Source organism: Cenococcum geophilum, assembly GCF_001692895.1.
Source record: "Cenococcum geophilum 1.58 unplaced genomic scaffold K441scaffold_50, whole genome shotgun sequence".
NCBI lineage: Eukaryota > Fungi > Ascomycota > Dothideomycetes > Gloniales > Gloniaceae > Cenococcum > Cenococcum geophilum.
The window spans coordinates 527,222-599,310 of NW_027137608.1; the positions used below are offsets into that span (position 1 = coordinate 527,222).

General features: G+C 36.9%; 5 protein-coding genes across 5 annotated transcripts; 3 read left to right on the forward strand and 2 right to left on the reverse strand.

The window, feature by feature from the left end:
• Nucleotides 1-8,039: 8,039 nt before the first annotated feature.
• K441DRAFT_618469 (uncharacterized protein) lies at nucleotides 8,040-9,552 on the reverse strand. The gene is made up of 3 exons (XM_067645836.1): nucleotides 9,394-9,552; nucleotides 8,570-9,321; nucleotides 8,040-8,512 (listed from the first exon to the last, which is right to left on the reverse strand). Exons 1-3 carry the CDS (start codon nucleotides 9,506-9,508, stop codon nucleotides 8,192-8,194), a joined length of 1,188 nt encoding a protein of 395 aa, XP_067499562.1. The 5' UTR covers nucleotides 9,509-9,552; the 3' UTR covers nucleotides 8,040-8,191.
• A 2,993-nt stretch (nucleotides 9,553-12,545) lies between these two features.
• Nucleotides 12,546-12,740, forward strand: K441DRAFT_581175 (uncharacterized protein; the record flags this gene model as incomplete). The annotated part of the gene is made up of 1 exon (XM_067644403.1): nucleotides 12,546-12,740. A coding segment is annotated over one exon (195 nt), but the record flags the coding sequence as incomplete, so codon positions are not given.
• A 4,094-nt stretch (nucleotides 12,741-16,834) lies between these two features.
• On the reverse strand, nucleotides 16,835-19,298 carry K441DRAFT_618474 (Pkinase-domain-containing protein). The gene is made up of 5 exons (XM_067645837.1): nucleotides 19,117-19,298; nucleotides 18,998-19,065; nucleotides 18,769-18,936; nucleotides 18,116-18,717; nucleotides 16,835-18,057 (listed from the first exon to the last, which is right to left on the reverse strand). Exons 1-5 carry the CDS (start codon nucleotides 19,151-19,153, stop codon nucleotides 16,848-16,850), a joined length of 2,085 nt encoding a protein of 694 aa, XP_067499564.1. The 5' UTR covers nucleotides 19,154-19,298; the 3' UTR covers nucleotides 16,835-16,847.
• Nucleotides 19,299-20,412: 1,114 nt separating this feature from the next.
• Nucleotides 20,413-22,609, forward strand: K441DRAFT_707942 (uncharacterized protein). Its single transcript, XM_067653750.1, has 2 exons — nucleotides 20,413-22,099; nucleotides 22,147-22,609. The coding sequence occupies exons 1-2, from the start codon at nucleotides 20,457-20,459 to the stop codon at nucleotides 22,373-22,375; spliced, it is 1,872 nt and encodes a 623-aa protein (XP_067499565.1). The 5' UTR covers nucleotides 20,413-20,456; the 3' UTR covers nucleotides 22,376-22,609.
• A 215-nt stretch (nucleotides 22,610-22,824) lies between these two features.
• K441DRAFT_666726 (mitochondrial import inner membrane translocase, subunit Tim17/22) lies at nucleotides 22,825-23,769 on the forward strand. The gene is made up of 2 exons (XM_067649701.1): nucleotides 22,825-23,091; nucleotides 23,163-23,769. The coding sequence occupies exons 1-2, from the start codon at nucleotides 23,035-23,037 to the stop codon at nucleotides 23,514-23,516; spliced, it is 411 nt and encodes a 136-aa protein (XP_067499566.1). The 5' UTR covers nucleotides 22,825-23,034; the 3' UTR covers nucleotides 23,517-23,769.
• Nucleotides 23,770-72,089: the final 48,320 nt, after the last annotated feature.

A 72,089-nucleotide genomic window follows, 5' to 3' on the forward strand; every position in this document is an offset into this window, starting at 1 on the left:
GGACTGCCTATAGGCCTAATAGAAGTACCAAACCTATTAAAAAGGTCCCCCCACCGGCTAATAGAAGGCAACTATATAATAGACGAAGCCTATAAAGCGCTACCCCCTTATTTTTATAATTTCCTTAAGATAAACCTAAAAATAAAGTCCAAGTCTTTACGCCAAAAGATAGTTAATACTAATATTAAGAAATTTCTAAAAGGTAAACTAGGATTAACCTATAAAAACATTTTATAATGCTTACTAAAAGAGTTTCGCGAATATATTAAACCCTTCCTCCCTAAGAATGTAGATAAGCTGCCCCCTTACCGACCATAGGACCATAAAATTAAGATTATACCCAGAAAGTAGGCCCCGTATTATAAAAATAGACCACTTTTACCTACTAAACTTAGTTATATAAAGAAGTAGATTAACGAGATGCTAGATAAGGGTTTTATCCGCGAATTAACCTTACCAGCCGCCATACTACTTCTCCTTACTATAAAACCTAGCGGCGGTATATAAATCTACTATAACTACTAAGGCCTAAATATAGTTACTATTAAGAATTGGTATCTATTGCTACTAGTCCGCGAAATACTTAATGCACTCTATAGTACTAAGTACTTTACTAAGCTTAATATAATTACTGCGTTTAACTAAATCCAGATCACGGAAGGCCATAAGTGGCTTATAGCATTTATCACCCGGTTTAGGCTCTATAAAATATTAATTATACTATTTAGTCTTTATAACGCACCCGCTATATTTTAGAACTATATTAACTATATTCTATACAACGCCCTTAATAACTACTGCACTGTGTATCTTAATAATGTCCTTATCTTCTTAAAAACACGCGCTAAGTATACGAAATATATAAATAAAATTATCTAGAGACTTGGTAATACTAGACTCTAGATTAATATTAATAAGTCTAAGTTTTATACTACTAAAACAAAATACCTTAGCTTAATTATCTTAACTAATGGTATAACTATAGACCCTAAAAAGGTATAGGCCTTACAGAAATAAAAGGACCCAACGTTAGTTAAGAAACTATAGCAATTTCTTAGCTTCGTAAACTTCTACTAACGATTTATCTAAGGCTACTCTAAGGTAGTTAAGCCTATAACTAGGCTACTAAAAAAGAGTATTAGCTAGTTATAGGGCCCAAACCAAATATAGGCGTTCTAGACCCTAAAAATAGCGTTTACCACAGCACCGGTCCTAGCGTATTACGACTATATAAAGAAGACTATAGTAGAGACAGACGCCTTAAACTAGGCTTTAGGTAGAGTGCTCTATTAAGCTAATGAAAATAATAAGCTTAAGCTAGTCGCATTCTTTTCTACTAAGCACTTAGCCCCTAAATATAACTATAAAATATATGATAAGGAGCTCCTAGTAATTATTAAGGCACTAAAAGAATAGCGCCCTAAACTACAAGAAACCAAGTAGCTATTTAAAATTATTACAGACTATAAGAACCTTTAGACCTTTATAATAATAAAATAATTAAACTAGCGCTAAGTCCGCTAGGCTAAGTTCCTTTCCTAATTTAACTTTATTATTACTTATAGGCCTAGCACTAAAGCTATAATCCCAGACGCTCTTAGCCGCCTCTTAGGCGTTATACCTACTAATACTAATAATAAATGTCTATAATACCGAGACCGCGTTATTTTACCACTGAAGAAAGTCGACCCTACTATCCTAGAAGAGCTACTAAGCGAATCCTAAGACCAGAACATTAAAGACTTTATTATAGTAATGGACCTAAAGCCTAAGAAAAAAACCCCTAAGGAGCTTATTAAGAATGCCTATATAAAGAATAAACTCGCTAGGAATATATTGGCTACACTACGCAAACGGGAAGACTATAAAGCACGCCGTTAGCCTAAGTAGATTAGAAAGCTGCTCCGCTATAATAAATCTAAATATTTAATTATTAACGGCCTAATCTATTATAAGAATTAAGTATTTATCCCTAATTTACCTAAACTCTAACTAGAAGTTATACACCATATATATAGTTTAGGCCCTATAGGTTACCTAGGCCGCGTTAAGACACTAAACCTCCTTAATCAAATATATTAGTGGCTAGGTATTTTATAGTTCACGGCTACCTTTATAAGAGACTGCGCTCTCTACTTCCGCACAAAAACCCTACGCTTAGTACCGCCCGGTTTCCTAAAACTACTAGAACTACTAGTCCGCCCATAAACCAATATCTTTATTAACTACGTTATTAACCTACCTAAGTGCCTTTATAACGGCAAAATATATAAATATATTTTTATTATTATTAACCGCCTAATAAAGATAAGACACTTTATTTCTATTACTAGCCTAAATACTAAGGAGCTTATTAAAGCATTTATTTATACTATCTATAAGTTATATAGCGCTCTAAATACTATCGTTTTTAATAGAGGCTCTTTATTCGTTTCTGACTTCTAGTGTCGCCTAAACTAGCGCCTAAAGGTAATCCTAAGCCCTAGCTCTATATGGCACCCTAAAATAAATAGTTAAACCGAGATTGTTAACGTAGCAATAAATAAGTACCTACGTGCCTTTATAAGCTTCACCTAAGATAACTAGGTAGATTGGCTTCCCTTTACTAAGTTTGCTATAAATAACTAGGTTAATAAAACCATAGAAATCTCACCGTTCTTTGCCAACTATAGCTATAACCCACGTCTAGGTATTAAACCAGCAGGCCCCTAGCTATTAGCCCTATCTATATATATAAAAAAGGAGTACCTATAAGCTAATACTATCGCTAACCGCTTTAAGCGCATCCTAACCTAGCTTAAAGCCCTAGCTTATATCTCCTAGCAACGCTATAAAGATAACGCTAATATAAAACAAGACGAGGGTATAATATTTAAAAAGGATAATATAGTTATAGTTAGCCTTAAAAATATAAAGACTAACCGGCCTAAAAGAAAGTAAGATAATAACTAGGATAGACCCTAGCCCATCCTAGCTACCTATAGAGGAGTAGTTATAGTTAACCTCCTAGACCATATTTGTGTTAATAAGTCTTTCTATACTTTAAAAGTCCGCCTCTAGTTCCCTAAAGAGATCTTTAGTTAAGCATATATTAACAAAGAGAAATGTTATAATATTACAGGTAGGATAGCTAAAAGGGATAATAACGGCAATATCACGGATAAGTGGGAATTTAAAAAAAATCCTTAATATATACAATAAATAAATAGACAAGCACGGCTTAACATATTATATTAAGTAGAAGTATTATAATAAGAAAACCTAGGAACCTAAGAAATCCCTAAAAGGGTGCGAGCGCGCACTACTAAAGTTTTATAAATAATACCCTAAGAAGCTAAGACCCCTAGACTAGGTATAAGATAAGGGAGAGTTACGCTAAAACCGTGGCCGACCACAAAGATAATTTATAGTGGTTAAGATTTTATAGAACTTTAACCGCCAGTTAAAGTTATCTAATTAGTTAGTTTTTTGCCAAGAAGCGCTATATAGTGGCGGTGTAGAGTTCTACCAACTTTATTCGTTAAACTAACTAATTAGGATTTTCTATGCCCGGCATAGAAAATCGCTATTAGCTCGGTTAAGAGCGGTAAGTAAAAGTAATATCTTTGCAGTAAAAATAAGTTACTTATTCGGTTTAGGGACCAAACCTTCTAGGGAGGGAAGTACTGTCACGGCACTAACCTAACGCATACTGTTTTATACTGTCTTATACTATCTCGTACTATTTCCTACTATTAGCTGGCCCACTACTAGCGCCTTAGTGGCTGGCCCTACTATTTATATACGATACCCCCTTTTACCTTCTTCTCCTCTTTATACCACAACGTAGTTATTTAGTCTACTTTATTGCAGCACCGTAACAGTATTTCCTATAAGGCTTTATTATAAACAGCGCTATAAATAGAAGAGCTAAGAAGAAAAAGAAACGGGTAGTACTTTTAACTAAATTAGTCCTTCCTACTAAATCGGCTAAGGCACTTATTAATGCTAGAAAGGCTATAGAGGAGACTAAGTAAAGGATTAAGAATACTAGAGAGTAGTTTAAAAAGGAGAAAAAAGAGGTAGTTATAATTGTTAAAGTATAAGTTTAAGAAAGGAAGGAGGCTTAAGCTACTACTATAAAGGCTAAAAAGGTTATAGATTAATATAAAAGGGATTTAGGGAGTAAATTAGGCAGCAAAAAGAGTATAAAAGGCGTTAGTAGCTATAGGCAACATAGTATAAAGAAAAAAGACTATAGACGCTTATATAATAGTAGGTTAAGTAATAAAGGAGGTAAAACTTAAAGTAGAAGCTTTAGTAATACCATAGGAATAATAAGAGGAATCCTGCGTAGCGGCTATAGAGGCTATCCCTTACATTAATAGAGTCCGTAAAGTTATAGCCTATATACGCGATTAAGAACACAAACTTTATTATATTAAGATAAAATAGATAACTTTATTAATTAAATATATTACTAAAATAGTATATAATAATGTATTTAATAATATAAACCTTATACAGCCTACTTAATATATTATTCTTAAAAATTAGGTCGTAAAAAAGCCACCACTACTTTATTTAAGAACTCTCGTAATATAGTAAAATAATTAACCGCCTAAATATATAGCTTATTAATTAGTATATACGGGCTATAACTCTATAGACGTTATTATTAATACAAGGGATAGCCCTTATATTAATAATAACGTCTATAAAGTTATGGCCCGTACGCACCAATTAATAAGCTATATATTTAGGCGGTTAATCGTTTTGCTATATTATAAGAGTTTTTAAATAAAGTAGTAGTGTGGGCTCTAGCGGTAGCTTTTTTATAACTTAATTTTTAAGAATAATATATTAAGTAGGCTGTATAAGGTCTATATTATTAAATATATTATTATATACCATTTTAGTAGTATATTTAATTAATAAAGTTATCTATTTATCTTAACGCGATAAAGTTCGTGTTCTTAATCGCGCGTACGGGCTATAACTCTACGGACTCTACATCGGTAAAATATTGACCCCTATCAATGGCCTCAATGGTCGGTCGTCGGCGCAATTGGCGCGCAGTTGAGGGCATTTGGCAACTCGACCGACTAGCCTATGTGTTTTTTTAACACGCAGCCTGCGCGCAGCCTGCGCGCAAACTGCGCAATTGGCGATTTTATTAATTAACCTTTTTACTTATAATATCAAAGTCTTTTAAGTAGTACTATTAGTATAGTATTATATATTATATAATACGCGTATTATAAGACTCCCTCTAGGTAAACTTTTTATTAAAAAATTATTACGTAATTATTTTTTTAATAGCGTTACTAGGGGGCTTACTACAAGGGGGTAACATGAATGGCTCAGACGCCCCCCTGCTATTATGGAGAGGAAAATAAGCGAGCCCTAAGTAACCTAGCCCTGCTATATTACTTGGGGCTCGCTTACTTTCCTCTTCATACTAGCAGGGGGAGGCATTACCCCCTTGTAGAGCCTAAGCGAAAATAAGCGAAAATTGGAAAATTAAAAAATCGCCGGTGGCATCTAATTTCGCTTGAGCTTCGCCTAAATTAGTATGTAGAGCTAGCAGAATTAGATGTAGCGGCGGAGGGGGAGACGTCGCTTCCTTACATTTGAAGCTATTCGCAATATCTCTTCCTTACTAATATCGTGATCTTTATTCTAGATCGTGGTGTAACTCTCGTCGTCGCCTCCGTCGAATATGGCCACAGTCAAGGCCTTTAAAAGGGTGGACGAGAAGGACTTCCAACGGCGACAGCGGCAGTACGTTTGGAGCTCATATTAACGAGAGGAGGGCTCTATTACACTAAGGTCTAGAGTAAATATCACAAGATTAATAAGGAAGAGAAGTTGCGAATAGCTTCAAATTCGAGTTAAGAACTCTAGAGGTGCGACTCTAAGCCCTGGCCACCCACTACATCTAATTCTGCTAGCTCTACATAGGCGAAGCTCAAGCGAAATTAGATGCACCTCCCGGACCCTGTATGTTCGGTTGCAAATTGCCTCCAGATCAGAATTGTCTTGATCCGTGCATCCTCCGGCGTCAATTAGTAAGGTACTAGTGGCGTCTAATTTGATGGCTTCGTTTGATCTGTAATTGAGTCAATTGTTCGGTAAGGCTCCAGAGGGGGCTCCAGAAGAGGCTCCAAATCATTAATCAATTTTTAAACCCGCCTTTGAGCCCACCTTTGCGCCCACCTTTGCGCTCACCTCTGCCCTCAGGCCTCTATCGCGGCTTCCTCCCTTAGTGTCGTAATACAATGGAGTCTCCCACTCGTGCCAATCGTCAATCAAGTCGATTGAGGCCCTCTACCCCGTCACCCGTATCACGCCCGGCTCGCCGCGCATGCGCAGGAAGACTCTAATTACGAGAGTAAGAAGGACNTNATATATAACGTACAGGTGCTATGTGAGGATCGTGTANGCAGGTGGAGTCGCCATATTTGACAAAGNCGTCGTCGCGTAGAGCTCCAGATTGATTCTGAATCTGGAGATAGAGGTCAAGGCCTCCAGAATATTCTAGTGCCAAGAGCTCCAGAACAACTACCTTGTACGGTAAAGCGTGCAAATTTAACGCGACTGCCGATCTGGAGGAGCTCCAGATTGAAAAGTCGTCAGAATCACCGAACGATCGCGTCAGATTCAGATTTGACCTCCAGATCAGATTGATTCTGGAGCCTCCAGATTGGTTTTGGAGTTGCAACCGAACATACCCTAAGTGTTAAGGGGTCGTTCGGTTGCACCTCCGTTACGAATATGGAGGCTCCATATTGTAACGGAACCGGAGCTCAAATATAGAAATGAGGGTGTCGTTCGGTAGATCTGACGCCGTTTGAATATGGAGCTCCTCCATATCGGTAAGCGCGTCAAATTTGCAAGCTATACCGTATACAGTAGTTGAAATGAGGTTCTTGGCTCCGTTTCAATATGTAGCTTCAAGCTCCCGTTACATATTCCGTTTCAATCTGGAGCTCTCGCATATGCGCCCAAGTGACGACTCCACACACCCTGATCGCGATACTGCTGTCGCATTTGCAAGCCGTATATAATGTTATTATCTTAACCCTTGCGATCGCGATGGGCTTGTTTCTGGGCGCATCGTTGTAGCTCTGCTACAACTCCTACGGGAGGTGGACGAAGGTGTAGAATGCGTTAATTGCAGAGAGGGCGTTGACTGAGGAGGAGGCTCCATTACTACACCAAGGCAGGGAGTCGCGATAGAGGCCTAGCGGCAGAGGGGGTCACTCGAATCGCTCACCAAAATCAATCACGCATTGTGCGAAGCCAAATCTGGAGCCTCATCTGGAGGCCCACCGAACGATCGACTCAATTACAGATTCAACTGAACCACGGTAGTAGCCGCCACTAATTATAAAATGGGCGACGCTAAAATACGCACAGATCGAACAGATTCTGTAACGGAGGCAATTTGCAACCGAACGAACCCTAAGTTCGCCAATTGCGCCAAATGCGCAGGCTCTGCGCAGCCTGCGCGCAGCCTGCGTGTCAAAAACGTCAAATGCGTCAACGACGTCAGCGTCGACTGCAGCCATTTGGCGCCTAATTGACCTAATTGGCAGCATTTGATTTCACTTGATGGGTAGTTTGAAACCCAGCCTGCGAATATTTTTCCGATGTATTAATGCAAAGGATAGCTCGCTTTAAGGCTCTATAAAACGCTATAGAAAAGGTAAAAAAGGTCTCTTAATAGTCTATATAGGCAAATAAGGAAGTAGATAATAAGGAAATAGATAATAAGCTAAGTAGATTAAGCAATAAGAAGGTATTAGATAAGGATTAGGATAGAGGATATTGTCACCCGGGGATGCAGGTGTATGGTGTGTGAGGACTCCATAAGGTGGAGCAGTCACGAAGGATGAGAATATATACAACAGACGAAAGCAATCACGTGATCTCAGGAAGCTCCTGTGGATGTCCACGTAACCCCCCCCCCTTACCAACAGATATTAATATAAGTAACATCATTATGTTAATTAGGCGGCAGTTAGTACTAAAAACACCAAAAATATTAATATAGAGCCTCCATTATATAAAAATAAGGCTTTATAAAACCTTAACAGCGGTGTAATACCAATCTACACACGAGTCCTTCTTTTATGACCCACTTTTTGCGGTTGACACAAAGTTTCTATAAAAATATACAGTACACTATCATACAAACGGTGTATAACTATCGCCCGCATTCTTTCAGTGATTTGATACAAGGTAGCTCCTCCACATTTACACTACGAGGAGCTTCCTTACGGATGGTATCCACTGCAGCCGTCAGTCTCCCGTCAACAAGAGCTATGACACTCTGTGCGTCCTTAGGCATAGGCATATCTTCACCAAGCACCTCCAAAGACGCGATCCGCAAACCATACCACACAGGTATCCACGCGGGAATTTTGTGCTTTAGGGAATTGTAGTCCGAACTTCGTGCCCTTTTACTCTTGAACGACATGTCTTCCGAAATCTTCAGATCAGCAGAGAATAGTCTAGGAAGAGAGGTCTGTTGTTCAGAAATTAGCAACTACTATACTTCAAATTGAAATGGAAACGGAATTACCTTCAAGAAGTTGTCCTGCTTGAATGATGCCATCAAGCGAACAGCGTACATCTTCACCTTCCCATCTTTATCTTTCCCGTCTAGGTGTTTTGCCGCTCTTACGGCAGCGAGTTCCAAAGGCACTGCAATGACTAGTGGACTGGTTCGCGGATCTCCGAATTTCGCAAAACCGGTGCCAAGGTGTTCAGGCTTCTCCATCAGTTCCATCACCTGCTCCGCAAACGCCAACGCCTTTTTCGTACTCCCTGCTTCCCACCCAGATCGCGAGGCCATGTTATGAATGCCAATTAAGACGGCTTCCAAGACCTCTGGGCTCTTCAATGACAACCCAGTCGTTTTAACCTGCTGTAAAGCCCGGAGCACAATATGCTGCATACCTGCCTCACTCGCCCTCCGTATAAACTTGAGCAGATGTCGTGTTTTGAAATGTATTCCTGCCAAATGAAATCCTTCTAGCATCCTGACCACGTTCTCCCAATCTTTCTGATCCTTAGACAACTCGATGGCTTGTTTCAGCACTGTCCATCGTGATGGCACATCCTTTATCCGATCAATATGCTCGAGCGGCATCTCGACATCTCCAATCTGCACGTATATGGGTTCGTTTTCAAGCCTAGATGCATTCTTCTTTCGGTAAATGAGCTGTTGTTGATCGGAGTTGAGATGGGCGGGGAGCAGGATCTTGGAATTTAGAGTGGCTAGGACAGCGGAGAGTTCGGGAGATGTGCTCTCCTGAAAGACTGGCAGACTACCTGGGAATGACGTGTCAGACCTTTGAAGAGACGCAATGGGAATAGGATGAGACGGGGATTTCTTGGACTGACCAGTTTTCTGGCGGAACGCACTCAACGAGAAAGCGCGTGCGGAGGCATTGGTGCTCCAGCAGCTCAGTACGCTGTTGCGCAGGGCTGACTTGCAGCACCTCTGTGATACATTCATTAGAAAGGCTATGACGAGATGTTCGTTGATCTTGCGCGAGAGCCATGCGAAGGTTGATGTCTCCCGAAATATTTTGAAAACGGCCAAGCCTGTAGTCAGCATCCCTGCGTTTTCCACCTGGACTCTTTTTTCACTCTACATACTTCTAAGACATCCGTCAACTCTAACCCTCTTTCATGCTCGTTGCTATGACTGTTGAATGAACGATGCAGCCTTATTCTCGTCTTCTCACTCCTCCAGTGGAGCTTCGTCTGCATTTACGAAATTGTTTTCCTCCCAATCCAATTCAATGGGCCGAGAATCCCTGACACTTTTAATGAAAAGGCTCCCAGAGCTCTATTGCCGCTTCTAACATGCCATCAAATCAACGAAGATGCTAGACTAATCGCCTTTTCTCGCACAACTTCCCATGTCCCGAACATAGCAACCTCATTAAGGGATCGCTTACAAACTCTGCCATCACAGCTGCTTGAGCAGTCCGCTACCTCACCATCACGTTGAATCTTTCACTGGAACCAAGGGTTTTCGATACCCTGGATTCATCTCTCCCGGACATGGGCCTCGAGCAGCTTACTCTCATCATCCGGAAACCCAGGCCTATGGAGTCGAACAGAGGCCCAGAGAGCGACCCTTCCCATCTGCTTCGAGCGTATCCGTATATAATAACAAACTCCATTCGATTTGAAATCCACTCGCGGGATCTGAAGCAATATATCTCCCGTGCCCTTTTGAGACCGTCGAAGGTGAAGCGGTTCTCTATCCTTCACGACGGCTGCTTACCGCAGCACACAGTTTGCGCAGTTCTCCCAAGCCCTGGAAACCGTCATGAAGAGTCCTGAGCATAACTCTAACTATTGGGATGTTTCCCTACACGCAGAAAGGAACTGTATCGAGCTAGTTTCGATGCGGCGCTATTTTCATGTCTTTGAATGAAGTAGGGCTGTGCCATAACCGTATCATCCTGGGGTACTTCAGAATTCCAGGCGTGGAGGATAGTGTCCTCCAAAGCTGCGCGGTATTCTGATTATCCATATATCCAGCTTCCATAGGGCAAATAGAAGCAATGCACTTTTCAAAAGCACTTCGGACGTATCCAGCGTAGATCACCGGCTATTCATTGCAACCAGCTCTCCAGATATAATTTTTCCTTGCAAGCCCTCTGGCTTGCTGCGTGTATCAGTCACAAATCTAATGCCAACTTTCTATGACAGGTAAATCTCTGCTACTTGTTCTACCTACCACCTCACTATTATACTCTGTACTACATTGGAACGTCATTACTAGATTCTACTAAGACTATCACTAGCTCCTCTCAAAGAGGTAAGCCTTCAATATGGCTCGCTAGCTATGTACATTTCTATGTTTGCAATCCAATTTTACCGGACAATACGGCGAACTTGTAATTTACTTTTCAAGCCAGATCGATTCCTTGGTGTCCCCCAACTGGGTTGCTCAAAGTTCGATTATTTAAAGTTCAGATGGAGAAACTTTCTAAGTCTTGGTGTTGCATCCAAATTGCGAAACAGTATCTACTGGTCAAAACATCAGCATAGTGAATAACAGCGTGAATAAACTCTTTCGTCCCCAACGATCGCAAACGAAGATCTCCCATACATCTTACAGCATTAAAATCTATGCTAGGATGGTTCCTATATCCTACCTGTGTGGCCTTTTTGCCAGCATTTTACAAAACCTAGTCGCATCCAGTGTCAAGGTACACAGCTTAGTCCGGCATAAGACGGCAAGAACTTACTCTTATGGCTTTACAAATCAATTCTTCTATCCGAACATTCTACTGATCATTTAATTACATTGTCCATTCGAAATAGCACGGTCAAAATTTCTTTGAAAGAGTTTTTAGCTTACGCACTACGGAGTTGTTCTCTTCCAAGCCAGACGATCAACAAATGCATCCTGGGATGAACGGCCTCCCAGCCGAATTATTACTACAAATTGTAAGCTGCCTCGAAGATGCTGCTTACTTCTATAAAGTCCTTGTCGTGTCAAAAGAATTTCGCAAGGCCGCAACTCAATTTGTATGGCTGTTTTCAAGGATGCAGTCAAAGTTTACAGCTACAGGCTTTCTTGCAATTCTTTCTTCGAAGCCCGGATTCGAATTGGGTCCTAAAGACCGTTTCTGCTAGGTACTTACAGGGTTCGAAACGGTCAACAGCTAAACCCTTGACATTGTAGGCCAAGTCCTAAAGTTAATTAAACTACCAAATCGGGTCACACAACTATCCAAGGAAGTTCTTGGACACGAGGATTCACAACTTGCTCTATTGCTTCCTTTGGTGCCAAATTGGAGAACCTGTGCCTTCGACTTTCAACAATAGTCTCCTCATTCGGTATATCATCTTCGCTCGCTCTTTTTGAGCTTATGACTATACCCAGACTTGCTATTAAGCAAGCTGGCTTGACAGCTTGCTTGGCTTGCTTGATTGGTAATCAAGCAAGCCAGCAAGCCGAAGGGCCTGATTTGGGCAAGCCAGCAAGCCAGAGGAGGGCCTGCTTGCTTGCTTGCTTGCCCGCTTAATAGGAAATATATATATATAATTTTTGTAGAGACCTAAAGTTCGTGATAGACTTTTAGTGTTATAGTTAAAATATTTTAAGTATGCAAATAGAGTAAATAGGACTATTTAGGTAACCACTAAGCCTAATTAACTTGTTTTGCTGCTAAGCTCTTAACGCGTCTATACTCTAGGAAGTCTTCCTTACTATACCCCCCTAATAACGTTACTAATTTACTTGTTCTCTTTTATTCCTTTTATTAGCTATGCCTTAGGACCTTACTAAAGTAAATCTAAACGCGATAGCCGAGCCTATACTAATAATTATACTATCTAAAGACGTTACGCCTAATAACAATTCCTCTACGGATAAGATTAATAATAAGACTAATTACAACGGTATTAACTAGGACCAACTTAAAGCCTACTAGTAGCTATATAAAGCTTTAGAAAGGAACCCTAGCTTTATTTATAAGTATAAATATCGGCTTTAATATCGTGTTAGTAAGCGAATATATTAGGAGTGCGCGTATTATTATCAGCACTCTATACTAAGTGGCCGATTTAATATTACTATAGCTATATCTGCTTCTAAGAGACACCTTATAGAAAATAAAATAGGCTACGGATACAATAAGTATGGCGAGATTATATTTAAGATAAAGAAGCGCAAGGTAATAGTTCTAGAACTTCTTTATAATAGGTATATAATTTCTTAGGGACTTATAAATAAGTTTATTAGCGGTTTTAACGTAAAGCGCTTTAAGTAATTAGTAATTAAATAAATAACCGTAAACAATTACCCTTTACAAGAGGTTAAAACACCTACTTTCCGCCATATAATAGCTACCGCGAATCCTAATGCTAAGAGCTGTATTTAAAAGAACCATTAATTAATTCGCGTTTATATAATGGTTGACTATAAAGCCTACTAACTAGCCGTGTATAATAAACTTGCGAATGCCCGCTTAAAGCTTTACTTCTTATTTAATGGCTAGACTACACGTAGCGGTAAGCACTTATTTACTAGCGTCTGCGTTTATTATCTTAATTATAAGGGCAGAGTTATTAATTACTTAATTGCTCTACTAGAGCAACTCGGTCGCTATACTAGAATTAACTACGCTGCGGTAATTGGCGACGTTCTAGCTTATTTTAAAGTTACTAAAGAAAGCCTTAGCTATTTTATTACTAATAACGCTAGAAATAATAACACCTACTTAGATTATCTAGCTACCGTCTTTAATTTTAGAAAGGATAATTAGTGTATTTAGTGTGCGGCTTATACGCTTAATCTTATCGCTTAGTTAATTATATTTAGAAAAGATAAAGACGCGTATAAAAACGATTAAGAGAACGTACTGGTAAGTTAGTGAGTTAATATTATCTTCTTGCTTACTTACTAACTTCTACTACATAGGACGAAGAACGTTTCCTCAAAGAATAGTAAAAAGAAGGCCCCCTTAGCGTCCTTATTAACATCCTTAATTCTATTAATACACTACAGCTTTATTAACTATTTAAATCCTACTAAAAGGCTAAGTAAGAGGCCTTGCCGAGCCCTAATTTTAAAATACTAGAAATAGTAAAGCTAGTTAAGACTAGGTAAAATAGTTATTATAACGCCTTCTTATAAGCCGTCGTCCTTTACGGTCTAATTAACTTAATTATATAATATATAATTAATAAATATAAGAAGGAAGCAGCTCCTCTACGCACCAGACAAAAAAAGGTCCCTCCACTACCGCCCATTATAGCAGCCGGCGCCTTAAACAATTACGACTAGGGTGTTATTAATAACTATATTAAGATTTTATTACTAATTTAAGACGCTATAAAGATACTTAAAGCTAGAGGCAGGTCGGGCCTATATAGAGCAATTTAGGAGGTTATTCCTATACTTAATTAGCTACTTAAGCTTTTTAAAAAAAAGAAGGATTACGTAGTTAACGCGACTTTAGATAACTACCCAGATTAAGACGCAATTAAGGATTACTATATAATTAACCTTAATCGCGGCTAGCTAAAGCTACAGAAGTATTTTAAGAAGCTTAATAATATACCCGTTTACTACGTAGCTATTCTACTACATCCTTAGTATAAGCTCTTCTGCTAAAATACATAGGTAGATTACCCGGAGTAGTTAATTAAAGGTAACGCATTCTTTAAGAAGCTCTAGCTTTAATATATAGAGCGACCAAGTCCTTCCTTAAATACTCTATTAGCTTATCTACCGTTAAAACACGCGCACGCATCGTCAGCCAGAGACAATTATATTTATACTAATACTAGCCGCATAGCTTAAAGCTTTATTAACGCGTTAGATAAGTATAAAGCTTAAAAAACTCTGCCGCTATTACTAGACAATTACCCACTAACAAACGACCCTATACTCTACTGGTGGTAGGAACAAATAACCCAGCCAAAGCTTATATAGATGGCTCTTAATATATTAACTATACCGGCTATAAGCGACGACTATAAACGGGCGTTTAGTAAAGCTAGTAATTTACTAGAGCCATATCGCTTAAAGCTTCGCCCTAATATTATTACTGCCTTATAGTATAATTACAGCTATTTAAAAATAGGCTTTAAAAAATCTAGTAGATAAGGTAGTAAGTTCGCCGCGATTAGTATAACTAGTAGCTAACCGTTAGAGTTACTAGTAGGATCTTCCTCCCTACCAAAGCCTTCCTACTACAGCCTTCCTCACCACCATGCCAAGCCTTGCGTTAGACGCCCTCGGCCACGCAAGCTTCCTTATTACGTTATCTCTACATAATCTCATATTATAATGACTACAAATCGGGGCTGCGGAGGAGCTTTTTAGCCAAATCAGTGGCTTAGGCTTAATTTTGTATATTACTCTAAAATTTCTATATAAAATTAAACAAGCCTTCAAGCAAGCCAAGCAAGCCGACTATTTAACCTATCAAGCCAAGCAAGCCAGCTTTAGGTATGAAAAGTTTCAAGCCAGCAAGCTAAGGCTTTCCGGCTTAGCTTGCTTGCTTAATAGCAAGTCTGACTATACCTTCCTTATTGTCATCACTCAAAGAACTTTCTCTTACCTTTCATGGTCGACCTAACGTAGGAAAAACATGGAGTTCATCTGCCCAATATTCCGATTTCCCAGTCTAAGAAAGGTAGAATTTCATCATTTAGTTCTAGGTGATCTACCGTGCTACACTTGCCCAGAAGGTATCTCTGGCATTCAAAGGATAATACTAGACCACTGTTTCCTCAGTGACATCATGTTAAGAAATCCGCCGGTAACACGCAATGCCCTCCACGAGTTTTCTTGGACATTCGGAGACATGGATCATTTTGAGGACCTAGCCAGCTATTCGGAAATACCTCTTTGTGATTTTTCAACGCTTCGCAGCGCCCTGGACCTACGGAAAGATTCCTTAGTGAATCTAGACATCAACAGTCTTGACAATTTTGTTAACAGTGATCAAGTCACAGGAGAACATATTTAGCACTTTCAGCATTCGCTTTAGTCTCAAGAGACATCTCTGAACCGGTCCCAGAGGTTATAACAGAGCTGCCCACACAATCATTTTATTACCAATTTCGACCAGGGCGGTGGCTGTCTATACTTGGGAAGATTATCAGTGGGGAACTACGACACTGGAAGAGGTAGCCAGCAAAACCCGCGAGATACTTGCGTCTTCATTGAATGTTATGCCAAACTTAGAAGTTCTGGAGATAAGTGTAGGTGAAGTAAGATATGAGCCCACTCGGTACATTGGCAATATAATGCTTGTCGAAAGTTTTCAAGCAGAAAATGGTGAGCACTGCTTCTGATATTTACAGCCTTGTAGGATCATGGTGATGGTTTATAATACTCTTTCGCTCTAACATATAATTTACCGCATGGCCTAAATACATGTGCTAACTATCTTCTACAGAAGGATGCAAGTTTCTTGAGTATAGACCGCCGCAGGATATGGCAGGCGATCTATCGTCTTCATCGTAATTGGAGATTATGACACCGTCACCAGATATACGAAATGGTTCATCGAAAGATTTAGTGGCTTGCGATAATGAACCTACGGGTTCTTCAGCGGGTGGGTTCCAGGGGCCTTCCGGCTATTGAAGGAAAATCCATGTGTGCATGCGTGCATCTCAATTATTGCGCTTCGATTTCAACGAGTGTGCACTCATGCAATCTTTCGTATGCATTTATCCTCCAATTACCAGCTAGCAGATATCTCTTTTATTCTTATACATCTGTGGAGCTCTTACTGGCCTCCGTCTCAATTATCTACAGGGCTATAGAATATAACCGTCTCCGATTTCCCAGTAAAATTAATAAGCCTACAAGCATCGTCAAGAACGCTCTAGAAGAACACTCATCGCATCATCAAAGCACATGGGGTTCGGTACGTATTAGAGAATATCTCATTCTCATCATCTCATTCCATTATATACATACATCCGTTCGCCACCCCCTCTTCAACTCCATCTTCGCTCCCCTGATAAGAAGGCACGGCCGTCACCTCTCATATTATCCAAGTAATAGTCTAAAGGCTCCATGGGTAGCAAACAGTCCAAGCAACACAAACAAGCGAGCAATACTAGTCAAACGCCAATCCAAATGCAAACTTAGTGCCGCAATCATGCAGGAAGAGAAAGCAGTGAGCAAGAGACATAGCTCCAGCAATGCTGCACCAAACCGCCAACCAAGGAAAAAATTACAAGAAGCGAAGGGGTGAAGGGAGATCAAACTTTTCTTACAACACGGTCCTGCAGCTCACCTCTCTCTCGTCCATTAGTGACCGTCGCGGTACTTCAAACCCTGGGGCCGAGCCGCAACGACCTGTTCATGATAACGGCCACCGGCTTCTCAGCCCCTCCATCCACCGCCCGTACAGCACGTCGGCCAACAAGCCGGCATGCTCCATCCCCGGCTGCACATGGCCCGGCAGCTTCTTCTCATCGAGACCACCGATGCTATATTCGCGCTCCAGACCTAGCCCCACGGCGCCAGACCCAACGATCGCGCTCTGCCGCCGACGATGATGCGACTTCAGATGCGGGTTATTCTGCGCCATGACGAGCTTCGGCCCCTTCTGCGGCGAGCCCGTATGCGTCGGCGTATGCGTCGGCGTCGGCGTCGGCACTGACGGGTCCTCAACCGCGCGGCTCTCACACACACACGTCGCGCCCGACAGCGTCGTGCCCGACAGCGAGGCCTGGACAGCCGGCGCGGCGGCCGGTGTCGCGGCTTTCACGGGGCTGGACGGCACGAACGAGACGCCCAGCGCCGAGGCCAGTTTCGAGTCGCCCTGGATCCGGTCCATGATGGATCTGAGGACCAGGAACTCGCCTTCGGGATCTACTCGGTCGAGGCCGGCCCATGCTTGTGCGACGCGCGCGATGGCTTCGCGCTGAGTTTGCGAGCCGCTCTGCGCGTAGCTTTCTTGGAAAGCTGGGTCGAGGACTTTGCCGTAGGCTCTGCGGCCGAGGAGCGCTTCTTTGGTGATTAGGGTGCGCGGGTGATCTGATGGTGGGATGTTCTCTTGGTTGGTGTCTGCAGGATGCGTGGAATTGGGCGGGGAAGGCCGGAAGGTCGGTGCCTGTGGGTTTGGATGGAAGGGGTGGACGGGTGGGTTTGAGCAGAGCGCGGCTCTTCGCTCAGCGGAAGACACACGCTTGAATTGGCGGACTGTGGAAGGGGAGTTGCCAAATGAGAGATCAACGCCTAGCGGATGCTTCTGCTGTGGTTGCTGGTTGCTCACCCGCCGCGCTGTGGGCGTGGAAGATGACGGGACGCGAATGGCGGTTGCTGCGGAAGCTTTGCGCTGCGATGATTGGCGGTGAGGTGTTTGACGCGGGGATTGAGTGATCTCGCCCAGCGGTGTAGCATTGAGATCTAACCGCTGCATAAGAGACTCGCAGGACTCGGTGTCGTTCGAGGGTACACGAGCAAGCTTGCGTCGTTTCGAGGTATGACGAGTCGGTGCGATTGTTGCTGGCTTGATGGTATCGAAGACCCATTCGTCTTGTTCATCGCGTGGGGAGATATCGTGCCTGTAAATGTTAGTTAAAATCTTGTATCCGTGATTATTCGAGATTGACATATACTGACATTGTCTCCTCGTAGTATTTCGGATGTGATGTTTTCTCCTCTTGGGCATCATACATCTGTTTTCGTTCAATAAGTTCACGCATCGCCTCTACCTTCCCAGCACGTTGGATGAATTTATGCCGTAGGAGCTCCTTTGCTGTGGGTCTTCGATCTGGATCCTTGATCAAACATGATGCTACGAAATCCTTGAACTCCCGACTCCAATTGTTCCCTTCTAATCGAGGAGCAGGCGCTTTAGGTATCAAGAATAGCACCTTCATAGGATGTGTGCCTGCATTTGGTGGCTCTCCATTAGCTAGCTCCATAGCAGTGATACCTAATGACCAAATATCTGCCTTAAAGTCATAGCCCGCCTCTTGGATGACTTCCGGCGCCATCCAGAAGGGTGTGCCCACAAAGGTCATACGTTGTGATTTGATATTTGTCAATTGTGCTGCTACCCCAAAATCCGCAATCTTGACTTTTCCGGCCTGTGAGAGAAGAGTGTTTGCGGCTTTGATATCGCGGTGGATCTTTCCGGTCTGGTGGAGGTAGTCGAGGCCTTGTAGGAGTTCGCGGCAGACAATGGCAATGTGAGCTTCACTGAATGGTCCGGGTTTCAGCTGTTTGAGTTAGCCCTTGCACCCTTTCTGGTCCCTTCTAGCAAAATATACCAAGTCTAAGCAAGAACCTCCACCTAGATATTCCATCACGATCCATAGCTTGACACCTTTCACGAAGCTAGTCTTATATTGTGTAACGTAGGGACTGGCGCATGTGCTGAGGAGAGAGATCTCCTGCTGGATTTCTTGTAGTTCATCTCCGCTACCTTCCAGGTCGATCTGTGGAGTCGGTCAGAAGTGGACAAGAGGTTGGTTGTTGCATTGCCCAGTGACAACATACATGCTTAATAGCAACGAGGTCGCCTGTAGACTTCTCGATAGCTTTGTACACTACTCCAAAGCTTCCACCTATGCTTATTGTTAGCGGGTATCATTAAATTATCGAATTTAAATACTTACTGCCCAATTCTTCGAGTACCTGGTAATTGTCGGCCATTACGCGCTTTGTTAATAGTGTTGTTGTATTATTATGACGAAGGCGCACAGAGACTCGGACCCCGATCCAGTGCCAGGTTGGGAAGAAGGACTGCTGTCGCTTTGGAGCAGAGACGATCTAGCAATAAGAGGGATGAGGATGGAGCTGGTGAGGCATAAGATGCTATATGGTCGCGATGATTTGCGAGTGTGTATTTGGCGACCCTATCGATAACTGGCATGACAACCGCGCGTAAGCCCCAAATAATACACGCACGTTTTCCGGGTTTCACCTTGAAGCCGGAAACGTGGTGAGGGCATCATTTGGAGACTCTGATTTCAGTCTTACAAAAGCTGTTCTTTCGTAGTTGTGCTACATACTCCTGGTGGTGTTGGTGAGAGAGCGCTTCCGTACCTGCAGTAGCATTCTTTTGCCCTGGTCGCCTTCTTGCTGGGCTTCCGCAGCGGTTCTATGCAGGGCCCTAGGCCTGCATCCTTCGCGATCAACCAGTAAAGTGCGCCACTTGCCCGGTTGTTCCAAGGTCATCAGGCTCTCCTCCACTCCACCATAGCCGTAGTAAACACACTACCTTTTTGGGCAAGCGTCCGCATTTACACATAGACCTGGATAACCATCAAATTGTGGCTTCCGAGGGGCCGCACACCGTCAGCGGCATCAAGTTTCTCGATCGCTGCGCTAGAGGTGTTGGAAGAGGATTGCGCAATGGGTGAACCAATAGTTTGACGGCGGGCAAGGCCCGAACGACAACCACACCCTTTTAACCGCTTTGCTATGGCGTCCTTTCGATGAGGATTTTCTTAATGTTTGACGATGGGCACCATTCCATAGATTCCAAGGCACTCACGAGAAGGAATCCAGATGGACGAGGAGGCACTCCTGTTAATCTCGGAGACGTGCTTGATGGAGCATGCAGGGTTACGAAAAATAAAATTTTACCGCCTCTTTCCAGCCGCTTACTACGGCAAGCCTCAATGGTATGGGCTTCATGAAATTCGTAGCAATATAGCCACCTTGTAATTCCTAGGGTGGCACATGTTTGCATTCCCAGTAGAGATGAATTGTCCGATGAGCAGCTCGGTCAACAAGCAAAGCACTCTCGTGGAGCAGCATCCCGCACCACGGCGTCTTTTTGTTTCGGAGAAGAGTTGGTGCCAAGAGGTAGGTGCTCAGACCCATGTTGCGCAAGCAAGGAGCGGTGTGTTGATTCCAAAAAAGGCCGGTGCCCCGCCGGAACTAAGAGGGAATATACGCTCGATCTCCCGCCTCTTTTCTCCTCAGCTATGTCCTCTCCAATGCACCTGGAATGGGTGTCTGTTCCGCTGGCCCCAGCCTCCTGACGGTGTGGGTTTCGTGGCTGAAAAAAGGACTGGTGCTCAGGGTTCTCGGTGTGCCCATAGCATTGTTTGCTTGGCACCTGGAAGTCTATGGTTATTCGCAGACTTCGCTTGTTCTCCAACGACTATCACAACGAATACGATTCCCAACTTTGTTTCTCTTCCTCCAAGACCATGNTATGAGCCACTTCTTCTTTGTAGGAGGAGCAGACGTTATGGACCATCTTACTGAACAGAAGACTAGGGCCATGCGTAAGCGCGCTAGCACCCAAAATGAGGTCGGTCGCTTTCTTGCCTCAGGGGTCCCGTCAACCCCCATGGCACCGCCCCCAGCAAAACAATTTGAAACACCATCCAATTCTACAACAACAAACACTCTCTCTGAATTATCATCCATCCCTTCCACTTGCAACTCCGACTCCATGACATACTCACAGGTTACGAAGCAAGGGAAGCGGCTTTCCCTTCATTTTCCCAATCAACCCGCCGCAGGCAGCACATCGCCACGATCCACGCCACGATCACGACCGCAATCATGGATAACCACGCCCATAACATCACCCGAAATTGCCCCATCTCCAACCGAGGGCAATTTTCTTACAGTTTTAGCAGCTCAGGAGCGCCGTGTGTTCGAGCTGAAAGAGGAACTCGTCAAAGCTGAACATGACTTGGAACAGCTCAAGAGACACTGGGCCACACACGAAGCTATGAAGAAACGCAACGACGTTAGGCGTGTTCAACAGCTTCAACCTCTTACTACTCCCTTTCCCAACTTCACCGCCGCCGAGGACGGTGATGAAGATGGGTCATCGGTGTGGTTGCAGAAAGAGATGGAGCGGAGAAAGGCACTCCTCAGTAATACAAAGACATCCCAAAGGAAGGTCTTCAGTGGATCACGTCACACAAGGACTTTGTCATTACTGTCACCAGACAAAACAAACTATTCTCCGTCTTTCCCCCAACCAGCCGACATTCGTCAATCGCTAGACGAGCAAGTCAAACGAGCGCCACTAGCACGATCCTCCACGACACCCAATATCGCCACCCAAGTTGCCAACACTGTCAAAGATGATAAGTATGATTTGGGGGGCATACAACGCGATGTTATCCTACGAACTGGAAAGCAAATGGCCTCTGACTTCAAAGATGGCCTCTTGACTTTCATTGAAGATCTTCGTCAAGCTACAGTTGGTGAAGAAGCAATCAATGGGGTACAAGGAAATGCCCCAGACGCAGCAAATGGCCAGCAAACAATCAAACAGCAGCCCGGTAAGGCAAACCAAAAGGGTGGTCCTACTCTCAACCGAGCAAATTCCTCGAAGGTATCGAAAGATGAGAGCCCCGACCTGATCGATATTGGAGGGTCTTTTTGGAAAGAACATGGCTTGAATGAGCCAAGATCAACCTCTCCCGCCAAAGTTACAAAGGCGTTAAAAGGTGGCAGAACGCCTCAGAAGGTAACCCAAAAGCTCAGCGATGATTTCGAAGACAGCTGGGATACCTGGGACACACCGAATGATAAATACACAGCTGCTTCAAGCGGCAACAGTTCCGACTCTGACGGGCCTGCTTCTCCAACCTCTGCTAGAAGCAGCCCGAGAACTAGCACAAGGTATGTACCACATCGTCTCCATTTTCAACCTACGCTCACCAATTCAGCTCCGCCGGTTTCTCAACACCAGCTTCTGAACCACCAGCACGTCATGCTAACCGTGAATCGATTCCGTGGCCAGCACTCACAAATCTCTCACCAACCCAGCTAAAGCGCACAGCATCGCATTTAATGAAGGAATGGGAAAAGACTCTGACGCCTCCGCCTGAGTCACGACAGGCTACGGCAAGCGGTGATTACATTGGAAGATCACCTTCTCCAGTTGAGAAAGATTGACATGGAACGACATATGAGATCAAGCGTAATACGACATCACGCGATCGAGACGAAAACTTCTATTCAAGGCGGGTCGTGAGTTTTGATTAGCATTTTGGCGGCTTGAGTAGACTAGATTTCTGAGATTTGTCTCGAGGACATCAGAACGTCGTTTCCTGTTCATATTCTCTCTTTTAGGATATTGGGTAGCATTGGATAGGAAGAGATTAGGTTATGCCAATAATAAAATATCTGAAATCATGCTGTCTCCCAGTGAATATGTACGCGTATGAGTTACCTCTTTACTAACGGCGTACTCTGCTCCTGCGGCACTCCATCGGAACGCCGGCGGCAAGTCCCGCCTCCGCAAACCAAAAATGTTTCGAGTGGCCGAAACGCCGTCGAAGCTTTTTTCAACGTTAACCGTCGCAATCGCACAACGACCGCATGATGGCTCTCCCAGGAGGCATGCCGCACGGAATGGGCATGGGTGGAGCGAATGCTGGCATGTCAGAGCAGGAACGGCAGATGGTCAAATACGTGCGATTCCCAACACCTAATCCTAAATCTGAGTCCGCCACAATGCGAAGGAAAATGGATACTCAGAAACGAGCCAACGCTGACACTACCTCTACGAACAGATGCAAATGGGCATGGAAAGCTGCGTCGGCAAGACCATCATGTCCGGCGTCATGGGCGCTGGCTTGGGCGGCATGTTCGGGCTGTTCATGAGCAGCGTAAGCCCCCCCCTTCCTCCCCTCTCCTCGGACTAGACTAGGCCCTCCTCTAACTGCAAACTCCCTACCAGATGCGCTACGACACCCCCCTCACGCCCCAAGGCGCCGAAATCGCCTCCCTCCCCATCCGGCAGCAGCTGCGACAAGGGCTGCGCGAAATGGGCCGCGCCTCCTACTCTTCGGCCAAAAACTTCGGCATGGTCGGCGCTATCTTCTCGGGCACCGAGTGCTGCATTGAGGGCTTCCGGGCGAAAAACGACCTGTACAATGGCGTTGCGGCGGGGTGTATCACGGGCGGCGCGCTGGCGGCGAAGGCGGGACCGCAGGCTGCCGCTGTGGGGTGCGCGGGCTTTGCGGCGTTCAGTGCGGCGATTGATTATTATATGCGGATGCCGGAGGATGAGAAGAGTAGGCCGATTGCGTAGAGGTGGGAACGGAGAGGGAAAGGGGAATCTTCACTCTACGTTTTGAGGATAGAAAGAGTGGGCGTTTTTGGCTCGGTTGGGTTTGCGTCTGGGCTATACTTATTGGGTCCTCCATTGGAATATTGCATTGGGTGGCGCATATGGATAATACAATGTAACGGACAGGTCTGTAAAGTATTGTATCATATTATCCACCGCAACTTGAGAGCATTTCACAAGATATTATAGAGTTTATGAAAGGAGAGATCGGACAGTCTTGTCTTTTGGTTTTGGACACCACCTCATGACCTTATACCGTAAAGCTTCAATCCTAAGAGGTAATATAACACCGTCATGTGGGCCAACTAAGGATATAGCAGTAGGTGCAGCCAATCCTCATATGATCGCTAACATGTGTTTAGGTGCTCATTATTAATCAAGATAAACACAGCCAACGAGTGGTCAAAAAATAGAGAAAAAAGGGCTGAAGGGACTCAATATTCTACCTTGGCTAAATAAAGTTCTTCTGTGTGAAATGGTACAGCCTTAGAGTGGGAAAAAGGAGGTATTTATTAGCCAGAGAAGGGAGGATAAGATGCAATCAGCTACCCCCAAAATCGCCCCGGACTCCTACTTGTCACCTACCAGATTGTAGGATCGATCTTGGTTACCCAGGCAGCGATATCTGAGACTTCAACACGCTTCCTATCTCAGCCAGTCTCAACACCCCAGATCTCACTATCCAGCTTTCCAACTTCTTCAGCGCCCCATGGGTTCCAAGGTTTGCCGTTGATCTCTTCGATCAGCTCTCGGTTCTCATCAAACCAGAAGTAACTACGCGAAAACTTAACGCCTAAATTTAAAGAAACTTAGTGAGCTACAGGGCCTATAAGGCTTTAATAGTAAACCCTTAATATATAGCGAGCTAATATACTACGCTTTTATAAAGCTACGGATAGGTAAATATCTTAAATACGTTCTCTTATCCATAACCCCCTTAAAGTAGTACGAAATAATACTTAGATATAATGACCCTTTAATTAGCTAGGTCAAGGAAATATAAAAGTTCTATACGTCTTACTACCCAAGCTAGTGCTTAAAGTATTACTTACCCTATCAATACGTATACAACTACATAAACTTGATATAATATAAATTACCCTTACTATAAACTCTAAACTAATATAACAAATCTATAAATATTAACTACGGTAAGAATACAACGATATTATATTACTGTGAGGGGGCTTTGTAGACAGGGGGCTATAAGGCAGGATTGTGGAACAGGATAGATTGTAGAGGAGGCGAATCCTTGAGAAGGTAAGGCCTCTGGGAGAGACTATATACTACGGGCACGTGACCGACGGCCATCCGAGGGGTGTCCGGGGGTTGTCCTAAAGGCAACCCGAGGTGACCGCAATATTATCCCTTACAATTACCCCTAAAAATTCGCTAGATACGAGCTAACGTATATAATGGGGTTATGAAGGTAACCCTAGTTATGACCGATCTACATTACCGCCTTCCAATTTAGGCTAGTTTATTGCCTAAATAAATATATTGTCGCTTTAAACATTGTCACACGGGAATGCAGGTGTATGTGTAAGGACTCCATAAGGTGGAGCAGTCACGAAGGATGAGAATATATACAACAGGCGAAGCAGTCACGTGATCTCAGGAAGCTCCTGTGGATGTCCACATACCCCCCCTACCAACAAACATTAATAGTATACCTACCTTTACTACTCCTAAATTATATCTAAATTTCCTATTTTAGTATAGTTTCTACCTTTATTTTCTATAGCTTTAACTACACCGTTAAATCTAGGGGGTATATAGCCGACTACTAGTACTAAAGCTTGCACCACCTTATAACTCACTACTCTATTTCTTAACGTTATATATCTTACTACTTATTTCTATTACCTATTTCCATTACCTATTATCGACTAAGTGACGTTGTTGGCAATTATGGATTATCGTCGTTATCTTACTACCTACTTTGTGTATATATAGAGACTTTAGAGCTATATTGTAAGAGTACATATATTAGATCCCGCCGCGCTTGCGACAAGTTCGTAAGCACTCTCTATCTTTTTGGCCATATGGCGACGGAGGCGGGACACGTTACATATATTTGCAATTAAGTCGCTCGTTTAATTCCCACATACTATAAAGCTTACAGCGTATTATAGGCGCCTCGCCTACGCTAAGCCGGTTACTGTTACGGACGCTTTAAGTACGATGTTACGACTACTAGGAGAGGAGTCGGAAGAAGCTAGTTGGTTAATACAAGCACGGTCTAGGATGGAACCCGTGGAACCATATAACGAGGAATGGTAAGCGAGGTCATATAATATACTACGTATTAAACGAGAGGAACAAGAGGAACTTACGTACCTTATGTATAACACGTATATTACGTATAAGAAGGATTTTATAGGAGTACGGTTATATATTTAAGGACCCTTAATCCCTACCTAGATAGTTCCTTTCTTATAGTAATTCTTAGAATATAATTAGAGTTAATCTATTAGGTAACCACTCTACTAGTTATTATTACGTTATTAACTTTTTATATTACCTATATACCTAGCCTATTAATAAGTCTACCGTAGTTCTTACTATAAAACCCCGTTATATAATTACTACCTAGTTATAATATTAGAAGTTAAATAACATGCCACTAAAAGCAGCTATAATGACGCTATTAACGGCAGCAACGACCTTAGGGTTAGGTAATAACACTAGTATAGCAAATACTAACTTGCAACTAGTTATAGTCGGACAGTTATAGGCAATAGTTAATTAGTTAATAGATAATAATATAGTACTTAAAAATAGGGTTAACGGAATAGGAGTAGCTAAGGTTAAGTTACCTTTAATTAAACGATTTTTAGGAAAGAGATTAAAGCTTAAAGGATTCCTTACACAAATATACTTTAAAGTTATATAGAAAGGAGCAAAGTTGGCAATACCTATAGATTAAGTAGCGTATATAGGATTATTTCTAATAGGAAGGGCGCTTAAATAGTTTAAACCCTACCTTACGGAAATATAGGATAATAGTATAACAACTACTAATTAAGAGGTATAATATATATTTATAAGCTAGACTAAATTCGCGGAATAATTAATATAAATATTTAGGGACCTAGAAGCAATAACTATAATAATAAAAAAGTTTTAGGACCTAATATAGCGAACCTTAGCAATTAAGTATATAACGCAGTTTTAGACATTAGCTATATAAGTTAAATAAAATAATAAGGCGCTTATAGCATAGTATAAATAGGGACTTAAGGTAAAAGTCTAGAATATAATTATTCTAATAGAAGATGCGGACACCCTTAGGGAATTAATAGATTAAGTAATTAAGATTAATAATAGGATCTTCTAAAGGGAATAGGCTAAGAGAGGCTAGAATAGAGTTCTATAGTTATATAAGGCGTAAAGTACGTAATAATTAAAGCCAAATTAAAAACTATAGTATAGCGTAAAGCTAATAGACCTAAGCGGTACTAAAGAAAACTATAAGAGATAGAGAAAATAACTATAGAAACCTAAAGGTTAAAGATTAAGTAATTATAGGACTAAGGAGTATAGGCTAAACTAATAATCTTAATAGCAGAAGATATTTAAGCGAACTCTATAGTAAAAGCAATAGTTTAAAAATGGAGCTTATATAAATTATAGAAAATAGGGTTATTTTGCTAAAGACTATAGAAGTAGTTAGAGTTACTATATAGTAAAGGGAACTAGATTAATAGTATATAATATACACGTATAGAGGGATAATAGTATACTATAAGAAATAAAAGAGTATTTAATTAGAAGTTTTACGTTTTATTATAATAATATATAAAAATGTCTATTTAAAGCGAAGTCACGCCTTCCCTCCGAACAGCAACATCAATATCTATTACAATTAGCCTTTTAGCTTTTCGCTTTAAAATAAGGCTTATTTAATAGAGATTTTATTATTTATTCGTCTTATAGCCTTAATAATACTATGCCGTACGGCGTTATATTGTCGTCGCGATAAAATGTCTTACCCCTAAAGGATCGCGAAGTTTCGCGTCGCGTCTTTCTACAGCAGCTGTTAATAAGTAGTCTTTCCTAACAATTTTTCCCATAGGGTTTTTTAACAGGTTTTGAATTGACGCTTTCCAGCTTCCTCCTTACTACATCGTCGTCGTCGTTAATAGCCTTTAATATTACCTACCCGAACGGTTTTTAATAATACTCTATAGGCGCAAAAAGACAACATATATTCCTACTCCTATATTAGTTATTAGGCGCAGGCCTTATACCCCTAGGTTCGTCGTTAACAGCCTTTAATATTACCTAGGTTCTGGGTTACCTAAATGGTCTTTTAATGATACCCTACGGGCGCAAAAAAGATGAGATATATTCCTACTTCTATATTAGTTATAGCGCAGGCCTCGTACCGCTAGCTTCTAATAGTACGCGTTATTTAGGGCAATAAGTGTGTAATTATCTACTACTGCTTAAGACAGTAGGGAACCTACTATACAATATAGCAGGCTAAGATAATTACCCTCTCCTTAGGCCTATACCCCTAATTAATATATTATTTAAAATATATCTCTATCTCTGCGAGCAAGTAAATAAATAAAAATGTCTATTTAAAGTAAAGTTACGCCTTCCCTCTAAACAGTAACATTAATATCTATTATAATCAGCCTTTTAGCTTTTTACTTTCCTACCCTCCACCTTATAGATAGATTTTGTAGCCTCTTAAGGCTTGCGGTAGGCCTAAGGGGGGCAATAAGTATGTAATTATCTACTACTGCTTAAGACAGTAGGGAACCTACTATGCAATGCAGCAGGCTGAGATGATTACCCTCTCCTTGGGCCTACACCCCCAATTAATACATTATTTAGAATATATCTCTATCTCTACGAGCAAGTGAATAGATACCAAATTTATAAAGACGCTAAGTATAGTATAAGCTATTAGCTATAAAAGCTAGAGTTAAAAGGACTTAAAGAAACTAAAGAGTTAAATAAAGAATAAAATTAACTCTATAAGCTAAATTAAGATATTATAGTAACGTGCGGATAAAGATTAGTAATAACGTATTCCACCACTAAGCCGGCAGAACCACCGAGCCGGCAGTCTATTTCCCTACTAAAAATTGTAAAAATCACAATATAATATCTTAACAACCACTTAATAATAAATTCTAATAATTTAGATTTAGACTTTTATATACACTCTGCAGCTTCTATTAAAGTTGCATAGTATATAGGTTAGTAGTTTTTAAGATATAGTAATTTGGCCATATTTTGGCCCCCAAATTTTAATATCTTAAAAACTACTAACCTATATACTATGCAACTTTAATAGAAGCTGCAGAGTGTATATAAAAGTCTAAATCTAAATTATTAGAATTTATTATTAAGTGGTTGTTAAGATATTATATTGTGATTTTTACAATTTTTGGTGGGGAAATAGACTGCCGGCTCGGTGGTTNTGCCGGCTCGGTGGTGGAATACGTTAATAATAATAAAGTTAGAGTACTTATTAATTAATTGTAAGAGTACATATATTAGATCCCGCCGCGCTTGCGATCAATATCGCAAGCACTCCGTGTCTTTTTGGCCGAATGGCGACGTTAGGGCGGGAAACGTTACATTAATAGTAATAAGGTAAAAAAGGGAATTAACTAGGGGTATCTAAACCTTAATAATATAATAAAAGTAGAGACCGAAACTGCTATAGAGTAGGGTTTAGTAACGGGTATTATAATACCGTTAGATACAATATCTATTGCTTTATAAGACGGAAGGAGTAATATTTAAAGGTAATTAAGTAAGTAGATAACTGCTAGTACTAACTTACCACTTAATAAAGGTAAAAGGCTAAAGGCTTAAGATTTTTAAGATAAGATAAGGTATGCTTAGGGACTTATAATAGACAATAATCGATAGAGTAAAGTAATAGCTTAGTTTAGCAATATACAAATAAGTATAGGACGAAGTTTCCTAAAAGTACAAGATTCTTAAAGCTAGATAAGTAAGATTTAAGACTCTTAAGACGAGATAAGAATACTAGTAAAGCCTAGTTAAACTAAAGCTAAAGTATAGCTTAAGAAAAAAGCGAGCTTAGAATTAAAGAATCTAAGGGATTAAGAATTTAGAGTATAAATAAAGACACCCACAAGTAAAAGGCAAGAGGCTTCGCTATAGATTAAGAAATCTATAATATAAATAGTAGTTAAATTAGGAGATAAATATATAGACCTAAAAGACTTACTAGAGGAATATAGTGTTTAGCCTAAAGATTAAAAAGTTAATACTATAATTAAGAAGTAAGAGAACTTTAAGGATCTAATTATAAGACATAAACAATAAGAAACTATAGATAAGTTTAGAGTAAAAATCCTTATATAGTAAGAACAGAAACTAGATATAAGATTTAGTATACTAGGTTGTATATAAGATAGAGCACTAGTATAAAGAATTACTAATAGGCTAAAAGTAGGCACGCTAAAAGCTAAATAGCTTACTAAACTAAAAAATAAAGAGAATTTAGGGATTCTAACTAGGTTCGAGGAACGGCATATAAAAAGCTATTATACCGTAGTAATAAGAAGATACTTCCTTACGGATAAGCCGTATATACTTTAACAGCTATACTAAAGGTAATATAGGCAAAGACACAATAACGAGTAAGAAGATTTCTATATATAGTTAGATAAGAGAGTTATTTAGGACTACCTAATTATGGAAAAAGCAATAAATTATATTAAGGGAGCCTTAATTATAATATTAAAAGATCTAAAGTAATAATTAGAGGACTAGAGAAGTAAAAGATATATCTTAGTACCTATAAATAAAGTTATAATGTTTAGATTAATATAATAAAGGTTTAAACTTAAAGATAAAGATAAGTTAAGAGTTAACCTAAAGCACCTAGCATACTATACGCTATTATAGATTATATATATAGACGATATATATAAAATATATAAAAATTTAAAAGAGAAAAACCAGAAATACCCTCTAAGGATATATTAGGCGCTAGATAAGCGATAGTATAGGAATGCTAAGTATATATACGGCTAGTATCTAATAAAAGTTTAGAAGTTAGGAGACTTAATACTTTAACTAGGAAGATTCCTTATAGAAGAATGCTTAGATAGATAATAGTAGTAGGAATATCTAGAGGATATATATCTATAGTATATTAAGGATAAAAAGTAAATAAAGCATTAGCTAAAGAGTAAGTTAAGTATATAAGGATTTAGCAGCTAATAGTTAGGAAAAGTAGAGGCCTACGGGACTAGAGGAAGCTAGTAGTAAAGCCTTAGACCCTTAAAGGAATTTAAGAATAATACCTAAATTTATAAGTTAAATGGCAAGATTAACAGTTTAAAGCATTAGTAGATAGTAGAGTAATAAGGAACCATATCTTACTAGTAGTAGTTAAAAGGATGGGGCTACCATATAAGTAAAAGGAGCACCCTTATTTATTAATTATAATTTTAGGAGATCTAATAGCCTATAAAGGAGGTATTATTAATCTTAAAACAGGACCTATTTAGATAACCATTAAAGGGAGATAAATTAAGATGTCTTTTAATATTGTATAATTACAGCACCTGTTGTACTAAACGCGTGCTTACGCGTTCGGTACACCAGGTACGCGTTTACGCGTTCAGTGCACTAACCACTCGCTTACGCGTCTAGTGCACTTATAAAGCACTAACTAATTAGGGGGGAGGTGCATCAGTATATAGACCACGTAGTCTGCTTTATATAATCGATAGTTACTATCTAAATAAGCATACAATACTATATGTATTTCGTACCCGTAGATATAACTTACTTATGCTATTAAGTTAGTACAAATACTAATTAGTAAGCGTGTACAGATTAGCAATCACTTAATACCTCCCCCCGAGCGATACACACGACAGCAACCACCTATTTAGACTCCTAGTACGACCTATTAGAAGGTTAGAAGTTAGGGATTACAGACTTATCTCTAACTCTATATACTTATTTAAGTCTTAATACGGTTTACTAGAAGTTATAGACGCGAATATAGACCTATACGGAACCCCTATTCTTAACCCCCTTAAATCTTAAACCTCTTTAGACCTTTTACGGAAACCTCCTACCCTCCTATAAACTATTACGGACCCGTTAATTAATTTTACGGACTATTATAAGACCTCCCCCACCCGTTATAAGCTACTACTACCCGCTATGTTACGGACGCTTTAAGTACAATGTTATAACTACTTGGAGAAGAGTTGGAAGAAGCTAGTTGGCTGATATAAGCACGGTTTAGGATAGAACCCGTAAAACTATATAATAAGGAATAGTAACCAAGGTTATATAATGTGCTATGTATTAAATAAGAGGCATAAGAGGAACTTACGTACCTTATGTATAACACGTATATTATATATAAGAAGGATTTCTTAGAAGTACGGTTATGTATTTAAGGACCCTTAGTCCCTACCTAGATAGTTCCTTTCTTATAGTAATTCTCAGAATATAATTAGAGTTAATCTATTAGGCAACTACTCTACTAGTTATTATTACGTTGTTAACTTACTTATAATACCTATATACCTAGCCTATTAATAAGTTCACTATAGTTCCTACTATAAGGCTCCATTATATAATTACTACTATAGTTACGGTTTTAATAAGTCGAATAATATACCACTAAAAGCAGCCACTATAACGCTATTAACGGCGGTAACTACGTTAAGATTAGGTAATAACACCAATATGGCAGACACTAACTTATAATAACCTATAATAGTAGGACAGTTATAAGCAATAGTTAACTAGTTAATAGGAGATAACGCGGCACTTAAAAATAGGATTAATAGGATAGGAACAGTAAAGGTTAAGTTACTATTAATTAAAAGATTCTTAGGAGAGAGATTAAAGCTTAAAGGATTCCTTATATAAATACACTTTAAGGTTACGTAAGAAGGAGTAAAGCTGGTAATAACTATGGATTAAGTAGCATATATAGGATTGTTTTTATTAGAAAAAGTACTTAAATAGTTTAAGCCTTATCTTATAGAGATATAAGTAAACGGAATAATAATAACGAACTAAGAAGTATAGTTTATATTCTTAAGCTAGAATAGATTTATAGAGCAACTTATATAAATATTTAGAGATCTAAAGGTAATAACCATAGCGGAGGGGAAACTCTAAGATATTATGTAATAAACCTTAGCAATTAAGTATATAATATAGTTCTAAACACTAGCTATATAAGTTAAGTGGAATAATAAGGCGCTTATAGCATAGTATAAATAGGGACTTAAGGCTAAAGTCTAGGACGTAATTATCCTAATAGAAGATGCAGATACCCTAAGGGAATTAATAGATTAAGTAATAAAGATTAATAATAGGATCTACTAAAGGGAATAGGCTAAGAAGGGCTAGGATAAAGTTCTATAGTTGTATAAGACGTAGAGTATATAACAACCTAAGCTAAATTAGAAAATATAGTATGGCGCAAAGCTAATAGACCTAAGTGGTACTAAAGAAACCTATAAAAGATGGAGTAAGAAACTATAGAAACCTAGAGGTTAAGGATTAAGTAATTATAGGATTAAGGAGTATAGGCTAAACTAAGGATCTTAGTAGCAGAAGACGTTTAAGCGGACTCTATAATAAAAGCAATGGTTTAAAGAAGGAGCTTATATAAATTATAGAAAATAGGGTTATTTTGCCAGAGACTATAGAAGTGGTTAGAGTTATTACGTAGTAAAGGGAACTAGACTAATAGTATATAACACATACGTATAGAGGGATAATAGTATACTATAAGGAATAAAAGAATGTTTAATTAAAAGTTTTGCGTTTTGTTATAATAACGTATATTAAATTTATAAAGACGCTAAGTATAGTGTAAGCTATTAGCCATAAGAGTTAGAGTTAAGAGGACTTAAAGGAACTAAAGAGTTAGATAAAGAATAAGATTAACTCTATAAGCTAAATTAAGATATTATAGTAATATGTGGATAATAATTAGCAACAATAACAATAGAGTTAAAGTATTTATTAATTAATAGTAATAAGGATAGTAAAGGAACTAACTAGGGGTATCTAAACCTTAATAACGCAATAGAAGTAGAGACTGCGACCGCTATAGAGTAAGGTTTAGTAACGGGTATTATAATACCGTTAGATATAGTATTTACCGCTTTATAAGACGGAAGGAGTAATATTTAGAGATAATTAAGCAAGCAGACAACTGCTAGTGCTAGCTTACTACTTAATAAAGATAAAAGGCTAAAGGCTTAAAATTCTTAAGACGAGATAAGAGATAACTAAGATTCTTAAGATAAGATAAGGCATGCTTAAGGACCTATAATAGACAAAAACCGATAGGATAGAGTAATAGCTTAATTTAGCAATATATAAATGAGCTTAGGACGAAGTTTCCTAACGGTATAAAATTCTTAAGACGAGATAAGTAAGATCTAGGACTCTTAAGATAAGATAAGGACACTAGTAAAGCCTAGTTAGACTAAGGCTAGAGCGCAGCTTAAGAAAGAAGTAAGCTTAGGGTTAAAGAATCTAAGGGGTTAAAAATTTAGAGTATAAATAAAGATACCCGCAAGAAAGAAGTAAGAGGCTTCGCTATAGATTAGGGAATCTATAGTATAAACAGCAGTTAGATTAGGAGACAGATATATAGACCTAGAAGATTTACTAGGCGAATATAGTGTTTAACCTAAAGATCGGAAAGTTAATATAGCGATTAAGAAGTAAAAGAACTTTAAGGATCTAATTATAAGACGTAAATAATAAGAAACTATAGACGAGTTTAGAGTAAAAATTATTATATAGCAAGAAAAGAAACTAGATATAAGATCTAGCACACTAGGTTGTATAAAGGATAGAGCACCTATATAAAGAATTACTAATAGGCTAAGAACAGGCACACTAAAAGCTAAGTAGCTTACTAAACTGGAAAATAAAGAGGATCTAGGAATTCCTACTAGGTTTAAAGAACGATATATAAAAGGCTGTTATAACGTAGTAATAAGAAGATACTTCTTTACGGATAAACTGTATATACTCTAGCAGTTATACTAAAAGTAGTATAGGCAACGACATAATAATAAGTAGGAAGATTTCTATATGTAGTTAGATAAAAAAGTTATCTAAAACTACCTAATTATAGAAAAAGCGATAAATTATATTAAGGGAGCCTTAATTATAACATTAAAAGATCTAAAGAAATAATTAGAGGACTAGAGAAGCAAGAAATGTGTCTTAGTACCTATAAATAAAGTTATAACGTTTAGATTAGTATAATAAAGGTTTAAATTTAAGGATAAAGATAAGTTAAGAGTTAACCTAAAGCACCTAGCATACTATATGCTATTATGGATTGTATATATAGACGATATATATAAGATATATAAGAATCCAAAGGAAAAGAACTGGAAATACCCTATAAGGATATACTGGATAATAGATAAACAATAGTATAGGAATGCTAAGTATATATACAGCTAGCATCCAGCAGAAGTCTAAGAGGAAAGAAGTTTAATACTTTAACTAGGAAGATTCCTTATGGAAGAATACTTAGATAGATAATAATGGTGGGAATGTTCAGAGAATACCTATCTATGGTATATTAAAGATAAAAAGTAAACTAAGTATTGGCTAAAGAATAAGCTAAGTATAATAGGATTAAGTAGCTAATAGTTAGGAAAAGTAGAGGCCTATAGGACTAAAGGAAGCTAGTAGTAAAGCCTTAGACCCTTAAAGGAATTTAAGAACAATACCTAAACCTAAGAGTTAATTAGCAAGATTAACAGTTTAAAGCGTTAGTAGATAGTAAAGTAATATAGAACCATATTTTACTAATAGTAGTTAAAAGGATGGGGCTACTATATAGGCAAAAAGAGCACCTTTATCTATTAGTAACAATTTTAGGAGATCTAATAGCCTATAGAGGAGGTATTATTAATCTTAAAACAGGACTAGTTTAGATAACTATTAAAGGAAGATAAATTAAGATATCTTTTAATATATTACTATTAGGGAATAATAAGGCAGTATTAGGAATGCCTTAGTTATAAGAATATAATCTAAAGATTAATTAGGTTATAGGTTAGGTTAATATTAGAAATATATAATAACGCAAAATGTAACAATAAACTAAGTTGGTATAGTACTAAGTTAGAGTAATATATAAGGAAACTAATTAAGGATTAAGCTATATACTAAAGAGATACTATAAGTATAGTAAGAAGCTATAGTTACTAGAAAGTGAAAAGCTATTAGATTATATAGTATAGGATTATAAAATAGAGCTAGAACTAGAAATAAGTTTAAAGTTCTACCTAACTTATAAGTTAACAGAAAAAGAGTTATAGGCACTTAAGGAGTTTATTTAGGAAAATCTTTAAAAAGGATATATTAGACTATTACAGTTATTAGTAGGATATCTAGTACTATTTGTACTAAAGAAGAATAGAAAACTTAGGCTATGTATTAACTATAAACAGTTAAACAGCATTACTAAAAAGGATAGGTATCTTTTACCCTTAATTAGCGAGATTTAAGATAGGATTAGTAACGCGTAAATCTTTATAAAGATAGATCTAAGATAGGCGTACTATTAGATTAGAATTAAGGAAGGCGATAAATAGAAGGTAGCCTTTAGGTTAAAGGAAGGACTATATAAACCACTAGTTATATAATTTAGGCTTATAAACACACTAGTAACGTTTTAGAAGTATATTAACAATATATTAAGAGAATACTTGGATGAATTTGTTATAGTATACTTTAACAATATTATTATCTACTTAATAAGTAAGGAAGAATATAGGGAACACGTTAAATAGGTTTTAAAGAGACTATAAGAAAAATAGATGCTAGTAATAATTAAAAAATACGAATTCTTTACTAGAAAGATAGATTTTATTAAATTTATTATTAAACTAGGCTAACTTAGTATAGATCTAAAGAAGATCGAGGCTATAGTAAATTAGTAAAAACTAGAAAATATAATATAGTTAAGGTTATTCTTAGGGTTCTGCAACTACTATAAAAGGTTTATAGCTTAATAGTTAAAAAATATTAAGCCACTTATAAAATTAATAAAGAAAAAAAAATTATAGGTATAGGGAAAGGAATAAAAGGACCTATTTAAGAAAATTAAGTAGTTATTTACCTAGGAGCTAGTTCTTAAAATTTATTAACTATAATTAGAGATAGTAGTTAAAATAAATATATTAGACTATACACTAGGAGTGTGCTTTCTATAGAAATATAAAGATAGATAGCACCTAGTAGTATACTATAGTTGAAAGATAATACTACTAGAACTAAACTATAACATCTATAATAAGGAGTTATTAGGTATAGTTATAGCATTAAAGGAATAGAGATTATTCTTATAAGGTATAGAAAAACTATTTATAGTTAAAATAAATTATAAGAACCTAACGGGGTTCCTAATAACAAAAGAACTTAATTATAAATAGGTTAGATAGGCGGAGATGCTTATAGAATACTATTTTAAGATTTAGTATACTAAGGGTATAGAGAATGCATAAGTAGACGCTCTAAGTAGAAAGGCTAAACTATGAAATAATAAAAAGCTATTAGGGGCTTTATTGCAAAAGAATATAAATAGATTAATTAGGTATAATTATCTAAAGATCGCGGCAATATAAGAAGAGAAAACCTATGAATTACTAGAGAGTAATTAAATATAAAAGATCCTAAATATATAAATAGAGGATCTAGACTTAGAGTAGTATAAAAATTAAGAAGTAACGTACGTACCAAGATCTATTGCAAAGAAATTTATTAAGTTATTTTATAAAGGACTAACTTAAGAACACAACGGAGCTATAGGCTTAGTGTTAAGACTTTAAAAGGAGTATATTATTAATAGAATCTAGGGACTAGCTAGGCAAGTTATAAAAGAATATTTAGATTACTAAAGGAATAAATTAACGAGGTATAAACTATATAAAAAGCTATAACCTATTAAAATACTAAAGAGACTATAGGAGGTTATATTATAGGACTTTATTATTAAGTTACTAAAGTTAAGAAACCCTATTACCGGATAAGATTATAATGTAATTTTAGTAATAATAGACAAGCTTATAAAGTGGGGATACTTTATAGTATATTTAGAAGAAATATTAGTGGAAGATATCGCTAGAATCTATATTAAAGAAGTATTTGTAAAATATAAAGCACTAAGTAAGATTATATTGGACAGAGATTTAAGATTTATAGTAGTATTTTAGGAAGTGTTTTTAGTAGAGCAAAAAGTTTAAGTAGTAACTTTTACTGTATATTATCTATAGACAGACGGTTAAACGGAAAGATTAAATTAGACACTAGAACAGTATTTAAGGCATTATATTAATTATATAGTTTATATACAATGTAATACTATAAGAAGAAATAGGTATGTTACTATTTAAGGCGAATTACGGATATAAGCTAAGGACCTTATTATCGCCACGCTAAGTAAAGAAGATAAGTAGTATAGCTAAGTAAAGAATAAAGAGTTTAATAAATCTTTATATAAACCTTATGGAAATAGCTAAGGTGGTATAATAAAGAATAAAAAAGTACTATAATGCTAAGAGATCTAAGGGACTAGATCTTAAGGAGGGAGATAAANTATAGCTACTATACAAAAATTTTAAGAGTTAATAACTAAGTAAGAAGTTAGACTATATTAGACTAGGACCTTTTAAAATTATATAAAAAATTTTATTAGTTATATTTAAGTTAAACATACTAGCTAGGATAGAGATCTACCCTATATAGTATATCGCAATACTAGAGCCAGTACACGGGAATATTAAGCTATTGGTTTATAAGGCAAACACGTATAGAGGACAAGAGGAAGATAAATAGCAAGTTTTAAAGATCGTAAGTTATAAGGACGTAGACAATAAAATATAGTATAAGGTAAAGTAGATAGGCTATAACGAGACTATCTAGGAGCTACTAGAGAACCTAAAAAACGCTATAGGAAAGGTATAGGAGTATTAAAAGAGAAAAGGTTAGGCAATATTAATAAAGAGAAATCACTAAAGAATGAGTTACCTAAGGGGGACCTAGAAAGAGCGACTGCTAAACTACTTAGAGTTATTTCCTTCTCTATTAGAAGAGAATCTGTTTTTTTATTACTAAGTTCCTATAAACCTTATTCTATAAGTTTCTATTCCTTAAAATAAACCTTTTCGCGAACTTTCTTAAGATAAAGTAAATAGGTAGATGCCGTAATATAAGTATCCAGGGCCTTCTGTTCCGCGTCCTAAGAATACTTAAGTTTTATAAGGGCCTGCACTAGGTTACTATTAAGCTTTATAGCAGCGAATTAAACATAAGACCCTATAATAAATTACTTAGGGAACTTAGAGACTATTAAAAGCTATAAGAAACGCACACTTAGTATTAGAAGTAGAGTAGATATCGTAAGACGATTAAATGTTTACTTTAGTACACTCTATATAAAAAGAGGGCTGTTAAAATAAAGGACTCGCCAACGTAATATATACTAACCCCTCTTTCGCATAATAAGAATATGGAGATAGCATTATTTCACTAAGTAATAATATTATAGTAATAGTGCGAGCACGATATTGCGCGTATAAAGAAGAAGAGGCTTTAGGTATTATAAGTAACAATATAAATTAAATTAATTAGACGGATATTATACCTCTAGTAAATAACTTAGAGATATTAGGTATCTTTAAGAATAAAGATAAAGAGAAGGGAGATAGTGTTATAGACGCTTTAAGTACAATATTATATCTACTTAGAGAAGAGTTAGAAGAAGCTAGTTAGCTAATATAAGCACGGTCTAGGATAGAACCCGTAGAACTATATAATAAGGAATAGTAACCAAGGTTACATAATATGCTACGTATTAGATAAGGGGCATGAGAGAAACTTACGTACCTTATATATAATACATATATTATGTATAAGAAGGATTTCTTAGGAGTACGGTTATATATTTAAGGACCCTTAGTCCCTACCTAGATAGTTCCTTCCTTGTAGTAATTCTCAGAATATAATTAGAGTTAATCTATTAGGCAACCACTCCACTAGTTATTATTACGTTATTAACTTACTTGCAATACCTATAACGTAATCCACTAGCAAGCTGGCCATATAAGCATCCTGGCCACCCTAAAAACTTACCAAAAATTAGGAAATTCATACTTTAATATCTCAACAACCACTTTATAATAAATTTTAATAATTTAGATTTAGACTTTTATATACACTCTACAGCTTCTATTAAATTTGCATAGTAATTAGTTTAGTAGTTTTTAAGATATTATAATTTGGGGGCCAAAATAAAGCTAAATCGCTATATCTTAAAAACTACTAAACTAATTACTATACAACTTTAATAAAAGCTGTAAAGCGTATATAAAAATCCAAATATAAATTATTAAAATTTATTATAAAGTGGTTGTTAAGATATTAAAGTATGAATTTGGTGAGTTTTAAGGTGGCCAGGATGCTTGTGTGGCCAGCTTGCTAGTGGATTACGTTATACCTAGCCCATTAACGAGTCTACCGTAGTTCCTACTACAAGGCTCCGTTACACGCTACGCACTATACTACATTATAGTATGGTAGATATTAGCAAGCAAGTTAGTAAAGGTTAAAAGAAGTGGAGATAAGGAGTCGACGTTACGTCTATAAACGATATTAACGACTATATTAGTTTTAAAATCCTTAAATATAAATACTTTAAGCTTATAAATAATGACCTATAGGAGCAATACTAGGAAGACTTTGCGGACTTTACGGAAGCTATTCTTAAGGCCTATAACCCTATTACTATCTATAAACTATAAACCCTTTTATATAACTAAGGTATATAGGTTAAAAGGAATAAATGAGTTACTATTATATAGTCCTTATATAATATAATATATAAGAAGGACTAAACAGAATAGACTAAAGAGGAAATCCTAGACTAGTTCTAAGAAACTAAGGAACTCTTTACTTCTTCTAAACTTAATATAATCGCTAGCCTTATACCTAACCCACTTAACCAAATTCGTTCTATAAACCTAAGCGGCTTTAAACTTAACCTTATTAGCTAAAATATACCCTATTCTTAAGTTACGGATTATAACACCCCTATAAACTAAAATACGGACTAAATTACCCCCGCTATTTAAGTCACAGATTTATAAGCTATATATCCGCAAGCTATAGATCCGTAAGTTATAGATCTGTAACCTACCTAAGTAAAGACCTATAGTAAGGAGCTAGCTAACCTAGCTAAGCTCTATACCGACGAATCTAAGTACAGCAGTAAAAATAATAATTTTAACTTTAAACTAACTATCTTTACAGACCTCTGCCAGAAGGCTGATATTCCTAAATAAGAGTTTAGCTAAGCCTACTCTACCATACTGCGCGGCCTAGTACTTAACTATTACTATACTAACCTTAAGAGCAACCCCCTTAGTGTCTCCTTTAATAAGCTATGCAAAGCTACCTATAACTACTTTAAAGGACCGGAATATAGGCGTAATATCCTTACCTAATAGAATGCGACTAAGCTACGGACCGTAATTAATAAGAATACCGAAAAATCAACTATAGAGTATCTGCAAATCCTTATTAAAGACCTCTGGCACCTATAGTACGGCCTTAACGCTAAGCTTTAAACAGACAACTTCCTGCATAATAAACTTATTACGGCTTACTAGGAAGTAGAGCCCTATAAGTACGCCTATTATAAGCCTGTAGACACTTTAGCTAGCCTTATTAATGACCTACGCTCCTCTATTATAATGTACGAAGTCTTAAACCTACTAGGTAGCACTTAAGCCTTCGCTATAGATATTTAATATCCATAGACAGACTTAGACGTCTACTTTACGGACCGCTGTTACCGCTAGTAGCACCTATACCAACCAAGTCCTACCCGTAACCCCTACAGCAACTCCTGTATAAAAGTATACCCCTATAGACGAATAAGCTAGAAATGCTTTGTGTGTGGTAAAAAAGGATATTAGTTTATAAGGTATACCTAGGAAGAACGTAATAGGTCTAAGAAGAGATTTAATAAACGGATTAGCTAGTTTATCTTAGAATATAAAGAAGAGAAAGAAGAGGAGCCCCCTAATAAGTTAATAGAAGCCCTTATAATTAACTTTAATCTAAATAACTAAGAATAGGAGACCCTAAAGACGTTCCTAACTACTTTTAGACCTTTTATAGATAGCTAAGCCTTTAATATTACGACCGTATTAGCCGACTGTTCCTTTATACACTTAGTTACGCCTAAAAACTATTCTATAAGCACCTCTGTTACGAACGTTATAGATTATAAATAGGACCTATTTGCATATATTACTATAGAACGCTATACCCCTAAGGAATTCTACAGTGTTATAATCGACATAGGCGCCTCTAAAAAGTCTACTATAGGCTATGGATAATACCTCGTATATAGGACTACCGCAAATAATAATACGGACATTAATATTATATAAACTAGGGCCGTAAATATCTAATTCGGTATTGGCTTAACTGTATTAATTAGATTAGTTGTAGTTAAGACCCTAATTGGCCTAGTTAACTTCTATATAGTAAAAGCAGATACCCCTTTCTTACTTTGCCTTGCGGATATAAATAGGTTATAGGTTTACTATAATAATATTACGGACACCTTAATCGGCCCTATAACTACCCTAGAAAGTAAGTATATTACCCTACTAATTATACAACGATTTGGACACCCGTTCCTTATATAGGGAGAGACTTTATGGACCTATATTTAGGAATCTTTTAACTATAACCTATGCTACTTTACTAGTACGGAGATCTACCGTCTATACCGCTGTTTCGGCTACCCGTTAGCTGAAAAGCTATATAGAGTCCTTGAACGCTCTAGACACGATGACGTTAATAGGAAGGTAGTTAATTACCTAACTAAATACTGCTCCTTTTACTAGAAATACGGACGTTCCCTAGGCTGATTTAAGTTTACCCTTTATAAGGACCTTAACTTTAACCACTTAGTATACGTAGATATTATGTATATTAACGGCAGCCTAGTATTATATATAATTAACGAGGTAACCCGCTACTAAGCTGCCTGTTAGTTGCAAAATATATCCGTAAAGTATACTTGGGATAAGGGGTCTTAACGATCACGGGATTCTTATCGATAAAATAATCGTAATCGTTAAGAATCGTGTGTAGAATCGCGATAATCGTTAAGCCACACAGCTAAGCCACGCCTTCCCAAATATTACCTTGTATATATCTAATTAGCTTACTTAATTACTACCAAATTATAAATATTTATTATAACTCCTTTCCCCTTTCCCTTTCTTTATATAATATCTTAATTTCTTACCTGTAGGGTGGGCGAAAATAAAATCTGCTTTTACAGCTCTGTGTACGGAAGCTCTGCGTACAGAGGCTCTGCACGAAGCTCTGCATACGGAGGCTCTGCATGAAGCTCTGCACGAAGCTCTGCGTACGGAGGCTCTNCANGAAGCTCTGCACGAAGCTCTGCACGAAGCTCTGCACGAAGCTCTGCAGAAGCTCTGCGACGGAGGCTCTGCACGAAGCTCTGTATACGAAGGCTCTGCACGACGGCTCTGCGTACGACGGTCCTGCGTACGACTGTTCTGCGTACGACTGTTCTACCACGAAGGCTCTATATAAAAGCTTTGTGCNGAGCTTTGTGTAGAGCTTTGTGTAGAGCTTCGTGCAGAGCCTCCGTACGCAGAGCTTCGTGCAGAGCTCCGTACAGACCTTCGTGTAGAGCTCCGTGCAGAGCTTCGTGCAGAGCTCCGTGAAGAGCTTCGTGCAGACCTTCGTGCAGACCTTCATGCAGACCTTCGTGCAGAGCCTCCGCAGAGCTTCGCGCAGAGCCTCCGTACGCAGAGCTTCGTGCAGAGCCTCCGCAAAATGCAAAGATATTAGAACTAGAATTTTATTGTAGGAATGCCAAGAATAATCGCGATCGTGATTCGATTATCGCGATTCTGGGAATTCTTATCGATAAGATCATAATCGGATCTAATCGCGATAAGATTTAATCGTTAAGACCCCTGCTTGGGATATTTTACGGACCTGCTAGATTAACACGTATGTTAGACCTCCTAAGTATATTACCTATAACGCTAGTAGGAACTTTATTAGTAAGGAATTCTAGCAGTATGCTATGGCTATGGCTATATTAATAAAAGCTGTTCTAGTTAAGGCGTATTAGTCTGTTGGGCTTATTAAGCGAGCTTACCTAGCTTTATAGAGAGCTTATTAGATTATTACGGACGAGTATAAGGATATTTAAAAGGAACTGGCTTTATAGATGGCTGTAAAAGCCGTTAATAATACTACTGGCCCTAATGGACTAGTACCTACCCTCTTAGTTTACGGAGCCTACCTAAGGATAAGTAACCTAGGCCCCCTTACTCCGTCTATTACGGAACGAGCAGCTATAATATAGAAGGTAATAGCTAAAATAGTTAAATTACGGGCTAAATAAACTATTAATAACGCCCTATACTACCGTAATGGACCTAATATAACCTTAGTATATAACCTCCCGCTTAACTCTAAAGTCCTTATATAGTGTAAAAGCGGTAGTTAGAATAGACCTTACTGTCTACTAGCCGTAGAAAATAAGACGTGCTGCGTATAGCTTTCTAGTGGGCTAACTAGCTTTAAAAGCACGTCCGTAAAACCCTACTTTTGGCCTAAAAATACCTATGATGTTAAGCTAGACGAACTAGAAGCAACTGCTGAACTAGACGAACTAGAAACGACTGCTGAATTAGATAAACTGGAGGCACCCTTGCCTACCCTAGAGGTCCCCTAGAAACCTATTAAACCTATTAAACCTGCCGTAAAGCGTGGCTAAGGACGCCCCTGTAAGAATCCCGTAATAGAGAACTACCTAACCTCCGTAGGTATATCCGTAAAGCAATCTCTACCTATAGATATATTAGTTCTAGTATAGGAAACCCCTTTTATNGACTTANNNCGTAAAGAGATTAACANACTACTTAANAAGGGNNTCTTTNNAATTNTAANNGAGNNAGACGTTCNGTAAGGCGTCCGTATATTTAACTTACGCTTTATTAATAAGATTAAGCACTCTAGTATTAATAAAGCCTTTAAGAAATTTAGGCTTGCTATATAAGCTTATAACGACTAGGGAAAGGACTTAGTTTTTATGCAATTGCCTATAATTTAACGGGTTAGTTAATGGATTATACTTATACTTATGCCTAGACTATAGTAAACTAAATCCGTAGCCCTTTACTTATGGAATATTTTATAAGCCTATGTGTAGTCTAATACCTACCTAAGTAGGGATATTTTTATACGACTACCCTATAAGCTTAACCTATAACTAGGAATAATTTTATAGGTTATAAAACCTCTTTATAGAGTACTAAAAGCTAGAAACTATTAGTTTAAGATATACTACTAGCACTACGTTAGTAAACTTAAAATGGAATAGTCGACCTACGACCCCTGCCTCCTATATAGCCTATTAAACGGCCTTAGTATTATTAGACTCTAAATAAATAATACCCTCTTTTTAGTAGACCGGACATTTACGGACACTAAAGAGATTAAACTGTAAGAAGCTAAGTTCCTAGTAAAGCCGCGAGAGTAGTTAACTAAGTAGACTCCAATTAAGTTTAATGGAGGCTTAATTATATAAAAGGGTAACTTAATCTAGCTAACTTAGGAACGCTAAGCTTAAAACCTAAAGCTTATTATAGTAAAGCCTACGGACCTTACTAGTTCCCGTAGAGAGACCTATAAGACTATAAATATAAAGGACTAATACGCTGTATAGCGTGTAAGAGGCGCCTATATTGCCATAGTCTGCTAACCCAAATCTACCTATAACTTATCCTTTACGGCCTAGGCAGTAGATCTATAAGAAGAAAATATTAAGCAGCTTAATAAGCGCATTTAGTGGCAAATTAATAATATAGTAAGGGGACTTATTTTTGTACTACTAGACCTAAGTTCCTTTAGCTTACTGGTATTTATAGACGCCTCCTTTACTAATAATAAAGACCTATTATTATAAATTGGCTTTATAATTGTATTTACGGACTGTAATTAGGACGTAAATATACTATACTAGTCTTTAATTAAGTGTAAATGAGTAACCTGTAGTGTACTAGCTTCTAAACTATATGTATTAGCTTATAGATTTAATATAGCAGCCGTAATTAAATTAATGGTCTAGAAGATTCTATAACTGGAGTAGTTACCCCTAGTTTTATACACTGATTTAAAGTCTCTTTACAACTGCTTAGTTAAACTAAGTACGATATAAGAGAAGAGGCTTATGGTTAACCTAATGTGCTTATATTAGGCCTATGAATAACGTAAGATTATAGAGGTTAAATAGATTAGTAGTAGAGATAATCTAGTAGACGCTATAACTAAGGTAAAGCCGTGTTAAGCCCTTAAAACCCTAATTAATATAAATAAGCTTAACCTAAAAGTTATAAAATAGGTAGAACGGGACTAACGGAGTACCTATGGTACGCCTACGGCCCGTTAAAAGGCCGTACGGCTTATTATATGGCATATTCTACGGACCGTAAGCTATTAGGTAGAAAAACGGTGGAAAGCTGCAATAGAACTTAGTGGACTTATGTGACCTACCGAATTCTGCTATATTCTGCCACAGTAGTTAAATTAATTAATTACGATTTTCCATGCCGGGCATGGAAAATTGCCATTGGCTTGCTTAGCACTAGCGCTTTAGCGGCCCTTAAAATCTAACTTATGGCTCGTCTACTGCCCGTTAAAAGGCCGTACGGTTTATTTTATGGACCGTAAGCAGGACTTACGGCTAGCTTAAGGTACTGTTTAGAAGGCAGCCTAGACGGCACCTTAGGGGAGCTTTCCTATATATTTTCCTTTATATTTTATGGTTTTATTAAAGCAATTACGGAGGCTGTATATAGGTGGTTTTATTTTTTAAGTACTACTAGTGTATAATTATAGCACCTGTTGTACTAAACGCGTGCTTACGCGTTTGGTACACTAGGTACGCGTTTACGCGTTTAGTGCACTAACTACTCGCTTACGCGTCTGGTGCACTTATAAAGCACTAACTAATTAAGGGGGAGGTGTATTAGTATATAGACCACGTAGTCTGCTTTATATAATTGATAGTCACTATCTAAACAAGCATACGATACTATATATATTTCGTGCCCGTGGATACGACTTACTTATGCTATTAAGTTAGTACGAACAAATATATTACCATTAGGGAATAATAAGGCAGTATTAGGAATGCCTTAGTTATAGGAATATAATCTAAGGATTAATTAAATTATAGGTTAAGTTAATATTAAAAATACGCAATAATATAAAATATAATAATAAGCCAAAATAGTATAGTACTAAGTAGGGGCGACCTATAAAGAAATAGATAAAGGACTAAGTTATATACTAAAGAGATACTATAAGTACGGCAAGAAACTATAGTCACTAGAAAGTAAAAAGCTATTAAAATATACAGCGTAGGACTATAAAATAGAATTAGAATTAGGAATAAGTCTATAACAAAACCTTATAGCAAGAACTATAGTAGATTTGTTAATAGGCTAGGTATGTAGGTAATATAGAAAGTTAACAACGTAATAATAACTAGTGGAGCGGTTGCCTAATAAATTAACTCTAATTGTATTCTGAGAATCACTATAAGGAAGGAACTATTTAAGTAGGGACTAAGGGTCCTTAAATACACAACGGTACTTCTATAAAATCCTTCTTATATATAAGGTACGTAAGGTACGTAAGGTATATAAGACGTTCTTTATAAATCTTATAGAGCTTATAGAGCTCGTTATATAACCTTAGCTACTATTCCTTGTTATATAGTTCTACTAGTTTTATCCTAGACCGTGCCTATATTAACTAACTAGCTTCTTCTAACTTTTCTCTAAGTAGTCGTAATATTATACTTAAAGCGTTTGTAACACTATCTCCCTTCTCCTTATCTTTATCCTTAAAGATTCCTAATATCTCTAAGTTATTTACTAAAGGTGTAATATCCGTCTAATTAATTTGGTTAATATCGTTACTTATTATACCTAAGGCTCCTTCTTCTACCTTAGCTAAGCGTTAGGCTTATACCGTAGCTATTATACTATTACTAGGCGAGATTATGCCTTCCTGTTCTTGTTGCGCGAAAAAGGGGTTAGTTTATATTATAATTACGTTGCCTATTAACCGATAACCGTCCTCCTATACTAAGTATACGCTATTACGGACGCTTTAAGTACGATGTTACGACTACTTAGAGAAGAGTTAGAAGAAGCTAGTTGGTTAATATAGGCACGGTCTAGGATAGAACCCGTAGAACCATATAATGAGGAATAGTAACTAAGGTCATATAATATGCTATATAGTGAACGTAAGGAACAAGAGGAACTTACGTACCTTATATATAACACGTATATTACGTATAAGAAGGATTTTGTAGGAGTATGGTTATATATTTAAGGACCCTTAGTCCCTACCTAGATAGTTCCTTCTTTATAGTAATTCTTAGAATATAATTAGAGTTAATCTATTAGGCAACTACTCCACTAGTTATTATTACGTTGTTGACTTACTTGTAATACCTATATACCTAGCCCATTAATAAGTCCACCGTAGTTCTTACTATAAGGCTCCGTTATATAATTACTACTATAGTTACGGTTTTAATAAGTTAAACAATATGCCACTAAAAGCAGCCACTATGACGCTATTAACGGCGGCAACTACTTTAAGGTCAGGAGGTAACACTAGTATGGCGGATACTAACTTACAATAACCTATAACACTAGGACAGTTATAAGCAATAGTTGACTAGTTAACGGGAGATAACGCGGCACTTAAAAATAGGATTAATAAAATAGGTGCAGTAAAGGTTAAGTTACTATTAATTAAAAGATTTTTAGGAGAAAGATTAAAGCTTAAAGGATTCCTTACGCAAATATACTTTAAGGTAATATAGGAAGGAGCAAAGCTAGCAATAACTATGGATTAAGTAGCGTATATAGGATTATTCTTATTAGGAAGAGCACTTAAATGGTTTAAGCCTTACCTTATAGAGATATAAGTAAATAGAATAATAATAACGAACTAAGAGGTACGGTTTATATTCTTAAGCTAGAATAGATTCGCGGAGTAACTTATATAAATATTTAAAGATCTAAAGGCAACGACTATAGCAGAAAGGAAACTCTAAGACATTATATAATAAACCTTAGCAATTAAATATATAACGTAGTTCTAAACGCTAGTAATATAAGTTAAGTAGAATAATAGGGCGCTTATAGTATAGTATAAACAGGGACTTAAGGCTAAAGTCTAAGATATAATTATTCTAATAGAANATATGGACACCCTAAGGGAATTAATAGATTAAGCGATTAAGATTAATAATAGGATCTTCTAAAGGGAATAGGCTAAGAAAGGCTAGGATAGAGTTCTATAGTTATATAAAACGTAGAGCACGTAATAACTAAAGCTAAGTTAGAAACTATAGTATAGCGCAGAGCTAATGGACCTAAGTAGTACTAAAGAAACCTATAAGAGATGGAGTAAGAAACTATGGAAACCTAGAGGTTAAGGATTAAGCAATTATAGGACTAAGGAGTATAGGCTAAACTAAGGATCTTAGTAGTAGATGATGTTTAAGCGGACTCTATAATAAAAGCAATGGTTTAAAGAAGGAGCTTATATAAATTACGGAAAATAGGGTTATTTTGCTAGAGACTATAGAAGTAGTTAGAATTACTATGTAGTAAAGGGAACTAGACTAATAGTATATAACATATATATATAGAGGGACGATAGTATACTATAAGAAATAAAAGAATGTTTAATTAGAAGTTTTGCGTTTTATTATAACAATATATACCAAATTTATAAAGACGCCAAGTATGGTGCAAGCTATTAGCTATAAGAGCCAGAGTTAAAAGGACTTAAAGGAACTAAAGAGTTAGACGAAGAATAAGATTAACTCTATAAGCTAGATTAAGATATTATAGTAATATACGGACAATAATTAGTAATAATAATAATAGAGTTAGAGTACTTATTAATTAACAGCGACAAGAATAGTAAAGGAACTAACTAGGGGTATCTAAACCTTAATAATATAATAGAAGTAGAGACTAAGACCGCCATAGAGTAAGGTTTAGTAATAGGTATTATAATACCGTTAAATACAGCATCTATTACTTTATAAGATGGAAGAAGTAATATCTAGAGACGATTAAGCAAGCAGATGACTGCTAGTGCTAGCTTACCACTTAATAAAGGTAAAAGGCTAAAGGCTTAAGATTCTTAAGACAAGATAAGAAATAACTAAGATTCTTAAGACGAAATAAGGTATGCTTAAGGACCTACAATAGACGAAAACCGATAGGATAGAGCAATAGCTTAGTTTAGTAATATATAAATAAGCTTAGGACGAAGTTTCCTAAAGGTATAAGACTCTTAAGACGAGATAAGTGAGATTTAGGACTCTTAAGATGAGATAAGGATACTAGTAAAGCCTAGTTGGACTAAGGCTGGAGTATAGCTTAAGAAAGAAGCAAGCTTAGGATTAAAGAATTTAAGGGGTTAAGAATTTGGAGTACGAATAAAGACACCTATAAAAAAAAAGTAAGAAGCTTTACTATAGATTAGAGAATCTGTAATATAAATAGTAACTAGACTAGGAGACAAGTATATAGACCTAGAAGACTTACTAGGGGAATGTAGTGTTTAACCTAAAGATTAAAAAGTTAATACAGCAATTAAGAAGTAGGATGACTTTAAGGATTTAACTATAAGACGCAAACCAAAAGAAACCATAGACGAGTTTAGAGCGAGAATTATTGCATAGTAAGAAAAGAAACTAGATATAAGATCTAGTATACTAGGTTATATAAGGGATAGAGTACCTATATAAAGAATTACTAATAGACCTAAGACAGGTATACTAAGAGCTAAGTAGCTTACTAAACTGGAAAATAAAGAGGATCTAGGGATTCCTACTAGGTTTAAAGAATAATATATAAAAGGCTGTTACGATGCAGTAATAAGAAGATACTTCTTTACGGACAGACCGTATATACTCTAGCAGCTATACTAAAAGTGGTATAGGCAACAACGTAACGATAAGTAGGAAGATTTTTATATATAGTTAAACGAAAAAGTTATCCAAGACCACCCAATTATAAAAAAAAGCGATAAATTATATTAAGGGAGCCTTAATTATAATATTAAAGGATCTAGAGAAATAATTAGAGGATTAGAGAAGTAAGAGGCGCGTCTTAGTACCTATAAATAAAGTTATAACATTTAGATTAGTGCGATAAAGGTTTAAACTTAAGGATAAAGACGAGCTAAGAGTTAACCTAAAGCACCTAGCATATTATACGCTATTATAGATTGCATACGTGGATAATATATATAAAATGCATAAGAATCCGAAGGAAAAGAATTGGAAATACCCTATAAGGATATACTGGATAATAGATAAATAATAGTATAGGAATACTAAGTATATATATAGCTGGCATCTAGCAAAAGTCTAAGAGGAAGAAAATTTAATACTTTAACCAGAAAGATTCCATATGGAAGAATGCTTAGATAGACGATAATAGTAGGAATATCTAAAGAATATCTATCTATAGTATATTAAAGATAAAAAGCGAACTAGGCATTAGCTAAAGAGTAAGCTAAGTATAATAAGATTAAGCAGCTAATAGTTAGGAAAAGTAGAGGCCTATAGGATTAAAGGGAGCCAGTAGTAGAACCTTAGACCCTTAAAGGAATTTAAGGACAACACCTAAACCTAAAAGTTAAATAGCAAGATTAACAGTTTAAAGTGTTAGTAAATAGTGGAGTAATATAAAACTATATCTTACTAATAGCAGTTAAAAGGATAGGGCTACTATATAGATAAAAAGAGTACCCCTACCTACTAGTAATAATTTTAGGAGATCTAATAGCCTATAGAGGAGGTATTATTAATCTCAAAACAGGACCTATTTACTTAACTATTAAAGGGAGATAAATTAAGATGTCTTTTAATATATTACTATTAGGGAATAATAAGGCAGTATTAGGAATGCCTTAGTTATAAGAATATAATCTAAAGATTAATTAGGTTATAGGTTAGGTCGATATTAGAGATATATAATAATATAAGATGTAATAATAAACTAAGTTAGTATAGTACTAAGTTGGAGCAATATATAAGGAAACTAATTAAGGATTAAGTTATGTACTAAAGAGATACCATAAGTATGGCAACAAGCTATAGTTACTAGAAAGTGAAAAACTATTAGAGTATATAGTATAGGACTATAAGATAAAGTTAGAACTAGGAATAAGTTTAAGGTTCTACCTAACCTATAAGTTAATAGAAAAAGAGTTATAGGCACTTAAGAAGTTTGTTTAGAAAAATCTTTAGAAAGGATATATTAGACTATTATAGTTATTAGCGGGATATCTAGTACTATTCGTACCAAAGAAGAATGGAAAACTTAGGCTATATATTAACTATAGACAGTTAAATAGCATTACTAGGAAGGATAGGTATCCTTTACCCTTAATTAGTAAAATCTAAGACAGAATCGGCAATGCGCAAATCTTTATAAAGATAGATCTAAGATAGGCGTACTATTAGATTAGAATTAAGGAAGGCAATAAATAAAAGGCAGCCTTTAAGTTAAAGGAAGAACTATATAAACTACTAGTTATATAATTTGGGCTTATAAACGCACTAGTAACGTTTTAGAAGTATATTAATAATATATTAAGAGAATACTTGGATAAATTTATTATAGTATATCTTAACGATATTATTATCTACTTAATAAGTAAGGAAGAACATAGAGAACACGTTAAATGGGTTTTAAAAAGACTATAAGAAGAATAGATGCTAGTAGCAATTAAGAAATATAAGTTCTTTACTAGGAAGACAGATTTTATTAAATTTATTATTAAACTAGGCTAACTTAGTATAGACCCAAAGAAAATTAAGGCTATAGTAGATTGGCAAGAACCAGAAAATATAATGTAGTTAAGGTTATTTCTAGGGTTCTGCAACTACTGTAGAAGGTTTATAGCTTAATAGTTAAAGGATATTAAGCCACTTATAAGATTAATAAAGAAGGAAGAACTATAGGTATAGGGAGAGGAACAAAAGGGACTATTTAAGAAGATTAAATAGTTATTTACCTAGGAGCCAGTTCTTAAAATCTATCAGCTATAGTTAAAGATAGTGGTTAAAACGGATATATTAGACTATGCACTAGAAGCGTACTTCTTATAGAAATATAAAGATGGATAGCACCTAGTAGCATATTATAGTTGGAAGATAATACTACTAGAACTAAACTATAACATCTATAATAAGGAGTTGCTAGGTATAGTTATAGTACTAAGGGAATAGAGATTATTCTTATAAGGTATAGAGAAACTATTTATAGTTAAGACGGATTATAAGAACCTAACAGGGTTCCTAATAATAAAAGAACTTAATTGTAGACAAGTTAAATGGGCAGAGATACTTATAAAATACTATTTTAAGATTTAGCATACTAAGGGTATAGAAAATGCACAAGCAGACGCTCTAAGTAGAAAGGCTAAACTATAAAATAATAAAAAGCTATTAGGGGCTTTATTGCGAAGAGATATAAATAGATTAATTAGGTATAATTATCTAAAAATCGTAGCAATATAAGAAGAAAAGACCTATAAATTACTAAAGAGTAATTAGATATAAAAGATCCTAAACGCATAAATAGAAAATCTAAACTTAGAGTAGTATAAAAATTAAGAAGTAATATACGTACCAAGATCTATTATAAAGGAGTTTATTAAGTTATTTTATAANGNACTAACTTAAGGANATAANNGAGCTATAGGCTTAGTNTTAANACTNTAAAAGGAGTANATTATTAATANAATCTNGGGACTAGCTAGGTAAGTTATAAAAGAATATCTAGATTACTAAAGGAATAAACCGATGAGGTATAAGCTATATAGAGAACTATAACCTATTAAAATACTAGAGAGACTATAGGAGGTTATATTATAGGACTTTATTATTAAGTTACTAAAGTTAAGAGATCCTATTACCGAATAAGATTATAATATAATCTTAGTAATAGTAGATAAGCTTATAAAGTGGGGATACTTTATAGTATATTTAGAAGAAATATTAATAGAAGATATCGCTAGAATCTATATTAAAGAAGTGTTTATAAGATATAGAGCACTAAGTAAGATTATATTAGATAGAGATCTAAGATTTATAATAGTATTTTAGGAAGTATTCTTAGCAGAGTAAGGAGTTTAAGTAGCAACTTTTACCGCATATTATCTATAGACAGACGGTTAAATAGAAAGATTAAATTAGACACTAGAACAGTATCTAAGGCATTATATTAATTATGCGCAGAATAATTAGGTATTACTATTACTAGTTATATAGTTTATATATAATATAATACTATAAAAAGGAATGGGCATATTACTATTTAAGGCGAATTACAGATATAAGCTAAGGACCTTATTATCGCTATAATAAGTAAAAAAGATAAGTAGCATAGCTAAATAAAAAATAAAGAGTTTAATAAATCTTTATATAGACTTTATAGAAACAGCTAAGACAGTATAGTAAAGGATAAAAAAGTACTATAATATTAAGAGATCTAAGGGACCAGATCTTAAGGAGGGAGATAAAGTGTGGCTACTATACAAAAATTTCAAAAGTTAATAACTAAGTAAGAAGTTAAACTATGTCAGACTAGGACCTTTTAAAATTATATAGAAAATTTCACCAGTTATATTTAAGTTAAACCTACCAGCTAGGATAAAGATCTACCCTATATAGTATATTGCAATGCTAGAGCTAGTATATAGGAATGTTAAGCTACCGGTCTATAAAGCAGACACGTATAGAGGATAAGAGGAAGATAAATAGCAAGTTTTAAAGATTATTAATTATAAGGACGTAGACGATAAAATATAGTACGAAGTAAAGTAGATAAGCTATAACGAGATTACCTAGGAACTACTAGAGAATCTAAAAAACGCTATAGAAAAGGTACAGGAGTATTGGAAGAGAAAAGGTTAGGCAATATTAATAAAAAAGAATCGCTAAAGAATAAGTTACCTAAGGGGGACCTAGAAAGAGCGACTACCGAACTACTTAGAGTTATTTCCTTCTCTATTAGAAGAGAATTTGTTTTTTTATTACTAAGTTCCTATAAACCTTATTTTATAAGTTCCTATAAACCTTATTTTATAAGTTTCTACTCCTTAGAATAAACCTTCTCGCGAACTTTCTTAAGATAAAGTAGATGGGTAGACGCCGCAATGCGAGTATCTAGGGCCTTCTATTCCGCATTCTAAGAATACTTAAGCTTTATAAGGGCCTACGCTAGGTTACCATTAAGCTTTATAGTAGTAGATTAAATATAAAACCCTATAGTAAATTACTTAGGAAACTTAGAGACTATTAAGAATTATAGGACGCGTATATTTAGCGTTAGAAGTAGAGTAAACATTATAAGATAATTAAACGTTTGCTTTGGTACACTCTAAATAGGAAGAGGGTTATTAAGATAAAGGGCTCGCTAACGCAATATAAACTAACCCCTCTTTTACATAACAAGAATATAGAGATGGCATTATTTCACTAAGCGATAATATTACAGCAATAATGCGGGCACGGCGTTGCGCGTATAAAGAAGAAGAGGCTTTAGGTATTATAAGTAACAATATTAACTAAATTAATTAGACGGATATTACACATCTAGTAAACAACTTAGAGATACTAAGAATCTTTAAGGACGAAGATAAAGAGGAGGGAGATAGTGTTACGGACGCTTTAAGTACAATATTATAACTACTTAGAGAAGAGTTAGAAGAAGCTAGTTGGTTAATATAGGTATAGTTTAGGATAGAACCCGTAGAACTATATAATGAGGAATAGTAACTAAGGTTATATAATATGCTACGTAGTAAATATAAGAAATAAGAGGAACTTATGTACCTTATATATAACACGTACATCACGTATAAGAAGAATTTCGTAGGAGTACGGTTATATATTTAAGGACCCTTAGTCCCTACCTAGATAGTTCCTTCCTTGTAATAATTCTTAGAATACAATTAGAGTTAATCTATTAGGCAACTACTCCACCAGTTGTTATTACGTTGTTAACTTACTTGTAATACCTATATACCTAGCCCATTAACGAGTCTACCGTAGTTCCTACTATAAGGCTCCGTTATATACGCGAGCGAATATACAATCGTCTTATAATGTTTATTCCGTTTCTAACGCTAAGTATACGCGTCCTATTACCCTTAATAGTTTTTAAGTGCCCTTATTAATTGCCGCTAGGGTTTTAGGTTTAATCTACTACTATAAAGCTTAATAATAAACTATTAGAGGCGCTGGCCGAAATTTACTAGCTTTAGTATAATAATAAGCTTCGTCTAACTCACATTTATAGTAAGGAGCGTTATGCCCTTAAGGCCCATTAAAACGCTTATACTCGCCTTCTTTGTCTTAAAAAGGTTTATAAAAAGGTTCGTTTTAAGGAGTAGAAACTTATAGAACAAGGTTTACAAAAACTTAGTAATAAAAGAACGGATTCTCTTCTAACAGAGAAGGAAACAACTCTAAATACCTCGGCAGGTGCTCCTAAGTCCCCCTTAGGTGGCTCGTTCTTTAGTAATTCTTCTTTATTAATACTGCCTAACCTTCTCTCTTTTAATACTCCTATACCTTTCCTATAGCATTCTTTAAATTCTCTAGTAGTTTCTAGGTAGTCTTATTATAGCCTATTTACTTAACTTTATACCATATTTTATTATCTATATTCTTATAACTAACGATCTTTAAAACTTACCATTTATCTTCCTCTTAGCCTCTATATATGTCTGCTTTATAAACTAGTGGCTTAATATTCCCATATATTGGCTCTAGTATCGCAATATACTATATAGGGTAGATCTTTATTTTAGCTAATAGGTTTAACTTAAACGTAACCAGTGAAATCCTCTCTAAGATTTTAAAGGGTCCTAGTCTAACGTAGTCCAACTTCTTACTTAGTTATTAACTCTTAAAATTTGTAACCGACTACCCTGTCTCGTACCCTGCCAAAACACTACCCTGTCTTACTAGCGTATCACCCCGTTTAGGCTATTTACTAGTCTCCCCTTTTATCTTATTACCGACACCTTCCTCGTGTATATATAGACGCTTTAGAGCTACATTTACAATCAAGTCGCTCATTCAATTCCACACTCTGCAAAAGCTTATAGTTATAAGCCCGGATCGCACTACCTACTAACTAATTAACTAAATCGCACTACCTGTTGCACCATCTATCAAGCAGTTAATTTACTACCTTATTTAAGAAGTCACTACTTCTACCACCTTTGCAAGTGTCCTGAGCTTCTTTACTTACTAAAATTAAACGGACAATCGCATTGAACATCGAACACATTAAACATCGATCGAACCAACCCCGACCAACCGTACGACACCCGACTGTACGTACCCGACCAACAAACGAACTGACGAATTAAAAACGTCAAAATAAAGTTTTTCGCTAAGACGCCAATTGGACCCTGCCTGACCCCACTAAATCCTAAAATAACGACCACGAATAAATTAAAAGTCAACCTCATCCTCAGCCAACTATCTGATTGGATTTAATGGTTCTTTATTATCTAAGACACTGCTAAAACCAACAAGGTATGGGAGTATATCGACCCTTCTACGGAAAAAGATAAGCTTCCAAAGCTAGAACCACCGAATCGACCTACACCAAAGGATATACTACCCACGGCTATATCGATAGCAAAGCTAGACCTAAACCAGCTCATCGCCTATAACCAGCTCTATTCTAAATATAAAGACGACCTCCGTATATATAAGAAGCGAGAACAGGCTATAAACGGTATCAGTAACTACATCGTTCGCTCGACATCGGTAGACTACCTTCCCCTTATCAACGGCCTTAACACGGTATACGAACGGCTTTAAGCATTAAAGACTGCACTTACCCCTACCACCTTAGGTTAAAAGCACGACGTCCTTAATTAATACACGGCTCTAAAAGCCTACGATAAAACACAGAGCATCGAAAAATGGCTAAATAGCTGGCGGAATATCTACAAACTTGCTAAGCAATTGGAGCTACCGGACGTGCAGGGATTTAGGCCACACTATAACTTCGTTTAAGCAATTAAGCCCATCTCTTCTAGCTTCGCAGGAGCACTAGAAGTAAATCTTATTTACAAAAAACGAAAGAATAAAGACGCACCATCCATTATCGATCTAATTAAGGAATTTAAAGAATACTACCGCATGTAGTAATAAGTATCTACCACTACTACTGCCAATTACTCTGCATTTGCAACCCTATAAGGCAATTTAGATCCTAATTCCGATTTAACATGGCATAAGAAATGTATATGCGGCCTTATATATCGATATAACAACTGCTACTACATTAATAAGCAAAAGCGCCCTTAAAGATAGGAACCAAACCTAGATATCTAAAGGAAAATAGAAGAAAAGATCTTAACTACACCTTAGGTTAAACGCCTGGTTAATTAGATTAAAAAAGACAAATAGGAAACAAAGAGCACAGGAATAATTAATTTTAATTCTAAAGCCATAGCTCCTAATAATATTAACCTATAATACTATCGAACTCTAGAATACCTAGATACTTAACCCTAGTAAATAACTACCTTAAGTTCCACCTTAAGTACAAATTAAACAACTACCTTAAGTTCTACCTTAAGTTCCACCTTAACTACCAATCGAATAACTACCTTAAGTTCCACCTCGATTACAAATCAAATTACTACCTTGAGTTCCACCTCGATTATAAATCAAATGCCTACCTCGAATACAGATTAAAGATCTACCTCGATTATAGATCAAATGACTACCTTGAGTTCCACCTCAACTATAGATTAAATAACTACCTTGACTACAGATTAAACGACTGCCTCGAATATAGATTAAATTAATTTCCCATTCCGTTATCTAACAACAAGCACTATTACCCTATCCTTTACCACTCCTAAATTGTATCTAAATTTCCTATTTTGGTACAGCTTTCCACCTTTATTTGTTTTCTACAGCTTCAACTACACTATTAAATCTGGGGGGGTGTGTAACCGACTACCCTATCTCGTACCCTGCCAAAACACTACCCTGTCTTACCAGCGTATCACCCCGTTTAGGCTATTTACTAGTCTCCCCTTTTATCTTATTACCAACACCTTCCTCGTGTATATATAGACGCTTTAGAGCTACATTTACAATTAAGTCGCTTATTCAATTCCACACTCTGCAAAAGCTTACAAAATTTTTATGTAATAGCCACACTTTATCCCCCCCCTTAAGATCTAGTCCCTTAGATCTCTTAGCGTTATAATACCTTTTTATTCTTTGCTATACCACTTTAGCTATTTCCGTAAGGTTTACATAAAGATTTATTAATATCTCTATTCTTTACTTAGCTTTACTACTTATTTTCTTTACTTAATATAGCGATAACGATATTCTTAGCTTATATCCATAATTCACCTTAAATGGTAATATTCCCATTCCTTCTTAAGGTGTCGTATTATACGCAAACTATATAACTAGTAATAATAATACCTAATTATTCTATATATAATTAATATAGTGTCTTAGATACTGCTCTAGTGTCTAATTTAATCTTTCTATTTAACTGTCTGTCTGTAGGTAATATACGGTAGAAGTTACTACTTAAACTCCTTACTCTGCTAAGAATACCTCCTAAAATGCTGCTATAAATCTTAGATCTCTATCCAATATAATCTTACTTAGTGCTCTATATCTTGCGAATACTTCTTTAATATAGATTCTAGCGATATCTTCCGCTAAGATTTCTTCTGTGCATGCTATAAAGTATCCCCACTTTATTAGCTTATCTACTATTACTAAAATTGCGTTATAATCTTGTCTAGTAATAGGATCTCTTAATTTTAGTAACTTTACGATAAAGTCCTATAATATAACCTCCTATAGTCTTTCTAGTATTTTAATAGGTTGTAGCTTTCTATATAGCTTATACCTTATTAGTTTATTTCTTTAGTAATCTATATATTCCTTTATAACTTATCTAGCTAGTTCCTAAATTCTATTAATAATATACTCCTTCTAGAGTCTTAACACTAAGCCCATAGCTCTATTATATCCCTAAGTTAATCCCCTATAGAATAACTTAATAAACTCTTTTATAATATTTCTTAGTATATACGTTACTTCTTAGTTTTTATACTACTTTAAGTTTAGATCCTCTGCCTATGCGTTTTAGATCTTTTATAACTATACACTCTCTAATACCTTATAGGTCTAACTAATTTCTCTTATTATTATAATTTTTGGATAATTGTATCTAATTAACCTATCTGTGTCTTTTTGTAGTAAAGCCCCTAATAGCTTTTTATTATTTTGTAGTTTAGCCTTTTTACTTAGAGCGTCTACTTATGCGTTATCTGTACCCTTAGTATACTAAATCTTAAAATAGTATTCTATAAGCATTTCTGCCTATCTAACCTATCTCTAGTTAAGTTCTTTTATTATTAGGAACCCCATTAAGTTCTTATAATCTATTTTAACTATAAATAGCTTCTCTATACCTTATAAGAATGCTCTTTATTTCTAAAGTGCTATAACTATACCTAATAACTCTTTGTTATAGATGTTATAGTTTAATTCTAGTGGTATTATCTTTTAACTATAGTATACCACTAGGTGCTATTAGTGAGGGTTTTAATATCAATATTGGCCAATCAGATTGATCAATATTGGCACTAATCAATATTGGCGAGTATTGGCGAGTACTGGCGATATTTGTAATATTTGCAGATCTTCTTGGTACCCCATCAAATTTTTTTTACTCTATTAAAAAAGAAAATGGAGATCTAACTGCCGGTTATAGAGGGTTCTGTTGCCGTTTTTAGAGGTTACGTTACTAAAACTCCCCGCCGCCCTAAGCCTTTTACTTACCGGTCTAACGTTAAGCCTCTTGCTTACCGCCCTATACCCCTTGCTTTTTAATAGGCAGACTATAATCCTTCTACGCGCCTGGCGCTAAAGCTATATATACTCTATAGCTCCTACCTCTAATCCGTTTAATCTAGGCCTTGTTTCTCTTATTCTCTACCCTCCTATCTCCTTAACCCTATATTACTCTTTAGATCCTTCCCGCCGTTATTGCCCTCTAGGTCCCTCCCGCTATTACTACCCTAAGTTCTCTTCTAGCTCCCTAGAATGCAGCGCGCTCAATTATCAGATCGTAGCTTATTGTCTAGTGTTACCGACGATGAGTATATAGATACAGATAGCAACGGTAACAGCTACAGGACAGAACCGACCGTCTTTAATAGTAATACCGACAGTGATACCAATAGTAACGCCAACTATAACGCCGATAGTGGCATTAACTGTAACGCTAATAGTATTGCTAGATTTAATGATGCTTGCAAAGCGCCTACTTAAGCATGGCTTTATAAGGATTAAGACTATCTACTAAAATAATACCTTAAACAGTTAAAAGAGTTTAAGGAATCCGATTTTATAATATAGGACTACGCTAATAGCAGTATAAATCTCCTTAACCGCATTAAAGATTAATGGTATTAGTAAGTAATAACCTATTCTATGGCTTTCTTTTAGGCTTGGCCTAGAGCTAACAATTTCTAGATACTGTACCTATATAAAAAAAGACCCTAAGGAAACGTACTAAGTCCTCTTGCTTTAGCTATGTTGGAATTACAGTGGGGGGGGTTTTTGGTTTAATTGTATTCGTCTTCTTCCTTTTTTCTACTTCTATAGGTGGGATTTAATAGACCTCCTAAGCTTGCTTAGCTCACGTGATTAACCCAATTGGTTATAAGTAACCGTATCCACTGTATTATAAAACCTTATTCAGACACTGGCAACAACTAGGAAATAAGAAAAGTGGTAAATAAGTCTATAGTCTCTATTCCTGTTCCTTTGCAAATTCGGTCCAAAATACCTCTACTTTAGGGTCGCCATAATAACTAGGACAGGGTTCTATATCGAGGTAGAAGTTTAAAGCTCTAAACCTCGCTATAAAGGTATCCCCTTAGTTATCGTCGTCGTCGTTAGTATTGCCGTTACTACCCTCAAAATCGGAGATATATTAACGTATTCTTCGGTCCCTTTTGTCCTTTATATGGTTTATAGACCAACATCCAGATTTGCTGCATATAAAGCACTTTTTGCCCTTATTACGGTGGTTAGAGGAGCAGTATTATCGGTTAGTATAGAATGATTTAGTCTCTTGTTCTCGTTTACCGTACGTCGCAATTAAGGATTTAATATCGCTAATAAGGCCAGCGAGGGTAGTAGCGGGTTAAAAGCAGGCTGGTTTGCAAGCTGATACGTCTTGGCACGCAGTAAGGAGCTTATTATAGAATATCGCTAATAAGGCCAGCGAGGGTAGTAGCGGGTTAAAAGCAGGCTGGTTTGCAAGCTGATACGTCTTGGCACGCAGTAAGGAGCTTATTATAGAATATCGTGTCATTTTAAAGGTCCTTTGCTAACCCACGTTATAGCTACTATATCTCGTCAATTAATACCTAAAATGCTTGGCCTGTATCAAGTCCTTTTTAAGCAGTAACTTGTTTAAGCGTAATTGCATTCCACTTTAATAAGATATTACGTTTATATTCATCGCCTTTAAAGTATAATTTAAGGCCTACGCATACGTTCTTAAGGTTAAGATCTTTAAGGTAGGTAAAGTAGTATTTAAGAGTAAGCCCGCGGAGCATAGTAGGAATAGCAATAGTATACGCTTGCTTAGGGACGCCGGCTCGGAGGCAGTAGTTTTTAAAGATCTTAAACTTAAAATCGAAGTTATCTTATTCGCCAGAGTATTTGACTTTGTCCATATAGAGCTTAGCTAAGTTAGTGATCTCTCTTCCGAAGCTTCCTTATAGGGCGAGCTGGTCTATGGCTAGGGTAGTTTAAATAGGAGCAGTCGATGGTAGAGGTGGGGTAGGGTTATCGGTAGGGTCGTCGGTAGGGTCGTCAACAGGGTCGTCGGTAGGGTTGTCAGTAGGCCATTTTGAGGGAGTTGGTTCGTGAATAGCTCCTAGGAGGCCGTCTGCAATTGACTTCCTTGCCTCCTTCCGTATATATACCCTATTTTTACGGAGGTAATCCCTAATTGTTTTTAATCAATCCTTGCCAAGATTATTGAGTATGTCCTTTGTAAAAGACTTAAAGTCGTTAATAAAGCTCTCCCATAAGTCGAATCCCTTCTATCCTTTCTTCTTGTATATTAATAAACGCCAATTAACGAATGCTTTAACTTCCTTAATGTTGGTTGCGGTCGCGTTAATTCCAGTCTTCTATTTTTTAGTATTTGTTACGGAGGTAGCCATCGTGGAGGTAGCTATCGCGGCAGTATTTATTGCGGAGGTAGCTATCTTTTAGTTCCGTAGTTAATTCAACAGTTAAACTAAAAGCGTAGATATACCTATAAACTAGTTACTCTAAAGGCGTAATAGACGTAGGTTAAAAGCGCGAGTAACCTTATAAACTGGCCTTTAGGCTTAGCAAGCAATACCTTAATTCTTAGCCTTCGACAAGAGGTCTAGAGAATTAGACAGTACCTCTCTTTGTTATACCTTGCTAATCTATGCAGCACTAATTAGTGTTGGAATCACGGTGGGGGGGGGTTTTTAGTTCAATTGTATTCGTCTTCTTCCTTTTTTCTACTTCTACAGGTGGGATTTAATAGACCTCCTGAGCTCGCTTAGCTCACGTAATTAACCCAATTGGTTACAAGCAACCGTATCCACTGTATTATAAAACCTTATTCAGACAACCTACTTTATAGCTTTTTTAACTGGCTCCTAAATTAGAAACAAGGGAAGGGGGGTAGGAAATAGTGCGGGATAAAGCTTTCTAGCTCGCTTAGTATATACTAGAAGTACTATCGCCTTATATATAAGAGAGCAACCGGTAAGAAAATTGCTAGTAAATTAACCTACTAGATATATAAGGTAATTACATTCCTAGTTAACCCTTTAGCCTAGTAAAGTAAGGTAGAGCTAAAATATCTTTTCTAAGTACTTTGGAAACTGGCGAAGAAATATAGCTTAAGTGATAAGAAGTGAGAAAAACCTATTATAGACGCAGAGGATCTAGCCTTAGTTTTTAAAACCAACTTAGTTATAACCAGAAAGAGATATATAGTTAGGCGACATTGGATATAAGTCTATTTCTTACTATAGCTAGGCCTTTGCACTATAAGCCGACCTAAAGCTCTTCTTAACCTATACTACCAATATATAATAATTACACTTATTCGCGATCTAGAAGGCGGGCCTTATAAGATCGTGCCCAAGTTTATATTTAAATTCACTAAGGAATATCTTGGTATAAAAGAAGCGTATATTCCCTTTCTACCCTATTCCTCTCCTTACGCTTATAGAGAACTAGTAATACTTTCCCAATTCCTAAAATTATCTTCGACCCTTTGCTTATTTTTAGCCCTTACGTCTTTCTCCTAGGCCTTTTTTTTGCTAATAAAGCTTTTACAGCCCCTAATCTAACGTCCACAAAGTAGCTTAGCAAGCTATATATTAAGCCTAGGCGTAACGAGTTGCCGCTACCACTCCGTTTAGACCTAGATAATATCCCTATATTTTAGCAATTAATTAAAAACCCCTACGGCCATAAGGTCTCACTTAACCAGCCTTTACTATACTTAACTCTTTTGCCCTAGATTAAGGACCTTGGCGCAATTACAGGATTTTAGCAGGTTACGCGCCCATATAGTCTCCGTTACGGCGCAGGTAAGGTATTTAACGAGAATAATAAGTTCTATTATATAGAGCTAGTTCTACTAAAACCTTTCTAATGCCTATACTACCTAGGTAATATAAGTAACGCCCTCCAGAACCTAATAATGCAGTACGCCGATACTTAAATATTCCTAAAGCACTACTGTCGGTATCACCCAAGTGTACTTATATGGCCTATTAACTGTTGAATTAATTCTTGTCTAATAGGTAAAGAAAGCAGAGGATCGTAAGGATCGCAGTGCCTAAGTAGGGGGCTGATAAGTCATCACAAGGATGACTAATCAGATACACGTAACTACGTAACCTCTGTCCATATATTCCAACAATACATTCCAACACTGGCAGTTCTTTCTTTATGCGTAAAACAGCTATCAGTATAGAAAGCAAAGAATTATAAAGATTATAGTGCCTAAGTGGGCAAAGCAGCAAGGGTCAATCATAGTGCTGCGAGCAAGGAAGCGAGGCGTTAATTTAGCTGCAGGCGGAGCAGCAGAGGTTAAATTAGGTTTAGCTGCAGGCAGAGCAGCTAGAGTTAAGGTGCTACAAGCAAGGCAGCAAGGTGTTAGTTGGCTGCAGGCTAAGCAGTCAAAGTTGGTAGCGGTGCTGCAGGCAGAGCAGCAAAGGTCTGTCGTAGTGCCGCAAGCAAGGCAGCAGAAGATGGTTCGCTGCAGGCGGAGCAGTAGATAGCAGTACGGTGCAAGCGTCAAGTGGTAATAGTAGGTCGAACGTTCGGAGCTCGGTCTATCAGCTAGTCGTTAAATCGCAGGTATAACGGCGCAATCGTTATCATAGTAGTACGTAATAGCAGGCATATCGGCGCTATCATTTAGTCAGTAGATCTCTATCCTAACAAAGCTTAACACCTAAATTCCCGTTTATATCTTTTAGACAACGACATCCCCAAACGTGCTTATGGAGAGTAGTATTTAAGGGGAATATAGATCCGTACTTAGTACACTTAAAGGGTTAACAATCTGGCAAATATCTAAAGAGCGCTTAACCTAAGGGGAATATAGTAGAGCACTTTTCGCAGGTTTAAGATTGCGGAGGTTTATACGAGCTTGGCTGCCGTGGCTCCTTAGCTTTAGTTAACGAAGAGGGTGAAGCTAGCGGAGCTTGCGCGGACGGAGCTTGCGCTAACAGAGCTTGCTTAGTTTATAGCTCTTAGATCTCTTTTTGCTGTTTTTTAAGAAGAGCTCGTAGTTCACGGATCTCTTTTTATTGCCTAGTTCGCATCTCTAAGTCTCTACTCCATACTTAATAAATCTCATCTTGTTGTCGCTCAATCGTGTTTTATATATCCTGAATTTGTGTCTAATAAGCGGTTATAGTTAGAAACTCCCATTGGGCTTTATTGTTATAGATATTAATATAACAAAGCCATCTAGTGGTTATACAGTTCCCGCTTTTCCATCCTTTAGGAAGTTGTTATGCCATGTTAAGTATTCGTAGCTGCCGTAGATGCTAGCAGAGGGCAGAGGGCAGAGGGCAGAGGAGGATAAGCGCGCTAGCGTTATAGGCGCGCTGTTAACAGGATTTTCGACGTAGCAGAGCCGCTAGGATCGTGGCAGAGTGTCGAGCTTGTATAGGGTGCTCTTCTGGAGCTAATTGCCTGCCCGGTGGGAAGCTGGGTATTTAGATGCTGCTGATGCTGCTAGGTTGCTGGGTTGCTGCTGGAGCTGCTGGGTTATAGGACGCTGCTGTGACGCTGCTGGGTTGTTGGGTATTTGGTGCTGCTGACGCTGCTAGGTTGCTGTAACGCTGGAGTACTGCGCGAGGCTGTTGGATGTTGATTTGTATGCTAAGACGCGTACTGGATATTGGTTTGCTGCTGAGTTGTGTTATTACACTGGGGTACTGCGTAAAGCTGTTGGGTAATTGGATACTGCGCGAGGCTGTTAAGTTGCTATAACGCTGGATGCTGTTGATAAGCTGGTGTGCTGCACATAGTGCTGCTAAGGTAGCTGCTGAGGTAGCTGCTGGGGCACTGCCCGAGGGCTGTTGGGTGCTGGGTGCTATTGAAAAGCTGGGGGTACTGGCACTCAGTGAAGAGGTCGTACTGGGTGTTGATTTGCGTGCTGTAGAATATCTCGCGATATTCTAAGCTGGCTGGGGTTGGATGCTGCCGGAGCTGCTGGGTGCTGGTTTTGCTGCTAGGTACTGGAGTGCTGCTTTCGATCGAAGCTGCTGGGGCGGCAGTGAACCTTGTTGCTCTATAGCCAACCGGTGAGGTTGACCATTAATCAATGTCGGTATTACCCAAGTGCACTTGTATGGCCTATTAACTGTTAAATTAATTCTTGTCTAATAGGTAAAGAAAGCAGAGGATCGTAAGGATCGCAGTGCCTAAGTAGGGGGCTAATAAGTCATCACAAGGATGACTAATCAGATACACGTGACTACGTAACCTCTGTCCATATATTCCGACAATACATTCCGACAACTACCTTCCGCGGCGTGTTAGTGTAGATATATAGGCAATTATTTAAGGCTTAAAGCCTTAAGAAAAGTTAATAAAAGCAGTATACTAAATAAGTTAATTAATTAACCTGCGGTGGCCACAGTACCTAATAATAGAATAATCCTTATTGGTAAACAAGAACCCGCGTATTTATTCCTTAATTAAAGTTTAAAATAAGCTAAAGCTTAGCCTTAAGCGTAAAACTATAAGAAGTATAGAATACTAAAAGCTTAACCAAGAAATTATAAAAGGCAACGTTAGAGAAATACGCTATTAGAAAATATTAAGAAGAATTAGGATAATAAATAAGCTATAATTAATATTAAGCAGCAACTTTCCAGGGTTATATTTGGTAAGGATATTAAAACAACCTTAAAATCTAGTAATAATAGATTAGTTAAACATAAACGCCTTATTAAAGTAATTATAACGCTACCTAGCACGTCACTAGAAGATAAAATACGCAGATACAATAATGCCATTAATGCGGTTATAGATTACTGCAATATTAAGGAAGGTAGAGTGTATTAGTCAAGTTATCGCCAAAGATAATTTAGAATAGGAGTCGCCCTTAGCCAAGTTAAGATTAAAGAAGATACTAAGATTTTAAAAGCGGCTAAAGCGCTAAAGAGGGCAAAGTTATCCTTATATAAGGAGAAAAGACCAAAAATATACTTTATCTGCCTCGGGAATAAAAAGCTCGCAATTAGTAAGCATATATATAGGTTCTATACAAACCTTTCACCACACATGCAACCCTACTAAAAGGTGGCGCCGCACTTCCAAACTTACGCATACCCATCTTACCATCAAAAACTATCGATTTTCCAACTTTCAAGACCTAATTCCTACTGCCTAGCAAGCTAGAGGTGGATTTATTTGTTGTCTTACCCCCTTTCCCCCAATAGAAAATTCTTCTTAGGGGTGGTCCTAGCTTATAAGCGAGGCACAGACAGGAACACCAAAACTAAATACCAAAACCACAAAATATAGAGGCTAGATCTTCTACTACCTTTTAGCCTAATCTCCCCAGAAATCTTCTAGTAGGATTAGTAAGGAGAAAGGGTATAAGGATAGTAAAAAGAAACCCCCCTATAAGACACAAAATGCCAAGGCCTAATAGGTTAAAAAAAAAACCTCCTAAAGAAATAAGTGATAAAGAGTCTACATCTATATCTACTTTTTCTCCCCCTACTCCTTCTCCTGGCCTGCCTAGGATAGGAGAAAAAAGAGGACATCCTTAGTCTTCTCCTGAAAAAGAAAACCAAAAACCTGTAAAAAAGATGACAAAACCAATGACTATTACTGAGAGTACGACTAATAAGCCTCTCTTTTCCTTTTCTCCAGAAGAACATCTAAGCTTTGCTTTAGATAGCCTAACTAAGGCCTATAGCAAGCTAGAAGAAGAAGAAGAAGAAGAAGAAGAAGAAGAAGAAAGAGAAGAATTAAAAGAACAAGTTAAACAGCTAGTGCACCACACACGAAGTATCCTATTAGGAGAAAGTCCCTTTACACAAGAAGAAGAAAAAGAAAAAGAAAAAGAAGAGGTAAAAAATATCCTAAAAGGATTAACAGAAGAAGTAAGAGCTCTCCGTAAGGAGGTGGCTCCTACTAAGGAAACCTACGTAGAGAGGCTAAAAAAGGACCTCCCTTCTTTATCCTCCTTACCCTCCTCACTACTACTACCTCCTACCCCTTCTCCTTCTAATAGGAGTTCTACTTCTACTAGAAGCAAGAAAAAGCAGCTATAAGAAAGAAAGCTAGTCTTAATCACAAATGAAAAGGACCAACCTTTAGATACCTTCTCTATACGAAATAAAGTCAATTAACTATTTGCATTAAAACTGTAAGTAGAAAAGCCAGTGCTAGCGTCCATAGCTAGAACTAAAGGAAAACAAAACATTCTCCTTATAACTACAGAAGAGTATAATGCAGATTTCCTAGTCAAATATAAGGATATCTAGTATAACTGCTTTACCTTTTAAAGAGAACAAAAACTAGAACTATGGGCTTAAGTTATAGCCTATGGGGTTTCTACCCTACCATTTCTAGAAGATGGAGGCTCTAAGCTTCTAAAAGAAGAAATTGAGACCTTTAATCCTATAAGGATATAAGGACTACCTAGATAGATCTTATCTAGTGTAAAAAGACATAATCCACAAACCAGATTCGGCTCTATAGTCTTTACTGTAGAAAATGAAGAGAAAAGACAAGAAATTCTTAAGCAGAAAGAGATTCTAATTGCGGGTACAGCTACTAAGGTAGTAAAATACCTAAAAGTCTCTCCTACTACACAGTGTACTAGCTGTCAAAAATTTAGCCATATAGGAGACAGATGCTCTACTAGAGCCTGTAGATATTGTGCGGCTGCACATCTATCTAAAGACCACTCCTGTTCTACCTGTATAATAATAGGCAAGCCTTGTCAATATATAACCCCTCTTTGCATCAATTGCAAAGGAAATCACTTTGCTAATAGTAAAGACTGTAAGATACTTAAAGCAGCTAAACTAGTACGCAGTACTAGCTTAGACAATTCTATAGAAGAATAGATAAAGCATAGGATCCTAGAAGGAGGCAACTCCTACTAGGCTCTTAAAAAGATATTAGAGAGCAAAAGGACAGAAACAAATTGCAAAAGGACAGGGATAGGCATTAGGATTTTTCCTATTATTTTCTCATTCTCTAGTAGTTATAGCAACTTAGTATTTTACTAAGGAGCTGTAAACCCTTAAGGGTTTATAAACTATTAGGATATAGTTACTAGTACATGTTAAGCTGCCTAGAAAGGATTCATGTATATAGAACTATAGCGCTATAGCCTAGAGGCTGCATGCGTAGTATTGTACGTAGTATAATATAATGGATAAAAAATAAAAAATAAAAGGTTCTATACTCTAACTACTCTTATAAAGTATTTCTAACAAGCGCATCTCTCTAAACTCCTAAAGTAGGATAAGATTAAATGCAATATTTATAAAGTAACCCTTAAGTATAAAATATATCTTTAGAACTATGCGTATAGTATATATAGGACCTTTTTCTAGTTATTACACACTTATCTTATTATTCTTTACCACTTTTTATTTTATTTTAGTCTATTATTATCCAATCCTATTCTAGTATTTAGTAGAGTAGATATAATAACTAGGATTCTATAATTCGTCTAGGGGGGCAAGGGGTAATAGGTAAGGTAAGGGCAAGGTAAGGGTAAGATAAAGGATAAAATAAAGGGTGGGGTAAGAAGGGGTAAGGGGTAAGGTATAAGGTATAAAGTAAGATGGGGGATAGATAATATAGTTGCTATATAATATCTAACGGACCAACTATAAATGAGATATATATTCGAATTTCTTAGATCAACCTAAATAGAGAAAGAGAAGTATTATATAATACCTTCCTACCTAAGCCGATCTCTTAAGCTATACATCTTCGCTAATACTTTTTGCAACGAAGTATATAAGGGTAATTAGGGTCGGACAGATGGCTGCTATCCTTAATATAACATATAAACTCGGCGCTGCAACTAATATTACGACAGGCCCTGGTCGTGCAGAGGGTATAAAGATAGTTATTAATATTTTCGCTTTTGCGCTTAGCCGCGGCGTACCTTGCCTCGGCGGATTGAAGTAGCGATTCCGTTTATTATAGCTAGGATTAGATAGCTTAAAGTTTCCGTTTAAATTTTTCTTCCATGTTTTTTTTTTTTTTTTTTTATATCCGTTGTATTATACTACGTACAATACTGCGTATGCAGCCTCTAGGTTATGGCGCTATAGTTCTATATATATGAATCCTTTCTAGGCAGCTTAATATATACTAGTAGCTATATCCTAGTAGTTTATAAATCTCTAAGCTAGGGATTTACAGCTTCCTAATAAGATACTAGGTTGCTAACAACTATTAAGTAGTAAGAAAACGATAGGAAAATAGAAGAAAAAATTAGAATAAAATTATAAATAATCCTAACGCCTGTCCCTGTCCTTTTTATAGTTCATTTCTATCCTTTTGCTTTCTATGGTCTATCTACTAGGACTTTAGTAGGAGTTGCCTCCTTCTAGAGATCCTTCTGCTCTTAGCCACTTCCTAGTAGCTATTTTTGTCCTACTTAAGAATAGAAAAAGCGCCCTTCTTCCTTTCTTTGTACAAAAAAGCTTCTCTAAGGAGAGAGAAGAGCCTATTTATCTTTGCATTTCCTTTCTATCTTTCTAATATAGTCTGCATTCTAGTAAGAGGTGCGTAGGGGTTTGTACCGCGGTACAGTCCTTAAAGCATCTACCTTCTTTATCCTTCCCTATTGTTTTAGAGAAGGATTTAAAGAAGCCTTTTTCTAGTTTTAGTTGAAAGAAAGCTGATTGTAGCTTTTTAGGATATTTATCCTTAGTAGCTTTAAAAGAGAAAGGGTAGTTTCCTTTACAGATTCTAGTATAGTGTTTTCCTTTGCTTTTGTTCTGTTGCCAATTGTTTTTCCACTGTTCTAGTATCTTTTCTCTTGCTTGTTTCCCTAGGTGGGCTAGGGAAGAATTCTTCCATGTCCTTAGATGCGGTAATTACTATCCATATAATGCCGATGGCGAAATTGCTTATAACGTCCAGCTCTATAAAGTCCTTAAGTTTAATAAGCTCTTTAATATATTCGGCCACTATTAAGGTAATTATATTATGCAATACTAAGTCGCCTATTAGGCTAAAGATATCCTTAATAATATTAGGGAACCTATCTATAGACTAGCTAGTTCCTAAAATATATTAGATTTTTATATTCTTAAGCTTCTTTAGCTGTGGTATATTATAGTAATCGGCAATTGCATTAATATAGACGTGGTAAAGTGTAATATTAGCCGTTGTTAGCTATGTCGTTATGTCTTTATCATCGCCACTACTATTATCTAGTTTGGATAGTAATAAGGCATTAGCGTTGTTAAGTTACGCTACCTCTAATTCTATAGATTAGAGTTTGAGTACGGATAAATTGGATTAGCGTATAAATATATCCCTTACTTTAGCCGAGCGTTTCCACACTTGCAATATTGGATCCTTGCTCCTCCTCGCCATTGTTATAATCCCTTTTATATATAAATTGGATCATTCTCTTAACGGTGCCAGAATCGAACTTGTTAATATTTATAATATTAGTCACCGCCTCCTACCCGTTAGTTAGTTAGGGTTAATTC

Excerpts from the sequence above, each read along its gene's own strand:
- K441DRAFT_618469 (XM_067645836.1), bottom strand. The coding sequence starts at position 9,508 with ATGAATGTATCACAGAGGTGCTGCAAGTCAGCCCTGCGCAACAGCGTA. Across the intron at positions 9,322-9,393 it reads TGCGTTCCGCCAGAAAACTG|GTAGTCTGCCAGTCTTTCAG; the intron begins GTCAGTCCAAGA and ends CGTCATTCCCAG. Across the intron at positions 8,513-8,569 it reads AGCAGGACAACTTCTTGAAG|ACCTCTCTTCCTAGACTATT; the intron begins GTAATTCCGTTT and ends TCTGAACAACAG.
- K441DRAFT_618474 (XM_067645837.1), bottom strand. The coding sequence starts at position 19,153 with ATGGCCGACAATTACCAGGTACTCGAAGAATTGGGCA. Across the intron at positions 19,066-19,116 it reads GGTACTCGAAGAATTGGGCA|GTGGAAGCTTTGGAGTAGTG; the intron begins GTAAGTATTTAA and ends CAATAAGCATAG. Across the intron at positions 18,937-18,997 it reads ACCTCGTTGCTATTAAGCAT|ATCGACCTGGAAGGTAGCGG; the intron begins GTATGTTGTCAC and ends CCGACTCCACAG.
- K441DRAFT_666726 (XM_067649701.1), top strand. The coding sequence starts at position 23,035 with ATGTCCGGCGTCATGGGCGCTGGCTTGGGCGGCATGTTCGGGCTGTTC. Across the intron at positions 23,092-23,162 it reads TCGGGCTGTTCATGAGCAGC|ATGCGCTACGACACCCCCCT; the intron begins GTAAGCCCCCCC and ends ACTCCCTACCAG.